The 72,089-nt window shown below is 41.0% G+C and overlaps 2 protein-coding genes across 2 annotated transcripts; both read left to right on the top strand.

Annotated features, from left to right (window-relative positions):
- Positions 1-11,616: 11,616 nt before the first annotated feature.
- Positions 11,617-17,210, top strand: LOC134457835 (adhesion G protein-coupled receptor E3-like). The gene is made up of 8 exons (XM_063209810.1): positions 11,617-11,647; positions 13,027-13,188; positions 13,520-13,726; positions 14,375-14,607; positions 16,036-16,096; positions 16,355-16,446; positions 16,610-16,772; positions 17,076-17,210. The coding sequence occupies exons 1-8, from the start codon at positions 11,621-11,623 to the stop codon at positions 17,208-17,210; spliced, it is 1,080 nt and encodes a 359-aa protein (XP_063065880.1). The 5' UTR covers positions 11,617-11,620.
- Positions 17,211-31,841: 14,631 nt separating this feature from the next.
- Positions 31,842-69,901, top strand: LOC134457827 (adhesion G protein-coupled receptor E1-like). Its single transcript, XM_063209799.1, has 17 exons — positions 31,842-31,943; positions 32,192-32,276; positions 33,127-33,264; positions 33,793-33,921; positions 37,580-37,708; positions 52,855-52,886; positions 53,374-53,388; positions 54,108-54,264; positions 54,484-54,597; positions 54,933-55,114; positions 59,758-59,919; positions 60,254-60,460; positions 60,665-60,897; positions 68,852-68,912; positions 69,166-69,257; positions 69,405-69,567; positions 69,767-69,901. Exons 1-17 carry the CDS (start codon positions 31,842-31,844, stop codon positions 69,899-69,901), a joined length of 2,136 nt encoding a protein of 711 aa, XP_063065869.1.
- Positions 69,902-72,089: the final 2,188 nt, after the last annotated feature.

Raw genomic sequence — 72,089 nt, 5'->3', positions numbered from 1 at the left:
CACGTGTACCAAATTATATGCTTCTATCCAGCGCGTAACGATTTCTCGGCTTAGAGCCCCTACTAATAGACGAGTGTAAAACAGTGAATATTTGTGGTGTTAGATTTTGGACATTTCCAAAACTCTCTTCTCCAATAAAAATTGAAGGTTGAATGCTCTGCGTTGTGTTTTAGTTGACTCACTTGCAAAAATAAAATAAGTCTTGACTTCGTAAATAAAAGGATCGATCAGGATACAATTTATTATAGAAAAAGTGAGACTACAAAAAGAATAAGAAGAAAATAAAAGAGGTAAAAGTGGAAGAAAAATAAAGGTTAAAAAGAAATGAAAATGAGACAAAGTCTCACAGCGTCTCACTAACTAGGCAGCATCCTATCTCTGGCGATTGACAGGCAAAATCGACAATTGACAAAATGATGGCAACGGTTTTTATACCGTCTTCCTCATGTCAGCAGGTTACACGTATGCAAGTATGATAGTTAAGGAAGATGTCGTCTCCATGTCTCCAGGGGTGACGAATCATAAAAACTCATATCGCTAAGCACTGATTCTTGAGAAAGTGGCTAAAACAGGTTGTAATGTTGACAGAAAAAACAAAGTGAATTACAAAATTATATGGTATATCCTTGTTGACTAAGGTCTTGGCTTTTCAGAAATGCACAAGGCCAATCTCCCCATTTTCTATTTTTTTCAGAAATCAGGCTTTTCTCTGATCACACCTTGTTTTTTGTCAACACCGTCAGACACAATTAAAAGTAATTAAAATTGTATTGATTTGGTTGCATATGTATCTGGAGTTTTTAAGTGATTATGTGTATTTTTTGGTTCACATATATGCCTTTAAATGTTGAAAATTCACTTTTGTTCTATTTTATTACGGTTTCATGTGTTCTAATTTTAAAATATGTACCGTCATACGATGCTTACTTAACACCTAAATAGAACAAACATTTTTTTGTAATTTCACAAATATTCTTGTAGGCTTAAATTGGCTATTACTTTGATAATTCAACAACTCCTGAGGAAAATGTTGTAAGCACATTCATTTAAAATGTCCAAAACTCCTTCTTACGGTGGTGACTTGAGAACTGACGGTGGTGACAGTAATCTGAGAGTGGTGAAAGTGCCCTAATTTGTACCTGCATTTAGCAAAATAAATAGCCCTCTCAAGTCAATGGCATCTTGCATTAACACTTTTTATTATATGGTTGTGACGTCATCTGTCGAATGCTCCATTCATTTCAACGGGGCTCCCCAACGTTCGGACGTCTGTTATTTTTCGATAACGGACGGGTTGGTCTATAACAGACCGCTGTCAATGGCAACAAGACTTTTCACTGCTAAAGCGACTTTTCAACAAGACTCTAATCAGCTGCTGTGATAGACAGCACCCGTTGTCCTGGCTACCGCTGTCAATGGCAACAAGACGTTCACTGCTAAAGCCACTGGCTTGTATACAAGTCAGTGGCTAAAGCGAATGTTTCATATCACTCCGCAGGGGGTCCGGTCTTTTGTCACTCTAATCAGCTGCTGTGATAGACAACACATGTTGTCCTGGCTAGCCTACCTAGCTGTTGCCTAGGTGTTCCACAACGGCACTGTTTTGTTTTGCGCAGCAACAATCTTAACATTAAATAGGTCTAAAGAAATGTCCCCGCATGTGTGAATCATTTAAGTATATCCATATAATAAGCGGGTTAACTTTCGGCGAGTCGGTCGCTTTGTGGAATAGCAGCACTTCAGAGAGAACAAGACCCCTCCGCTCCGCGTCGGGGTCTAAAGATTCTCTCTGTCGTGCTGCTATTCCACGGTAGCGACCTTCTCGCCGAACGTTAACCCTTACATGTTTTTGTGTGCACAGTATGTTTGTACATGTGTTTTTTCTTCATTAGTTAGATTCTCTAGGAAGTAGGCCACTGGTTCTTGAAAATGTGGCAAAAACAGGTTTTAAGTTGTTCAAATCCAAAATATAGAGGTGTATTATCATAGATGTAGGTCTTGGCTGTGCAGTGAATGTATTGGCCAAGCTCCCAATGTTTAACATTTTTCATAAAATGGGCTCTTTCTTGTTTCGTCAACAGCGGCAGACAGAATTAGAAGTAAAAACATACAGTATGTTTACTGTATTAAAGTGAATTACTTTAACAATTCAACATAACTGTAGATACTTATTGTATGCATATTCCTAAAACATGTCAAAAACATGTAAAACATGTGTTTTTTTGGTGAACTCCATCAGATGTCACCACCGTCAGGTTTTCTGACAAAAAAAACCTTCAAATGCACCTCAGTGGTGGCTAGAGTATCATTTTGGATCACAGCCGGCCCGCCCATTAGGCATCTTAATTGTTTGTTAAGGGCGCTGGCCATGAGGGGGCGCCACAGCGCCAGAAATTGGGGAGGGAAAAAATATCCTATTTTGAAAGGTGGTATCGTGTTTTCTTTTCTTTTCATTTTACCGTTTAGAAATGCCTATAATAATAACAATGACGATGATTCTATATTATTTAAGAGTCTCCCTGCCTCTCCACAACCTCCCTGTGTCTTAAAGGATAGTTCCGGCGTAAAATGAAAGTTTCACCATCGCTTTCCCATGCCACATAATGTATCTAATGATGAGCCATTCCGGGCAATGCCGCGCCGTTATGGAGTTAGCTTATTTTAAGCTTTTTGGTGAAAAACGCAGCCAACGCATCACGGCGGGGCCAATTATAAACCTATTCTTTTCTGATGTTTCCCCGCTATAAACAACTTCAAAAACGCTACACACTTCATCACAAAGGTCTCGTCAATCAAACCGAGGCACAGAGAATGTCATCGGACCACACAATCTTTCACTGGCCAGTGTTTTCAGAGGTGTCTCACTGTTGCAACTCTCTGACCCGGATGCCAGGGCGCGCGAGGTCAGAAGGACCATTACGCAACGGAGGAGGGCTGGAGGAATTTATAAAGTCGTACTAGAAGTACTCTTACAGATGTAAGTACACCACCAGTGGTGTGTTATTACAAAGCTGAATCCATGTTATAATATACCGTGTTGCAATTACTTTGTAAGAGTAGTCTGCCTACCTGTACTCTCCATGCAACTCTTCAAATCTGCTGCCTGCACACACGGTAGTAGCGATCCCTCCGGGTTTTTACGCCAGTTTCGTCCACTTCTAATGCTACTAGCCATTCCCGTAATATGGCTGGTTTAGACAGTGGCAGTCGGTGAAAACGGTCGGGGTTCCAGCTTTTCATTTTACGGTCGTAGCCGGTGCGAACCGCGGACCATGTTTAGCCTACCTAGCCACCTGATTGAGTAGCCTGCATCCGGGTCAGAGAGTTGCAACAGTGAGACACCTCTGAAAACACTGGCCAGTGAAAGATTGTGTGGTCCGATGACATTCTCTGTGCCTCGGTTTGATTGACGAGACCTTTGTGATGAAGTGTGTAGCGTTTTTGAAGTTGTTTATAGCGGGGAAACATCAGAAAAGAATAGGTTTATAATTGGCCCCGCCGTGATGCGTTGGCTGCGTTTTTCACCAAAAAGCTTAAAATAAGCTAACTCCATAACGGCGCGGCATTGCCCGGAATGGCTCATCATTAGATACATTATGTGGCATGGGAAAGCGATGGTGAAACTTTCATTTTACGCCGGAACTATCCTTTAACAGACTTTACCTGCAGCTTGGGGAGTGGCCGTTTTTGTTTGTTATTGTTGTAAATGCGTCATATCAACCAGCCAAGCAGAAAGGTCAGGTCAAATTGGACAATGTCCAAACGTTATAAACTGTCCGGTGCTCAGGGGAAGAAAAAAAGGAAAGAGGAAGAGGAGAAAGGCAGCAAAGACCGAGTTATGTACAGTAAAGATGATGCCATGATGATTATGTTTCCTGTTACACACGGAATATTAATTGAGAACGGGTAAACTGTCTGTTAGCACATCATATCGCTAATCAATAACTACTAGCTCGTGCTAACGGCATCTATTTATGAAAGCAGGGAGACTTTTCTAGTAACAACACCTGACTGACTTTGATAGAAGTGCCCAAGGCAAGCTATAATGGAAATCAGTAGTCCTTATCTAATCTTCCTCTGTCCATTTATTATCCCCCAAGTGTTGTTGCTGTTTAGTAGTAGTAGGGTAGGCGGCCTACCATGTATTTTGACATCTGGTTAGCTTAACTATTTCCTAGGCTTTAATACTCTGTTAATCAAAATGCTATTTATTCCCCTGTGTCTACATTAGGCTATGTAAGCCTGCTGTTCATATTATAGTGTTGAACTTTCCTTCTGTGTACATTCCTATATGCAATAATGATATAAGTTATCTTAATATTACTTAAGTGTATTGTTGAGTATTTCTTTGCAAGCTTTCTTGATTATTTGCATTCCACTGTAATTACAATGGCATTGATATCATAAGGCCTGGCCTACTAATATACAGGCCTACCAATATACAATTACTAGTATAACAAGCATTTTAGCTGTTGTTAATATGAAGAGTTCAGATGCAAAAGCCCCTAACTCCATTTCTGAAGACCTGCACTTCTATATTTTTAGAGAACCCCGTTGTTGGTTTGGTTTACATTCATGTACTTGATAATACATATAAATAGTTATATTACATAAATAAAATGCAAAAATATGCAATTTTGATAGCTTTGTATTAAATAAAAATGAATTAAGATTATTTTCTGAAAAGGCACTTAGGGGGTTTTGCATCTGAACTCTTCATATGCAGGACAATAGTATAATATATATTTTTTGTCATTTCATGTTCTTTTTGAGTTATCCTTTTATTTGTTGTTTCACATCATTTGTTTGAATAGTGTTTACTTCTCTTCTTTTCAGATGCTATGCTTAGATTCCTCCATCCAACCCTTGACAATCCTCCTGTTGCATCCACCTCTTCTACCAGCACCAGTGATGCAGCAGCATCAAGCTCACCAGCTACCTCCACCCCTGCAACCCAGCCTAGTGATACAGCAGCATCAAGTGGGCCTCCAGCTACCTCCACCCTTGCAACCCAGCCTATTGACACAGCAGCATCAAGTGGGCCTCCAGCTACCTCCACCTTTGCAACCCAGCCTGGTGACACAGCAGCATCAAGTGGGCCTCCAGCTACCTCCACACTTGCAACCCAGCCTGGTGACACAGCAGCATCAAGTGGGCCTCCACTTACAGGTACCTCCACCCCTGCAACACAGCCTAGTGACACAGCAGCATCAAGTGGGCCTACTGCTATTCCACATTTTCCACAAATTCTTAAATAAAACAATTGCAAAACAAAGCTATTTGACTTCTTGAGTAGATGTACTCTAGCAGTGTATTTTTTCAGATGCAAGGGGCGCCATCTAAATTCTTGCCTAGGGCGCCAAATTGGTTAGGGCCGGCCCTGTTTTGGATGACAATTATTACTAACATGCCTAGTAATGTTTCATTAACCAGCACAATTTAGTAAAATATGGAACAAGATGATGAGCGGAAGAAAATCTGACGGTGGTGACATCTGACGGTGTGAGACAAAAAAACACTCTTTTACATATTATGCATTGTTTGTTCACATTAGCCATTTCATTTTCGCTCTGTTTCTTGGGTGCTTCATACCTGAGAAAGTATGTATTAATTAACATTAATGTAATATACCGGTAATACTATTAAAACATCCGACGGTGTTGACAGTTTATGGTTGGGACAGTACCAGTGTCCAAACAAATTAACAAATTGAGGACAAAATAGTAAACTTACAGGAGCTTCAGTGATGGTGAAGTATGCAGTAGACCTAAAGGTCTGTGTAGCGAAGGGGAGTAGAGTTGCCCAGCTGGGACTCGAACCCAGACCTTCTGGGGTAGTAAACCGGGGCTCTGACCGCTACACCAAAGAGCCAGGCTCGTTGGCATGTTAGTCAGAACACACCCACAACCCTAGTGATGGTCACTCCATCACACTGCCTTCCCCTTCGGGAAGTGCACCCGTGCGCTTCACACACTCATGGTGTCCCTCACGCAACTGCCCATCATGCTTCTCCCATCCAGTGTGCCCCATCATCAATGCTTCACTCATCACTGGGGTCCCTCACACCGGGGTCACCAATCCTGGGGGTCCCTCACATGGAATTACGGCTCACACACAATGGGTACGCTTCCATTTGTAGCGAAGGGGAGTAGAGTTGCCCAGCTGGGACTTGAACCCAGACCTTCTGGGGTAGTAAACCGGGGCTCTGACCGCTACACCAAAGAGCCAGCAGTCAGAGCCCCGGTTTACTACCCCAGAATGTCTGGGTTCGATTTCCAGCTGGGCAACTCTACTCCCCTTCGCTACAAATGGTGTCAGAAGTGGGATGGTACCGTGAGGCCATCGGAAGCGTACCCATTGTGTGTGAGCCATAATTCCATGTGAGGGACCCCCAGGATTGGTGACCCTGGTGTGAGGGACCCCAGTGATGGGTGAAGCATTGATGACAGTGGGGAAGGCAGTGTGATGGAGTGACCATCACTAGGGTTGTGGGTGTGTTCTGACTAACATGCCAACGAGCCTGGCTCTTTGGTGTAGCGGCCCCTTCGCTACAGTTTGAAAAAGGGTCCTCAGTAATGAAAATGACCTTGTGCATACCTGATTTTATTGTCTTTTAGAACAAATCTGACGGTGGTGACCAATATGCTGGACACATTTTGAGCAATCAGAAAATAATAGTAAATATTGTTTTACATGCACTATGTGCACATCTGTAGAACCACTTTAATATGGTCTTCCACATCATGGTGTTATTGTTCAATTCTGTTAGTGATTTTTGTACTTTAAGTCAATTGAAATGATGATGCCAGTCCTTGGGACAGGCGTTTTTACAGGGTGTGGACAGGTTTATAGCCATGAAAAGTAATAAAATTACACTTAAATATTTCAAACAACTGTGTATTTGTGTAACAGACCCCTTGGCCATTACCTGGATTCATTTTGTTTGTGAAAATTTAGTTGATTTTCAACAGAGATAGCATTTTACTGCTGGGACATGTTTTTGCCAAACTTTCAAGAATCAGTGTAAGGATAACACACAGCCTAGAGATGTGTCTGCTATCTGGAAAGTTAGGTGCGAGCACACTGTGCCCTGGCACAATGACCTTGCAGCAGGATATAGGCTACCACTCAAATTTAACAGTGGCTTGCCTTCGGGGGGGACTTGGTCGGAGGGGACCAATGGCAGCTGCATGTGTTTGTGTAAAGCCGAACACAGTAACTATGGAAACCTGCAGGAGAGATAATAATATAATAATTTAATAATTGTATTTGTATAGCACTGTGTCATACAAAGCATGTAACTCAAAGCGCTTAACAAATGGGAAAAAAAAAACATTGTTAGAGATAGATTTAAAAGGAGAGGTATAGAGGAGAGGCAGAAAAAGCAGGAAGGCAGAGGAAGAAGAGATAGACAGAGAATGTAGAGTCATAAGGTCAACGTAGGTTAGGACCAGGATTCTTAGATGTGTAAGGTCCATAGTGGCTGGGCCTATCATAAGTCATAGATAGTCACACAGAGATTGGGCGCTCAGGTGCGGCCCCTGGTGGCATCAGGGGTGAGGAAAAACTCCCTTTCGCTTGATTCATAGTTTGTAAGGGGGGAAAAAAGCTCAGTGAGGTCTGAGAAAAAAAGACCCCCTATAGTCAGGAAGAAACCTCAGGCAGAGACCAGCGGCCACCAAGGGGAGCCCCCTGCCAGGGCTGGTTGCGAGTAGTAAGGGCGCTGCGGCAGCTGGGACACTATGACGCCTTGGCAGCTAGGAGTTGGCAAGGATGAAGAGGTGGGTCTTCAGCTGCTTCTTGAAGGAGTCGACGGAGGTGGCTGATCGGATCTCGATGGGGAGGGCGTTCCATCTCTTGGGCGCATAGCAGGCAAACGCGGCGTCGCCGATCTTCTTCTGTGGGGGGGTGGGGGTCCTTAGCAGCTTGGCATCAGTGGACCTGAGAGCTCGAGCAGGGGCATAAAAAGAGAGCATGTCTGAGATATAGCTAGGGGCAAGTCCATTTAATGCTTTAAATACTGTGAGCAGAATCTTAAAGTCGATTCTGTATGAGACAGGTAACCAGTGCAGGTCTGCCAAGATGCACCAGTAAGTCACACACAGTGAACTTCACTCATTTGAGTTTGTAACACATGGACTAACTCACACTTACACACACGCACGCGCGCACGCACGCACGCACGCACACTTACACACACACGTGCGCGCGCATCAAAACATGGAAATACACAGAGAAACATGGCACAAAAACACTGAAGAAGAAAGGGGAACTGGCCTACGCAAGTACGTATGAAGATCAATACCTTGAGGTTGACGGATCATTAGAAAAGCTGAAACAAAAATGTATTTAACATTTATTTGAATCACAGGATGGATAGGAAGTGTGCTTTACTCTCTGTTTAGGAGAGGAAGCTGTTGACACAGAAGCAGTGAGTCTGAGGCAAGTTGTTACCTGTATGTAATGTGTACATGTGTTTCAACTGCAGGTGTAGCCAAATAGACAATAGTGATGATTAAGTTGTGGGTCTAACACCAAAGACATCGCCCATAATGCCAAAATGGATTAAAAAAAAGATTTGATAAATTAAATAACACATTCTGTCATTCTCTCCCATTTTTACACTGGCATCATTTTACACTCGCCTCCAAAAGAGTTGTCGCCTATCCATCTGTTTGGAATAACAGCTAATAATCTGTCTTTCAATTAATCACTTGGCTTCAGAAGTCACTCATATGAAAGGTACAACCCTCCCGAATGAAAATGTATGTACAAAAATAAATTTCATGCACCAAAGAAAGATTGACCCTTTACTGAACACAGACAGGGCAGATTTTCACAACACAAAAGTTTTGTCGCCTATCGAACATAATGTGAATTGAAAGTCAGGTTATTAGCTGTTATTCCAAACAGATGGATAGGCGACAACTCTTTTGGAGGCGAGTGTAGATTACATTGAGTGTGAATCTTAGCCTTCCATCTGTGGAGAGAACGCCTGATGCCACAACGTAGCCTAGTAGCTAATTTTGTAGTTAGCTTTCTCCCTTGATGTTGACAACCTTGCATGGTTACTGTACTCTTGCTTGCACTGATTCATGCATCCACTTGCATCCTCTTCAGCACTAGGGTTCCCTGGGCCTCGGTCCAGCCCATTGAAATTCAGGACTTTGACAAAGTGTTATAAACCCCTTCATATTTCATTGTAATTATGGTATGTGTATGACTCAAAAATACATGACATTAGTATATTCATACAGTTTTGTGTTTGTCATGTGTCTTCTTTAGAGCTGGTAACAATGCTGAAGACAGATTGCCAGGTAATGTCTGAAATAAAACAGCACTAGCCTACTCACACCTGTCACTACCTCTTGTATATCTTACTAATGCACTTCTACTGTACCTGTAACTGAACACTACTTAGCACTACAGTATGTGGTTAGTTGGTTGGTGAGAGAACAAGATCTTATCACTTACCATGTCAACTGGAACTCAATGAAATGATTCCAGCATTGTCAAGTTAGTTAGGGCAGCGCAATTACTGCAATAACTGACTTGACAGTGCTGGAACTTTGGTGACTATTAGCTGTCCATTTCCACAGTTGTCAGGGTAAGGTTTAGAAGAATGTGCCTTCAAAATGTTTGCTGCAGTTTGATTGTTGATTCCGGAAGATTTTGTTTTTTTAGGGCACCGATGTAGATAGTGAACTGGACTTTCTGAAAACATCAGTCTCCATTTCACTGCCAGCGACGGTAAGGTTTGCTTTCTGTGACTGATTCATTCTGTGCGACGTGATTGTCGGATAGTTGATTGCCGTTAAGGTAAGTTATAGGGTAAAGTTATATTGTACAATATTATTTTTTGGTGGTATATTACTTAACACATACATAGTCATATATATTATTCTAAAGAAACTATTTAGTTTAGTTTAGTTTAGTTTATTTAGTTTAGTTCAACAGGGACCATGCACAATACACATTGATTACAGAAGTAAAAAGATGTCTTGTGCCAGATTATAGCTATATAGCTAATTTCCATCTGCAGTCCCTGGACAGGTAAAACAAGTATTAAAATACAGTAACATAAACAATATATAAATAAATAAGCACATCCATAGGCCATGGGTCTGGTTGGTTAATATCCATTTTCACACCCCTTGAGAAGGCCTGATAATCAGTAATACTTTTTAGGTTACAGACTATTCCATGTTTTGGTTGCCCTGAAAGAGAAGGCTGACTGAGCAAAAGCAGTTCGTCGGATTGGGAGACTACAATCACCCCTAATGGTGGATCTTGACGTTCTGCTCATCAGTTCAGAGCAGGGTTGAACAAATGTTCTTAGAGGTGGGGGTGCTGCATTGTGAATGATTTTATGAATTAGCCGCAGATCAGAAATTTGTATGATGTTTTCAAGGCTGAGCATATTGTACTTGCTCAGTATGGGAAAATGGTGGTACTGAAACGATTTTCTATCTAGGACCTTCAGGGCCTGCTTGTATAGTGAATCAATGGATTTGGATATATTCTCTCATCACACCAGTACAAGAACAGAGACAAATACAAACTGATGTACCGTTAGACTAATACAAAAAGAATGCAACTTCAATGTAAGTGGGCATTTTGGTCTTTTTGCATGTCTCCCCATAGAAAGTGACCAGTCTCTTGGACGTTTTGCTGGACCAAGACAGTCTGGCCTCCAGGGGAGATGCTGTGCTTCAGGCCACTGAGGACCTGGTGTCCACCCTGGCCAAGCCCACATTCACCCAGTCCAGCACAAGCTTCATCACCAACACCACAGGTACATTACAGTCCATCCACCACTTAGTCCACCACAAACGTTACCACCAACACCACAGGTACAGTAAAATATAGACCAGACCACTCTCATCCCAGTCCAATACAAATATCAGTATTATCAGCAGTGCACTCCAAACCAGTCCAGCAGAAACCTCAGTACCCCATGGGTATTTGTATATTGGGACAATGAAATAAATTATATTCCATGTTCTCCCCTCTTTAATCTTACTCCTCAGAGGTGAAGATCCTGAGTGTTGGACCAAACACCTCTCTGACTGCAGTGCCTAAACTGGTGACTGCAGATGTCAGTGTTGACATCGACCTCCTGGGCATCGCTGACAACAACAATGGTACCCAAATTTCTCTCTCACACACAAACACAAACACACACACACCGCACACACACACACACACACACACACACACACACACACACACACACACACACACACACACACACACACACACACACACACACACACACACACACACACACACACACACACACACACACACTGAACAAATTGACTATTTGTGTATTTGTCTGTTCAAGGGATATTTTTCTAGCATAATCAGAATGATTAGTAATCGTTTGACAGCATGTAAGTGGCAAGGACTTAAAAAGTACTACTGAATAATCTAATCATTATCTTCCTAATGATAACCCTCAGGTTCAGCATCCGTGGGCATAATAGTGTACAACAACATGCATGAGGCTCTCAATGACGCCTTCTTCAAGACCCCAGACAACAAAACGGCTGATATGATCTCCAAGGTTGTGTCTGTCATCCTGCCAAACACGCTGAGAAAGACACTATCGACTCCAATGAACATCAGCATACCACATCTTGAGGTTTTGTCCCATTTCATGACCCTATAAGACACAGCCCCTGTTATGATCTCCAACCAGAACGGCAATTAAAACATTCTTCAGTGGAACGGTGTGCATTAAGGGACTACAGATTTTTGTGCCATTTTAAAGTGTATTACAATGTAATTTAAAGATTGTAATTTAAAGAATCACAATGTATTGAATTGCATGCAAAGAATAAACAACACATACCAAAGAAGTGTGAAGATATAACCCTACCAATATGTCCTAATTATAGTAGGCCTAAATGGATAGCATTGCAGAGATCATCTTTAGAAATAGTGTGATAACTCACTCTTCTAATAATCTTTTTCAGGTTGCATCAATGATTTGTCCATTTTATTTTGTTCATTAGTTACGAAACACAGAGTGTCGGGGATGTAATGGTTTTGCGTGCGGCAGCGGCGGCAGCAAAGTTATGTTAACGCGGTAACTTTTGAACGGATGGTTGGATTTGTCCCAGATTGGGTGTGTCAATGTTCTAGAATGGGTTCATGAACTGATTAGAGTTTGGAGGTCAACACTTTCAAGACGGCCGAATTCAAGATGGCCGAATTTTTGTGTAGCCCATAACTTCTGACCGGGTGGATGGATTTGTCTCAGATTTGGTGTGTGAATGCTCTAGGGTAGCTTCATTAAATGACTTTGGAGGGCAACACTTTCAAAATGGCGTAAATGTTATTTGGCCGATAACTTCTGACAGGGTGGATTGATTTGCCCGGTAACACCTTATTTTAATTGTTCACCATTTCAGTGAATCTACCATATTAGGTACAGTGTAATAACCAGTGTAACAATGTAACTATATTTAATACTATGTAATACTAGTGTAATACCAGTGTAACAATATGCAATACCAGGTACAGTGTAATACCAGTGTAACAATATGCAATACCATGTAATACCACTTACACACAAATACATGATGTAAGTACAAAATTGGTACATGGTGTTACACTGGTATTACATGGTATTACATATTGTTACACTAGTTATTACACTGTACCTAATGTGGTATATCCACTATAATAGTGAACCATTAAAACAATTTTACCATTTGCCCCATTTTTTGCTTCGTTTTCACAATAGTTGTTTGGTTTTAAGCCTATGTATGTCATTGATCTATGAATAGATATTAAATATATTTCTTTTGTATTTTGTATTTATCATATACATTTATGAAAAGGTGGACGGGAGTGGTAGGAATGATGGGGGACTGGAAGCGTTGCGTTTCGGGGATATACCTTAAGCAGTCGAAGGCGACTGCACAGGCAGTCTAGTTATTATTACCATCATCATAACAGTACTTTATGTCAGCAGATGTGTCTGAAAACTTAACAAAACTCTGGCTGTGTGTCCAGAATGCAGATGCTGAGGACGAGGTGTTTTGTGTGCACTGGGAGGCCAATTCCTGGATTCAAGATGGCTGCCATGTCAGTATTACCAAGTCCACTCACACCGTCTGCTCCTGCGAATACCCTTCAACATTCGCCCTGATCATGACCATGGATCCAGCAAAGAAGGTGAAATATTGGGTGTTCCCTTACATGTTTGTATGACTAAATACTTGTGTGCTAAGGTAGCCTAATGCTACCTTAAAGTCAAGGAAAGCCCTTATATATTAGCTAACTTCACATTAATAAATCGCTTTTTAAAAAGATATGTAGACATATTTTATTAATGTCAAAGTAAGTTGTGGTGTCCAGTAGCATCAATAATAGTCATGTTGCTCCAAGTGCTTTAACCTTTTGACAGGAGCACAAAAGTTGTTTTGTTGATCTTATACTGGAGCTGGCTGCCAGATGGGGAAATCCCAAAAACATATATTAAATAGTGATGTGCATACGTTTCCAGAGTGACCCTGTGATGAGCATTCTGAACACCATCTTGGTGCTGATTGGCCTGCTGTTCCTGACCTTGGCGGTGATGACCTTTGCCCTCTGTCGATGGAACCCCAGGGTGTCCAACGTGGCTCGCCTGAACCTGTGTGTGTGTCTGCTGCTGGCCCACACCCTCTTCCTGCTCACACAGAGTTTCCTCCGACGAATCAAAGTGCACCAGGTACAGAACTGTTAATCGTATGTCTGTGCTTGATATCATACTGCTCCAGTCCTCTTTATTAGAATAGCATGAAAAAGTTGATTTATTTCCATAATTCCATCAATAATGTTAAACTGTCATGGATTGTAGATTCATGGCCCAGTTTTTTAACTATTCCAATCATTAATTTTTTTCTTTTTATATACGTTGGCCTTCCAGCTCAAAAAAACCATGAATTGGGGAATTCGCATTATTAGAATATTGTTATAAAATCACATTTTTCTTCATCAAAATTCGGGTCACATTAAATCAGTTGAAATTTGGTACTTTCTACATAACATGCAATGGTCAATACTTGGTTAGGACATTCTCTGTCTTCATAATGGCCATGATGCGTTTAACATTGAAGTCAATGGCAAAAACAGTGCATGGGAGTTATGGAAGCCCAGATATCCTTAATGCTTTGCTGTCAGCTGTTCTTGTTTGTTGACCTGGTGCCCCACACTTCACTCTTCAATATACCCTGTAGATTTCCATGCCACGTTTTGGTGTTAACTCACCAGTTTAATTCTAACTCGCCAGAAATAAAACCCCATTCATTTTCAATCTTTTAAGTTTCCCATCCATTTTAAGTTTCTCTCATAATTTCTCTCTCTGTGTCCATCCCAGGCTCTGTGTAAGACCCTGGCTGGAGTCCTGCACTACCTCTTCCTGTGTTCCTTCGTCTGGATGTCCATAGAGGCCGTGATGCTTTTCCTGTCTGTACGGAAGCTCAGGCAGGTCAAACCTAGCGAGAGGGCGTGGCTACAGTGGAAAGTCTCCCTCCCGATTGGCTACGGGATCCCGCTAATCATCGTGGGTGTGTCTGCTGGAGTGAACCCTGAGGGACACGGCAGTGACAAGTGAGTAGATAGATGGATGGATGGATGGGTGGATGGAGATGGATGGATGGATGGATGGATGGATGGATGGATGGATGGATGGATGGATGGATGGATGGATGGATGGATGGATGGATGGATGGATGGATGGATGGATGGATGGATAGATAGATAGATAGAACAGTACTCTACGGATACATGTTGATAGCTAGCTAGCTAACTAACTCCATAAACAGATAGACAGACAGACAGATAGACAGAGAGGCAGACTGTCAGGAATTCAAGTTATCAAAAAAGCAGGCAGTAGTCAAAAAACAAAAACAAGAGATCAAGATTTGGCAGCACAGAAAAAGGGTACTCACACTGTCTTTGCTGAGTTTTCCTGCGAGCCACAAAGAAAAAATCAGGATCTTAAATAGGCCGGTACATCAACACCAATAATCCAATCATCCAATCTCAAAGGAGAGCAAATGAACAAAACACACAAAGGCAGAATGGCGACATCTTGTGGGCAGGGAAGTACATGGCGAGCACAAAAGTTCATAGGAATTCAGAGGCACACAGTGGCAGAATGGCGGCATCTTGTGGGCAGATAAGTACATGGCAGGCACAAAAGTCAGTAGGATTTCACACAGATAGATAGATAGATAGATAGATAGATAGATAGATAGATAGATAGATAGATAGATAGATAGATAGATAGATAGATAGATAGATAGATAGATAGATAGATAGATAGATAGATAGATAGATAGTACTCTACAGATACATGTTGATAGATAGCTAGCTAACTAGCTCCATAAACAGATAGACAGAGAGGCAGACTGTCAGGAATTCAAGTTATCAAAAAAGCAGGCAGTAGTCAAAAAACAAAAACAAGAGATCAAGATTTGGCAGCACAGAAAAAGGGTACTCACACTGTCTTTGCTGAGTTTTCCTGCGAGCCACAAAGAAAAAATCAGGATCTTAAATAGGCCGGTACATCAACACCAATAATCCAATCATCCAATCTCAAAGGAGAGCAAATGAACAAAACACACAAAGGCAGAATGGCGACATCTTGTGGGCAGGGAAGTACATGGCGAGCACAAAAGTTCATAGGAATTCAGAGGCACACAGTGGCAGAATGGCGGCATCTTGTGGGCAGATAAGTACATGGCAGGCACAAAAGTCAGTAGGATTTCACACAGATAGATAGATAGATAGATAGATAGATAGATAGATAGATAGATAGATAGATAGATAGATAGATAGATAGATAGATAGATAGATAGATAGATTTTTCAGTACATAATGTACTTCTAGCAAGTTGATTATCAAAGAGTTAATAAGGAGCCTTGAAACTTAGTAGATAGACAAAATGGATGGATACAGACTGAATAGACAGATGGACAGATCGGACAACCAGACTTGTTTTAATTGTTATTATTTGTTTCACCTTTTAACTAGGTGCTGGCTAGTGGAGGACTTCAAATGGAGTTTCCTTGGCCCTGTTTGTTTCCTCCTTGTTGTGAGTATAAGACAAGCTCTCTCTCTCTCTCTCTCTCTCTCTCTCTCTCTCTCTCTCTCTCTCTCTCTCTCTCTCTCTCTCTCTCTCTCTCTCTCTCTCTCTCTCTCTCTCTCTCTCTCGCTGTCTCTGTCCCTGCCAAAAATATCAATATTCTTCACCAGCATCAACACTCTCTCTCTCTCTCTCTCTCTCTCTCTCTCTCTCTCTCTCTCTCTCTCTCTCTCTCTCTCCCTCTCTCTCTCTCTCTAATCTTTCCAGGTCAACACCATCCTCCTCCTCACCATCATCATCACCATCCAGTCTACTCTGAAAGAGGCACGCAGCAACGTCTCAAAGGTCAAATACACCAGGTAAGAGGTAACACTTGGCTAGGTAAGAATATAAACAAATGCTGACCAGGACCTTGTTTCTAAGTTGCTAACAACAATGGTGTCAAGAAAGACCCCAGAACCACAGAATGTCCAAACACACACAGTAGGAGTGACACTGAATCGTTCACTATCATGTCTGTAGGGTTCTGCTGTTCAAACTGACAGTCCAGTTCCTCATCCTGGGTTGCCCCTGGTTACTGGGCATGGGGGCAGCCACAAGTCGGGTTCTAGAGGTTCTCTTCCTGTTCCTCACCTCCCAGCAAGGAACCGCCATCTTCCTCATCCACTGCCTCCTCAACACAGAGGTAGGGACACGTGCATGTATGCATGCAAACACAAACACAAACACAAACACACACACACACACACACACACACACACACACACACACACACACACACACACACACACACACACACACACACACACACACACACACACACACACACAGAATGACTTTAACTCAACTCTCTCTCTCTCTCTCTCTCTCTCTCTCTCTCTCTCTCTCTCTCTCTCTCTCTCTCTCTCTCTCTCTCTCTCTCTCTCTCTCTCTCTCTCTCTGTCTCTCTCTCTGTCTCTCTCTCTCCCTCTCTCTCTCTCTCTCTCAGGTGCGGTGTCAGTACAGGAAGTGGTGGCAGAGGTTCGGTCCGTCCAGTAAGCAGCCAGAGTCGGGAACTGGAACAGGATTAGGGACTGGAACTGCCTCTATCAGTCTGATCCAGCAGCCAAGCAAGGACACTTGATCACGCACGCACACACACACACACACGCACGCACGCACGCACACACACACACACACACACACACACACACACACACACACACACACACACACACACACACACACACACACACACACACACACACACACACACACACACACACACACACACACAAGAAACCAACATGTGCAATGAAATGAGGACTCGATTCTGCCAATTCATTTCTTTAGCAGATTAATATGCAAAATAGGAAATGTCGTCACAACACACACACACACACATTATATACAGTATAAAATATATAAAGTAACATGACAAAATAGTCATTTTTAGTAGTCACAGTTATTTTTAGTATTGGTTACAGTCCCTCAAGCATTGTGAGCATAGCTGCCTTGCTTAAAGGGGTATGGCACTATTTTGGGGCTTAATACTGTTAAAATTGTTGCCCGGGGTTTATAAAGGTGGTAAAGTGTTTTATTTTTCATGTTAGGTGCTTCCAGCTATTTACTGGAATTTTACAAGGTATTTGTGTAGAGTGTGTTGTCTTGCTTCAAGACAAGTTACAAGAGGGAGTATGTAGCTAAGCTAGTGAAAGTCAATGGATCTCTGTAGCATGTGTGATCCATTGACTCTCACTAGCTTAGATACTTGGGGCCAATCCCATTTGTATACTCCTACAGTACCTCTGTGTTTTGTTTTTGTTGCGGCATTTCTCAATGTTTATTGTTCAGGTTTGTTTTATTTCATTTTAGCAGAGTAGGATTTTGATTGCACAATTGCTTGCTCATGAAACATCATCAAACATAAATACTTAGTAGCTAATTTGAGGAAGTGGCATGACGATGGCTTTATACTACATAGAAGATGATGATATAATCATATTTGTAAAACACAAGTGAGTTTTAAGTTAATGTGTTTGAAATGATTATGTGCAGAAACAAATGAGAATGTGCATGGAGTGTTGCCAACTTCAGCAAAAATATTGTTAGAGTTTCAACAATAATCTGATGTTTTGCTTTGATTATTTTTTTTCCTTAAGTGGAGTATATTTCAATAACATAGTATTGTACACTTTCACATAAGTAAAAAAAAAACCAAAAAACATTGTAGTATGTGACATAGGTGCACAAGCATGTGTGTGTGAGAGGGAGAGAGAGAAGAAGTGTGTGTGTGTATGTCCTTTCAAACTCCATTCCCTTTACAAGAATATCAATACAAGCCAGTTATCTGTTGATAAGCCTGCAAATGTCCCCTTAGCATTAAAAAAATGGCAACAAAGCATAACTCATGTCAGCTGTAGGCCTATCCTTCTCAAAGCCTGCCCGGGCCTCCCTAACTGTAGAGCTGTAGAGCTCCCATTGAGAAATACTAAAGCAACGTAACAAGGACAAGGCTGACTGCAGACACAGGAAGTAACTAGTCATACTCCATCAGCAAACAGAAGCCCCATCAGTCACACTTGGCGAGGGCGGCTGCCAAGATGAGGACCCGTTACATGATCTCTCTCTGTCTGATAACAGGTATGTTAACATGGAAATAATAGGCCTATGTCATTTTCATATGAACTATTTCTCTAGGTGTCTGCCTTTCTTTCTTTTATGTCGAAGTGTGCTCTCCATCTCTCAGAATAGTTGACAGTTACTTGCCAAAAATACTTACTGGATATGGTAAAATAACACATTGCTTATCTTACAATAAATGTAATTATTCTTTCAAAGCAATTCAGATCCTGGCCATGTAATTAGAATATCATGAAAAAGTTCATCTATTTCCATAATTCCATCAATAATGTTTAACTTTCATGGATTGTATAGATACATTGCCCACATTTTGAACTATTCCAATCATTCATTTGTTTATTTGTACATATTTTGGCCTTCCAGCTCCAAAAAACATGAATTGAGAAATTCACATCATTAGAATATTCTAATAAAATCGTCATTTTCTCCAGAATTAAAAAAAAGAAATTCGGGTCATATCAAATCAGTTAAAATGTGGTACTTTCTACATAACATGTCAATGTTCAATACTTGTTAGGACTGTCTTTGTCTTAACCCTTGTGTTGTGTTCAAAAGCTGCATACACCTGTGGTGTTCAGGTCATTTTTGACCCGTATTAGCAAAACTCAGCCATAAAATACCTAAAAACATTAGTTCTCATCAAATATTGTTTTTCATCTCATAGCTAACTTGGTATGTATTCATATCCATGAAAATACTACTTTATTCATTCATCTTTTTGACTTTTTGAGGTCTTTTATCTTACACTATGCAAATCGTTTTTGATGACCAAAACTATCAAAACCTGTATAAATTCACTATTAATACTTCCTAAAGTGATACAATTAGTGATTATGTTGTCCATGTATTACAGCTGATATGAGAGTACAACAACCCCCAAATTTCTTTTATTAGTTTTCCTCTAATATTAGAAAATATCATCAATATGACAATGACATTTGTGGTGTTCAGGTCCAAACGAGGCCAAAGAGATTTATAACAGGATAAAGACCAAATTTCAACTAAATTAGTTTTTCAGTGCATAAAATGAATGTTGAAATATGTTGACTTGGTGTTTTTTAGTATTTATATGATTTTAGAGTGGTAAATATACAAAATAACAATTCTGTCAGATCCACAGCTATTCCGCCAATCTAATGCAAAGATATAGGAAATTAACACCTCAATGACAATGAAAAAAGTCACACTATTCATCTGAATCCACTATGCTATGAACATGGACCATTATCTCATTGCCACATCAACCTTGTGGAAAGTACAAGACCAGTTCTACATGTTTGGGTGCTTTTATGAATTTTTGATAGGTGTTTTGGACAAAATAATGTGAAAACATTTATTTTGCAAACAAATGTGCAACAAATCTCATTATATAATGCAGAAATGGATTCCCTGACCATGAAAACATATGAGTAGACACCAGAAATACATCTGTAGCCTACTCCTTTCACAACAGGAGATATGACACATTGTAGTGTATGGGACTATCCAGCGGCCATCTTGGATCTGTTTTATGAAAAAGCTGGAGGAAAAAAAATTAAGCCAAGAAATATATTTTCCTCACCATGAATGACCAAACTGAGGACAAAGGGCAACCAACAGCTTTTCAAAAATGCCATTCAACAACCAAAAATCTATGCCGGGTCAATTTTGACCCAAACACCACAAAACTTTCTTTTTTTTAGACCTTTAAAATTTACTAAAATGATAAAACATATTTTTTTCTGTTGAAATGATTGTAACTGAGGATTAGATGAAGCCTCATTCCAGGACAAAAAAGGAAAGTGTGTGTTTTTTACACTTAAACTCGAAAACGGTTCAAAAATGACCCGAACACAACAGAAGGGTTAATCACGGCCATGATGCGTTTAACATTGAAGTCAATGGCAGTGGCATTGCAGGGGAGTTATGGAAGCCCAGATATCCTTGATGCTTTGCCGTCAGCTGTTTTTGTTTGTTTGATCTAGTCAAGTGACCCACACTTCACTCTTCAATATACCCCGTAGATTTCCATGCCACGTTTTGGTGCTTTGGTGGTATGGACATTTTCACTCACCAGAAATTAAACTCCATTGAAAATGAATGGGGTTTTATTTCTGGTGATTTAGAATTAAACTGGTGAGTTACCAACAAAGCATGTCATGGAAATCTATACGCATGCATGCTTCTATACAATCCATGAAAGGTAAACATTATTGATGGAATTATATGAATAAACTTTTTCATGATATTCTAATTATATGGTCAGGATCTGTATGTACTTCCTGAAAAAAGGTTTGCACACTCATTTGGATTCTCTGAGACTGTGGTCCTTTTCATTTGCACCACACTCCACCAACTCGAAGTGCACACTATAGAGCATTGCATACATATGTGTGGGTTTGAGCAAGTGTATTTTTCTGAGTATTTGCAGTGTATTATCAGATGCTGGCGTCAGAGTGAACTTTACATTCTTCCTCTATGCATGTGATTTACTGATAAGAAGATGTCTTAAGAGGAAAGGCTTACGTCCCATGCTTAGTGTTCTTGTCTAACCAATGTTACTGGCTAGCTGGCCTCAAGACTCAATGATAATGACTATTTCCAGAAATGGTACATATCGCTTTAAGAGGAAAGAGATTTTTGTAGAACTCGGCTCTCATGCTTGTAGTGTTCTTGTAAAAAAATATTGAGGGGTGCAGTGGTGTACCATGCTAATACTGTACTACACCCCTCCATAAAGGTGCAGGGTTGGAATCCTTTTCAAACTCTCTCTCTCTCTCAGGGGTGCATACATTCTACTACTCATAAAGAAAAGTGTCAGAAGTTTCAAAGTTAGAGCTGAGAGGAAAATAAATGTTGATGTTAAAGGATTCCAACCCTGCACAGACAAATAAACAAATAGTCAATTACACCAGGAGTGTTCTGTGTGTGTGTGTGTGTGTGTGTGTGTGTGTGTGTGTGTGTGTGTGTGTGTGTGTGTGTGTGTGTGTGTGTGTGTGTGTGTGTGTGTGTGTGTGTGTGTGTGTGTGTGTGTGTGTGTACAAACCCAATAAAAGATCTCATGGGTATGGAACATAAAACCAGGAGAAACCAGTTTGGGGAGAAAAATTTGGCGATGCTTTTATTTGCTTTTATGAAGAGTCAGGGTTAACAAAAATGGCGTCGGACGCCTGGATCAACATAGAAATAAGAAGATTTATTGGAGAAAAGATAAACCCTATTACAATACCTGAACTGAAGCTCAAACAAACTAAATTACCTCCTCGAAACAAAACAGCGTGAATCTTCCGGCAGCTTCCTACCTCCTTAACTCCACCTGACTCGTGCGCAATAACTAGAAAAAAAATAAAACACCACCTTCCACCCTTACAAAGATTTAAATATACAGTAGGCCTCTAAAAATAAAAGACAATAACTAGATTGCATTTCCTCACAGAAAATGCTGGAGTATGCTTGCCCTCCATGCATTCCCTGCCCCTCATGCATGCGTTGCCCTTTATGCATGTTGCCCTTCGTGGAGGTTGCCCTTCATGCATTGCTCTTCATCCATGTTCAGCACACACACACGCACGCACGCATAACACACACACACACACACACAGACACACACACACACACAATCTAACACAAACAACCCATAACAGAAAAGTCAAAAACATGTTTTTTTGGTGTACCACCCCCTGGACACCATATTGTACACTTGCATATCTTTGTTGTGCACCCTTTGGGCTAAGGTAATAGCACCAAATAGCTTTAAATTTCTTGGCTGAAGTTCCTGGGCCAATACATTGAGGCCATTGGCCCATAGTGTAAATGGGGCTGATATTGACCTAAAACAATTTCGCTAATTGTGGCGCCCCCCAGGGGCCAATTTTCACAAAAATTGGTATGTAGCCTTTGGCTATAGTGAAGATAATGTGTACTCATTTTTGTTGTGATACTAGTAGGCGTTGCCGAGATATGAGCTAACTTCCTGTTTTGGCGTCTTCACCGCCAAATTTGATTGGCTCCTGTTCAAAGACGGTTCAAGAAATCAGTCTGTAACTTTCAGGGTAGCTGTATCTCAGTCTGAACATGATCTGATAAAATTTTCGAGACACTCTCACAAAAAATGTGGGAGGGGCGTCATTTTTATTGATTTTTACAACATTCAAAATTGCGGGAAAACTTTCCGAGGTCCAAAATTTTGTCAAAGGGTGCGTTGGATTCGGCTTGGTCCAAGGATAATGTGGTTGTAATACATATGGGCGTTTCCGAAATATAAGCTAACTTCCTGTTTTGCCTCTTCAATATGGCCAAAACACAGTTTCGTCAATTGTGGCGCCCCCCAGTGGCCAATTATCCTCCAATTTGTCATTTGAACTCTAGGGGTGATGTCAGTCATGTATATCCAATTAAGTTGTGATCTGACATGTAGTTACCGAGATATGAGCTAACTTCCTGTTTGGCGACTTCAATATGAGCTAAAACACATTTTCACTAATTGTGGCGCCCCCCATGTTCCAATTTTCACGGACATTGGTATGTAGTCCCTGGCTATAGTAAGGATAATGTCTATCAATTTTTGTTGTGATACGAGTAGGCGTTGCCGAGATATGACCTCACTTCCTGTTTGGCGTCCTCGCCAGCAAATTCGATTGGTTCCTGTTTGAAGACGGTTCAATCAATCGCTCAGCAACTTTTAGGGTAGATGTATACCGTTCCGAACATGCTTTGTGTAAAATTTCGGGACGATCCGCCATAAATTCTGGGCGGGGCGCCATTTTTATTGATTTTTACAAAATTCAAAATGGCGGGAAAACTATCCAGGTGGAAAATGACGTCATAGGGTGCGTTGGATCCGTCTTGGTCCAAGGATTCCAGGGATACCAAGTTTTTGAAATGTGGACCTACGGTTCAAAAGTTACCGTTTTCCTGTTGGTGGCGCTAGAGAGTTCGAGGTACCCCCGTGAAAAATACAAAACCTGGTCGTATGACCGAGCCGAACGTTTCGGTCTTTGAACGAATTTTCTATCTTGAGCGGTTCTTCAAAACGAATGGTTCGTAGAATAAAAAGGGGAACCGGAAACGGAAGAATAACAATAGTATGCTTGCCGCATAAAGAGATGGGTCTAAAAAGAATGTTTGCTACCAGCTTCCTCAGGACCAGCGTGCAGCGTAGAGCGAGCAGGCCAGAGAGAGAGAGAGAGAGAGAGAGAGTGGAGACTGGGCATGGAGTTTTTAAGCCAACACCCATCGTTGGCTCGTCCAATGGACACACGTTTTCCCATGGGCACACCTGGACACATTTAGACAATCACGCCAAGCAGAGTGCCAGGCAATCAAATGATTAGTGGCAATTTAGTCATGACACTGGTGGTCATGCCAGAGCCATACAGAAGGGAGAGTCGGGCAATCTCCGCTGTGTGCTAAGGCCGACTTCCTCATTAGCAAAATTAGCTGTTTTAGCTTCTCAGTACTGCTCAGCGTTGCGAATATCAGTTCCTAGTAGTGGGCGTAGCACACAGCAAATGCAAAGCGTATGCAATGCAGGGAATATGACAACAAGACTTGCTGTTCGTAGTAATAACTTCAGATAAACATCACAGATGGTAAAACTGTTGTGATTATCACCACAGAGACAGTTGATGGTTTACATATTTGTGGTGATTACCCCGCAGTATAGTTCGTTAGTCCTTATTTTTGGCTGTTAATGTGGTGGTTCTATGTTGAGTCTATGGAAGGAACAACCTAATCTCGCTGAAAGGTGGGGCTGCCATTTAATTCCTGGTCCTCCAATCGCGTAACTCTCCCTTCTGTAGGCCTATGGCTCTGGGTAGAGCAGGCCCACGTAACAGTGTGTGTGTGTGGGTGGCCATCGGTCCGTTTTTACGACCTGTTCACGACGTCGGTGTGTCCCTCTCTTTGTCTTTCCTTTCCTCCTAGCCTTTTGCTTATGGCCTCAAGATGCGAGGCAACGTCATTGACGCAAACTAGACCTTGACAGTCGGTCGAGTTTCCAATAGCCTATCTGCGGCCGCCATGTTACTTCAGATTTAACACCAGACTTCGCACAGCAAATTAACCGTATTGCTGTCGCGTTATGTCGGGGAAATCTCCGTGCAATTAGGCCTAGTGTTAATTGCGGTCCATGAAGTGCATTAACTGACTGTATGAAAGTTAAATAAGGTAGTCTAACCATGTTATTGTCTACTGTCTGTTTCCTATTTTTTCCTGCACTGGTGGCAACGCATAGGCTAGTGCAACTAAGTTTGTCCGCTAAATGCCTTTACAACGAGGGCTCTCACAACTTTACAAACAGGGCAAAGAAAGTGTCTTTCTGCACGGGCGCTTTGTCTGTATTTTGAGCTCACGTTGTTGCTATGGTTATCCAGCGTCTGCATGAAAAAAAATGTTGACAGAAGCGGGTTGCCTCCCTTAAAACACCGCTGATAAACACTCCTGACCAACTTTGAGTATGCCTACAGAAAATCAAATTAATTGTTGGCTATTATAGGCCTACGCATGCATGACTACCCAAAATACATGAAAAAAATATTTATGAAATAATATATCCCTACAGACAACAACGGAAGGATTTGTCTATCGTAACCTGCCATCTCTGATGCAACATTAAGTTAGTGGTAGCCTACTGATGACTCCTTTATCGGAGTGAGGTAAAGAAATGCGAAAATCCTTCCCCAAAAAAATCTTGTTTTAAAAGTAAAACTGTTGTTGGCAGCTGAGTTAAGATGGCAGCGCTGTTCCCTGATTTCTGCCTACAGTTTAGAATGCCGACTTCACTGTTTTCTCCACGGAGGCGGGGATGCGGCAAGTCGAAGCAATGGGTACGGCGCAAGGACGCTAGGTTAGAAAGTTAAGGGGCAGGGTTGTCCGGCCGAAGTCCGGACAGCTGGTCACCCTATGTGTGTGTGTGTGTGTGTGTGTGTGTGTGTGTGTGTGATTCTCGCGGGATGGGAGTTAACATTTTAAAGATGAACGGGAGCGGGCAGGAGCAAAAGTAAAGATGAATGGGGGCGGGCAGGAGCGGGAATAAAAATGAACGTGAGCGGGAATGCCACTTATTTCTTTAAAAAAAAAACAACCAAAAAAACCTTGTTTTTTAGATGAAACAGGATTGGGGTGGATTTTGAATGGGAGTGGGCAGGATTGGGAGACATTCTTTTCAGGAGTGGACGGGATGGGATTTGTTTCTTTTACTCCAGTCCGGGATGGGATTTTTTTTCTGGGACCGGGATGGGACGAGTGAAAATCCACTCCCGTATCATGCTCTAGTGTGTGTGTGTTTTTCTGTTCTCTGTCGTAGGCCTGTATCTGAGCACTGTGGTGGCAGCACAAGGATGTAAGGAGGGATTTCTCCCTGATGGTCATGGACAGTGCCTACTAGGTAAGAATGCAGACAAAGCTGACACTAAGATGACATGACTCATTGCTACTGTACAAGACATGACTAATATTTAAACCCTGAACATTTAATGCTGACTGTTTTGTATATAATAGAATGCATAGTATACACGCACGCACGCACACTAGAGCATGACACAGGAGTGGATTTGGTAACACTTTCTATGAAGCCCATATCTATAGCGCATTATGAGCGCATTTATAACAAATTATAATGCATATTAAAATTACTTACAACGCATTATGACTACACCGATGATGTTTCATGATGCTTTATGTTAAAGGTAATGAATAACCATGGATCTAGTAGCTTATAACACTTTATAAATCCAAGGGTATTATGAGTGCTCATGACTGGATATAAACTACAGGCGGCCTGGGGGAAAAAGGTTGGAACTGGCATAGAGGCAGGCTTGTACGAAATTCCGAATGGAAAGAATTTCAATTCAAAGTAATGCCATAATACGAACACTAGGTGGTGGTGTTGTATGTACTTTCAATGGGTGGTGTAGATTAAATTAAAAGAAATTCAAGGTAATTGCACCACCTAGTGTTCGTATTACGGCATTATTTTGAATTGAAATTCTTTCCATTCGGAATTTCGTACAAGCCTGCATAGAGGGACGCATCTGTTGTCCGCCTGTCGGCATTGTTATGCTGCACTTTAACGTATAAACTGATATAACCTTTGCAACCAGTTTAGATTTATATATATATATACTTACAAAGATAGCAGTGCAGTATCATCTGAAAACTTGACTAAGTGACTTCCTTGTTGGAAAGTCCTGCAGCTGTCGGTGTATAAAATAAAAAGTAAAGGAGAGAGAACACAGCCTTGCAGCGAGCCTGTATTTGAAGGAATGGGTTGTGATAGTTGACCATTTACAAAGACTCGCTGTATTCTATCTGTTAGAAAATGTCACAGAGCCACAGATATTGTGCCTATGTAATCAGCAGAGTCTGGGGATGATGTGGAATACCATTGATCATATGAAAAATAAGGAAGTGTAGGCAAGAACAGCTCAATTCCTGTGGGGGAAAAACATGATCGTTTTTTTTCCACTATAAAGTGGTTTAGTTTGAGTGGAGTTGTACAACTTGTGGTTGAAATAAAGTTAAACAAAAGAATACAATTTCATCAACTTTGGATTCTAAGACATTGTGAGACCATGCTGATAAGGATATGTTCTAGTTTGGATGTCCACTCGAAGGTAGGGAGACATCAGGCGGGGGGTGCTTGAGGGGGTCAGGTTTGAAAGGTGACATTGTGTAATAAATTGATATTAATGCACATACAATATGTTCAAACCTCTGTAAAATAGTGCTAAATGTATTCCTGAGGGTCTAAGCTTTCCAATGATATATATATGATTCCATATAATGTTCCTGGGTTTATTACACCACCTGGATTACAAACAATTGCGGAATGAAGATCAAGTTGAAGTTAAAAGTCATTGGACCCGCTACAGGGCCCTCCGAAGCTTAAGAGGTTTATTAATTAGGTCGTATTCTACCAACTCTTAAAGGCCAACTTCCGATAAAACACAGTTTTACTCACTCCTTTTGAAGATCGGACGGTCAGTCCAAGTTAAACTCATAGCTCTCATAGCGGTGCGTCACCTCGCCTGGCTGTGTTTCCCGGTGTTTCCCAATTGACATAAATAATGCAGAGAAACGAGCGAATCACGAAAGCCTTTCTGTGTTTCGTCACGTCGAAAGAAGGCGTTGGCCACAAAGGTTTATGTCGACCCATTTTTCTAAAAACATGTTGAGTAATTTTTTTCTGCTTGTTTTCATAACAATCAACGTCTGGTGGCCCGAAACCTAACTTAGCTTAGCTATCAGCTGGTTGCTACTCTCAGGTACACACACGGCACAAAGCCTCATACATACAGCAAGCCCACTCTGGTTGCTCCGTGCCTGCAGCTCGCCTAGGGGTCGCTGTCGAAAGAGCACAGCCCTGAATGGAGCCTGCACGCCTCCGTTGGCGCCCCTATAGTGCAGTACCACCCGGGGAAGTGGTGACTCTGTTTCCCAAAACATTCTCTCCAAGAACAGGAGGACTGAGCCAATCAGAGACGGATTTCCATGAGAGCAGGAGGAGTGAGCCAATCAGAGACGCATTTCCACGAGAAACACGGAACACCCTCTCGTTTCTCCACAAGCCACCTTGCTAGCTTGCAAAAACGGCTTGAAACAAAGCAACCAGGACGTTTTTTAAAACAGAACGCGTAACACATTCAATAACAATGGGGAACACAGCAATATTAATAAAATGACGTTGAGAGGCCATCTTTAAATTTAAGAATATGTATAAGTTCCATTTTTTTTTTCACTGAAATGTATTTTTTTTCACTAGTTTATTGCATTAGGGTGGAATTCTCCCGTCTCCACTTAAGTCGGTTTTACGTGCGCACATTTTACGCTGTCTTATTTTGCGCGTATTCTCCCCTCTGGAACGTCGCCACACCCCTCGCGCTTAACTCAGAAAAACAGCGCGTAGCCCAACATAGGCGTGATATATGCTAAATGGGGGGATGAGTCTCCGCCAAGTTCATCAGTTGTGGCTACAAAGAAACTATGGAGCATGGATTTTCAGATCAACCATGTGAAAACCTCGGCAGTCCATTGAGATCCAACACTGAACTTTAACTTTGAATTTAAAACCACGTGCCAAAAGTCCTCTTGCAAAAGCGTTTCAAAATCTAGCCTCCGCTCCTTTTCACAAGCACAAGTCAAGTATTGGAGGTGAGATAATGAGATGGAAACGCGATGTGTCCCTTTGGCGGGAACTCAGCTGAGCGTTTTGGTGCGCAACAGGTTGATTGAAATAATAAACATGATTGAACGTTTTGTTAAAAATGGAGTTTGGCGTGTTGCCTGGACAATGCCGGAAATCAAAAAGTGATTTAAAATGCTGATCATTCCCACAGTTAAACAAACACATAGTAGGTCTATTTGCTGACTTTTAAAAGTGTTTCTCCGCTTCTCTGTACAGCAACGTGACATTAAAATAATGTAAATATAAATATGTGGATCTCAGCTGTCCGTCAGCACATTACACTTAGGCTACATGCATGCTGAAGAATGAACAAGGAAATCGATCGTCATGAAAAAACAGAGACTTTATATTCTGTCGCAGACATGGGAATTAATTGGACATGGGCATGCAATGCCAAGCCAGGACTTAAACGCGCAGCTGATGGGGTGTAATAGAGACCAGAAGCGAAATGCCAAAGACATGCTCTGATATGTAGGCCTACCTTTTTACGTTTAGCTGTAATGACACTCAGGAAATACTTTCTGCCTTACAAAAACAGATAGGACAACATATAGCCTACCTCAGTATGTGGTGGTTTTGTATGTCGGTCATCAGAAAGTTTAATAAGTTACATGCACATATGCACGAGTTCCAATAAATCACAAAAGTGGAGGAGTTGCAATAATGGCTACACCATATAAAATGGCGAAGGTTGTTTTTGAATAGGCATACTTTGGGTGGCTGTTAAGACGACTGGAACAGCTGTCTTTAGTCTGACGTGCCTTGTCAACTTAGCCTACTGGTGCATGGTGCGACGAAGTGTTTTTGGTTTTGGTTACCGTCCGTGGAGACAACATGATGATCCTCATACTGATTAATTAATTACCTGCTTTTGTTTGTAAGTTCACCGATATGAGAACATGCTCTGGGCAGCTGGTCATATTTTGTCACAATTAATGTAGAATGTTTATGTGGAACTGTGAATGAATTTCGATTTGGACTCACGCTGACGGTAAGGAACATCAACAAAGCATACCGTGTAACATGTTCAAAATGAGAGCCAAGCGAGCATCAAATGCAATATTACATTTTACCTCATAGTGGCGCTTGACCTTACTACAGCCCTTTGATGCGCGTAAAGGAAAACGCACGTAAGTGCATGGGAGATTACTCTTAGGATTCATTTACATGCGAAACTCCCTGATTTTGGTCTGACCCCACCCAAAGTGCGCAACTGGTAAAATCACGCGTAAAAATCATGCGTGCTTTTTTTGACTTAAGTGGGTGGGAGAATTCCGCCCTTAGTGACAAAAACATCATATGGTGTGACATGAAGATTGTGTATTAAATTAAGAGAGGACATCTTGTGATAATGTAAGCTAATTCATCCTGATTCTTTATTATTACTTTATATATGTGTAGCATTGTAATGTGCAAATATGTTACATGTTATATTATTTTGCTGTTTTTGTCAACACAAGCTGACACACATTTTCTCAAAATATTTCAATATACTTCAAATTAAAAGACTTCAGGAAATAGACAGAGACTGTGACACTGAGGAAGGCTCTTGCAGCTGAAACGTCTGTCATATCAGTCCCTGCAAAGTTTAAAGAAAAGAACAAGAAGGAAGAAAAAACTGAGCGTAATCCATTTCTACTTGATTACTACAGAGACGCACCAACAAGACGGAAGAGCGCGGTGTTATTGCGGTGATGTTTTGCGCCAACATACCCTTTTGAATTATGACCAAAAAGTTCAATCTTGGTCAGATAAATTTTGCAAAAAAATACTTCTGTTATCTCCCAAATTCATGTGGGAAGATGGTCAGGCGAAACCGAGGTTGAACATTTTGGACATAATTCCAAAAGGTATTTTTGGCACAAAACTTCACCGCAATAACACCATAACTACAGTAACGTGAAGTATGGTGGTGGCAGCATTGTTCTTTTTGTGCTGTTTTTCTTCAGCTGTAACTGGGGCCTTCATTAGGGAGGAGGGAATTATGAACACAGGGGCTGTGGTAGTGGCACAAAATCTTCGGCCCCCTGGTAGAAAGGTGAAGATGCAGAGGAACTAATCTTTCCGCACGACAATTTCTCTAAGCACACGCCTGAATCTACAAAAGAATGGCTTCACCATAATAATATTGAGGTTTTGGAATGGCCCAGAGAAGCCAAAGGTACTGCAACTAAGTATTAATTTAAGGGTGTGTATATGTATGCAACCATGTTAATTGATTTTTAAAAAATTTCTATTGTTTCCATTTAAAGCTTTATGTGTGTTTCTCAATTGCATTGTACAGGTTATTAGTTTATATTGAAGGTGGAAAAAGTTGTGAATTTATTTGTCTTTCTGTGATTTTTTTTACATCACAAAAACCTGACATTTGAGGAGGGGTGCGTTTTTGAAGGCACTGTATACAGCTGCACTTTCTGAACAACATACGTTTTGGCACATTTTTATAAAAATAATACTTAACTTAAACATAGGGGACCAAAAAAAGGCCACGTCATGGTAACCACCCATTCACAAGGAGATAAGATTGTCAGTTGCGATTCTATGGTACAACCCGACATCAAAATCGGATATGATTTTAAAGTTGTGTAGCTTGAGCCCAGCTCACACACCTTCACAAACGTTAACACTTGAGTCAAAGGTCAGTGTAACATTCTGCAGGTGGCCAGTGTAATTTCAACTGTATTATATATATATATATATATATATATATAACAGTATTGAGTAAAATTAAATCTGCAAATGTTACACTGGCCAAAGAGTAAAATTAACACCATTTTTGATGATCTGAAATGGAGTTCATATTGGTCAATCAACATTGGTATTTTAGGTGTATTTGTATTCTTTTTTTTAATCAATTCATTATTTATTATTTACTATAAAAAACCTCATTCTGAATTGATGATACATTGATACATTTTTTTTTAGATAAAAATGAATGTGATTCCGAGCCTAATATTTGTGGAGAACATGGCTTTTGCCACAACACACATGGAAGTTACTTTTGCTCCTGTCTGGAAGGATTCTACTCTTCCAAGGAGAATTTTACAGCAGAGGACTCTGGATGCAAAGGTGATTCTCAAGCTATGACATTTATCTCTTATCTGTGATTTAACTCTTATCCATGATATTTATCTTGTACTTCTCTCACACATGGACAAAAACATATAATCTCTCTCTCTCTCTCTCTCTCTCTCTCTCTCTCTCTCTCTCTCTCTCTCTCTCTCTCTCTCTCTCTCTCTCTCTCTCTCTCTCTCTCTCTCACCTCTGCAGATATTAATGAGTGTCTATTGAAGGGAACTCTTTGTGGTCCTGACAAGAAGTGCAAGAACACAGTAGGATCCTTCAAGTGTGTCTGCCGTGATGGATATCGGAAAGAAGATCAAAGAGATGAGGACTGCAATGGTAAAATGACATTCGCGAAGCTAGGCCTATGCTGTTGCCCTTGACTGGCATAATGATTTCCTCGCAACCCTGAAACATTAATCAGTTCATTCACAGGAGTGTTATTAGTGTAATGGATGAGTAGAGTTTGGTGGCAGAACGCCAAAAATCTCCCAAAGTCTCGTGTCTCAATAGCCTGGTGAACCAGCGCCACCCGCTGGACGATATTTAGTCTGGTTTATCAGGGTAGTGTCTCAAGCCTCCTTGATGCTAATAGTTAGAAGCTCATGAGTTGAGTGTCGCAGCGCAGGAAGACCTTGGTTACATTAGAATGGAGGATCTGGTGCAAATCTGTCCACAGAAGTCCCTTCAAGCAGACGGGGTTGCTGTCAATCCTATTCACTATTTGCTGCAAAATACATAACAACATTGCTGAGGGTCTGAAAGTAACAGATTTAGACATACCCATTACCATGTTTGTGACAATACGCTTAGGATTGTACAGGTAGCTGTTAATACCTGCTGGGCATTGCTGCCTGTCGCACCTCCTAAAAATTTAAAAAAAAAAAAGGAAAATAAGGCAGCTGTGCTCGGGTGCGTTGGTTGAAGGTGCCGAATGCGCTGAATGCTTACTGACGAGTTGTTTGTGAGGCAGTTGAGCTGTTTGGTGTTCGTTGGCTGCTGGCTTTAACCCCCTTCCAATGCAGCTGTGCTCGGGTGGGTGCGTTGGTTGCTGGGGTGGCAACAGTGTTTAGTGAAGTGCCGAATGAGACAATAAGCTTACATTTTGGGCATGCATGTCAAGGGTTTTCCTTATGTCCTTTTAAATAGCCATTACATATGTATGTGTGTTTGTGTGTGTTAATTACAGATGTGGATGAGTGTGTGGAGAGTCCTCTTGTGTGTGGTCCAAATGGCACCTGCACAAACAAACCTGGTAGCTATACCTGTACCTGTCCAACCGGCTTCCGTAACCATGACATCAGCAACACAGCAACACCTTGTGAAGGTGAGAATGTGGTTCACGTACACCATTACCTGGTTTGTTGGTATTTAGTATCCTGATGCTAATCATGACAATTCTAGAATTTAATTTCTGACTATTTCCGACTATTTCACTTTGTTTGAAATGTATGAGGTGTATGAAACACTGTAACAGACTTTTAATACTGAAGATTCATTCAGTAGTTTTTCAACATGGAATATGGTGGTTTTTTTTGTCAATTACTGCACTTGTGTCAGCGCACCATGGCACCACAATTCATGAGGTAGTTTTCAATGCACTGATAATGAAACCTATTCAGTTTCCCCATAAACTATGTTTTTTGCTTTTGCTTTAAAATGACAAAAAACTAAAAAAAAATTCACACTGCCAAAAATGGCATCACACTTTGCTTTGCAGCATCACGTTTTTCTATATTTAACCATTCCTTCCATTGCCTTCCAATGCTAATACATAATGCTCAATGCTTATACTCCTCCTGTGTGTGATCGCCTTGTTGTGCTCTTGTGTGCAACTGTGTGTATTCTACTGCAGACGTGGATGAGTGTAAGGAGAAGGCCGCTATTTGTGGTCCAAACAGCACCTGCACAAACCTTAACGGCAGCTACACCTGCAGCTGTGTAGAAGGGTTCAAGATGAGCACCGTCACGGGCTACTGTGAAGGTGAGGGGCTGGTTCATTACACTTAGATGCCGCTTTTATCCAAAGCAAGTTACAGTGTTGTTTACAGGGTATTGGTTGCAGTCCCTGGAGCAATGTGGTGTTCGGACACCCTGCTCAAAGGCTCCTATAGACTGAGGTGTAGGGAGAGGTAGGGGTGGAATTTGAACCTGCAACACTCTCATCTTGAGACCACCTCCCTTAACATTAGGCCATGGCTGCCCTGGTTCCAGATCAAGATTTCATATAAGACCATTAAAGCAATAGGCTACGAGAGGCCATGGGTTGTGCTCGATTTGCAGCGGGCAAGGGGTGTGGGTCTCGACGCGAAGAAGCTGTTAACGTCCTCTTACCCGTTGTAAATAGAGCACAACCCACGGGCTCAAGTGGCTTATTGCCTATCTAACACTGCACTCGATCGCTAACAAAATATATTTAAAAACGCTTTAATAACAATTAATTTTCCCCGAGTCGTTCAGTTCACAAGTTGAGGAAGTGATTGGTTACCCCGGCAACCACTACTGGGCGTGTATGCATTCGTTGCGCTGCCAGACACACACTTCTTTGCAAAGATGTTTCATTCCTGTTGTGTTTATCGCCCCTTGCTGAGTTTTTGTAATCACACTGATACCCCAACCACAGATGGAGCAAAAATGTGCTCTTCTTGCAGACTCCCCATCCCAACTGCAACATATTCTCATTATCAACGTAGATGCGGCGGGTCTAACTTAGACGCGCATAGAATCTTCAGTTGGTCGGTGTGGGTTTACGCCCAATTTATATCGAGAACAAGACCGCACAGTGTTAGAATGTATTAAGAAGGGCTGTTTTTTGTTTGCCCATGCCTGGAACTATTGCGCCGGGTCTAACTTTGACGAGCATAGAATCTTCAGTTGGAAGGTGTGGGCTTACGCTCAATTTGCATCGAGAACAAGACCGCACAGTGTTAGATTTTATTAAGAGGGGGTGTTTTTTGTTTGTCTATGCCTGGAACTAGTGTTTAGCTGTCATTTTGACAAGGATTTCCTGGCAGAACAGGTGCTCAGACTCAAGGACAATCATGGCAAAAATTAAGGGTAAAAGAGTAGGGCTGCTGAATTCAAGATCTCCCATAAAATCTTTAATTAATATATTGTATATTAATTAATGAAACTCTTCCGGCAATAAATGCACTGTAAAAGATTTCAGACTGAAATTTACAGCTAATTGATGGGGAAAAATTGCCAGCAAATTGTTGTAAATTTACAACAAATTGAAGACAAAAACAGTTGCCAGTCAGTCGTTTAAAATTACAACACTGTTCCGTTTTCAAAACTACTCTGACCATGGCACATGTCCTGCCCCCTCATCCGCCCGCCTCCTCCCGCCTCCACCCCCACTGCCCGCCTCCATGTCTGAGATGCCTTCAACATGGTATCGTCCCACCTCCCCATCCTCCACCATGACTGAGATAGCATGGTACCATAATGCCACTCTGCTCTAAGCATATACTTCTACAGGCTCAGCCTTGCATAAGTATGGCACAAATTTTAAAAAAAATCACTCAGCATAGTGTTGTCACAGTGACAGTGACAGTTTCCTCAAGAGGACTTTCATTTATCAAGTCATCTCAAAGGGGAATTCAAAAGCAGTCACAATAAGGACTGTATGGAAATGCATTGGTCAAACCAATGAAGTGGTCTAAATTTGATATTATGCAAAAAAACACCATAAAACATGCTATGCCACAAAATGGCTCTGAAAAGATGAAACAACCCAACCAGTTAACCTGTCAGGCTGCCAACCTGTTAACCGGCTAGGTAGTCAACTGGCCTTGACAGCCTGGCTGGTTGACTGGCTAGCTACCTGTCCGATTTACTGGCTGGTTGACTGGCTGCCTGGCCAAACCAACCAGGCAGCCAGTCAACCGGACAGGCAGGTGGCCAGTCAACCAGCCAGTCAACAAGCAAGGGAGCAAGCCAGTCAACTGACCAGGCGGACAGGCTGCCAGTCAACCTGCCAGGCAGCTAGCTGGTCAACCGGCACTATGCTGTCAGCCACCTTGTCAACAAACCAACCACTCAGCTAGTCGGCTAATCAATTGATTGCCAGTACCAGTGAGCGCCAGTGAGTCAGGCGCTATGTTGTGCCATTCAGACAAGCAACCAAAGCAGTGTGGCAGTCCAGGTTTATATAGTGGGGAAAGTGAACCATGTGACCAGAGTAATCAGGCATTGGGCAGGTGCTGGCAATCATTGAATCACGGCATGAAAGTGATTAGTAATAAAGTGAGGCAAGGCACTAATTGACAGATTGGTTAGGTATAGAGTGTGACAACAGAGTAACAAGAGAGATCTGTATCAAAAAGGTAACAAGTTCCTAGAATGTTCCAATCATTGATGCTCCTGCTCTAGAACTAGGCCTATAGTTTAAAAACAGACTGGGCTCCTTCTAAGATAGTGTTTAAAAAAGTATAAGGATATTCTTAAATTGATTGGTTTTGGCCATTGTTTAATGCACATATCAAAACTTCAGTTCCAAAAAGTTTTCATTCTGATCCATGTTTATAGGTAAACATTCCATATATATGTGGAATTGTCTACACAGTGGTTGGACAAAATAACTGAAACACCTGTCCTTTTAATGTGTGGGAAGTTTCATGGCTCAAGTGGGCCAGCCTGTTGGCCAATCTTCATTAATTGCACATTGCACCAGTAAGGTGAAGTTGTGTTGAATTGCTGGTGAAAAGTTACCAGCTAATTGTTGTAAAATTACAACAAATTGCTGGCAAAAAAGATGCCAGCTCATTGTTGTGAATTTAAAACAAATTGCTGGTGAAAAGTTGCCAGCAGAGAGAAGCCCGTTTTGAATTGCACTGAGCTGAAATTAGCGCACTTGGACGTCATTTACAATCAGCTGGCTCATGACCAAAGAAGGTAGATTGGATAAGCAATATCACTCAATGGAAAATGCATTGGCCAAAGTGTAGTATGAGGGTGTTGCTTTAATGCCATAGAACTAATACATTTATGCTTAATGACATGGTGCACATGGTCAGTGTGTGCGATGCCATGATGGACAAAATTTGTACTCCACAAATTTGGTCAAAAGAGGATATCCGGCTGTCAGTGCTCCGTTTGTGGCCAAATTTAATGCAGCTGTCGGTCAGCATTAATTGCTGGGGATAATTAAGGATACCTGACAAACATTCACTATTGTATCCTATGACCTGTTCCACACTTTACCATGCTTCCAATTTGACCATGGAAGAAGAAAATTGGACTCCCCTTGCTATCATGCATTGCACATTACAACAGTGAATAGTAAACTGGTATATACAACTTCTTGTTTTAGAATTCTAATGTGAAATTACAACAATTTTTTACAGTGTGGTATCGCGTTTTTGATTCATTTCATTCAACTGACACTCTCACTCTCACTGTAATAACTGTCAATAACATATTTTTGTAATGTAAGAAATCTGATCAATTTGTAATCAATTAATGAATTAATATTCAAATTACAGGTATTACATTATTGGGTTTCTATTACTATATGGACCACAAACTTAAAATGCTTAAGAAATTTAATTCCAGTTGTCTATGATTAGCTAACATGAATCTCTAGGCAAGATTATATCGCTGTCTTAGATGACGATGAATGTGACACCGTGCCTGCGTAGGCTATCCCTCCATCTTTGGAGAACACGCCCGGTGCATCAACACAAAAGGCAGCTACTACTGCGAGTGTGAGGAGGGATACCAGTCCCCTAAAGGACCGAAATTTACCGCAGATGACCCAAAATGCCAAGGTTAGTGTCCGACTGTATTAGTAGGCCAGTGCTGCCTACATAGCATTTTGTCAACTGAAAAGAAATTGGTCTACTCTCCAGAGACAAAAAAATACATTACATTACATCAGCATTTAGCAGACGCCTTTGTTCAAATTGACTTGCTAGGATCAATTTAAACAAGAACAGGGTAAGGCACAGTGTACAGTTGCAACACTGATAACATTGTCCTACACAGAGTAAAGAAGAGGACGATGCATTAAAAAGTAGCAGAAAGTAAACAAAGACATCAAGGTGCAGTGTACAGTTGCAACACTGACAACATTGTCCAACACAAGGTAACAGAAGCAACATTAAATCATAAGAAGGTAACAAGGCATATTGGATAATAAGCAAGACATCTAGGCGCAGTGTACAGTTGCAACACTGGCAACAATGTCCAACACAAGGATAAAGTAAAAACATGGCCGTAGCCAGGAGTTTAAAATAAGGGAGGTCCACGGTACGCGCACAGAATTTTTTAAAAAGGTACACTGTGTAGGATGGTGCCCAGAGTATCTATTGCAACTACTATGCTGCTCATTGAAACTGTGCTGTCTTCTTTTCATGAATATTTGCTAAATAATAAACTAATATTTGCTATTATGACCAAGTATGACCATAATGATGAATGCTTAGAATTTGATAGTGGTGGTAAGTATTCGTGAATTCGTCAATTCTGGAAATAAACTATTAAAGACATGCAAAAATATGTATGCAAAAACTGAGATACATAAAAAATACATTTTCTCTAAAAATTAGGGAGGTCCGGACCTCCCTTACCTCATATGTGGCTATGGCCATGAGCAAAAATAAGTGAAGGATTTAAAAGGATGTACATAATGTTAGGTCCATAAGAGATGTTAAAAGCAGTGGCTTAAGGAAAGACATGTTTGGGAGCTCTAACTACACTCTTTTGATCAACAATATATATTTTCTCTCTCTCTCTCTCTCTCTCTCTCTCTCTCTCTCTCTCTCTCTCTCTCTCTCTCTCTCTCTCTCTCTCTCTCTCTCTCAGACATATAGCTGGGTCTCTTAGCGTCCAAAAAGGGCCTAATCGTTACACGCTGGATAGAAGCACCAAAATCGGTGTAGACCTTCCTTAGGGTGTTCTCCATCATTTCAGAAGGGGTGCCCCAAATTTCAATGTCATTAAGGTCATTTTTATAGGGTAAATCCAAGATGGCTGCCCAAAACCAGCCAATAGTAAAATGCTGTACTGCCTGGACATAATGGTGTTATGGGCCAATCCACCTATTTGTGTGTGATGTATACAAACTGAACTTTGAAAATATGTGCAAAACTTACCATAAAAACAATGTTATATATGTCTTATTTACATTCAAAAACAGGAAAATCATAAAAACCATGGTCAGAATGAGATCACTCTACAATTGAGAGCTAATTTCTGGGCATTTAGCTATTGAACCAACATTCATTAAGAGTTTTAAAAATTTGCAGTGGGTCATATCTATAACATCCAAAAAGAAAATTGTGGTTAGAAAATTTAGGGGAGAAGAGATAAACCCTTGAACTGGGCCACACATAACTGTCCCAATGTTAGCATGCTAGCATTAGCAGGTTCAGACACTCAGTCTGCTCTTCAGATAAAGATGGCAAACAATAATTTTTATCCCACTTACACATGCGCGCACACACACAAACTACTACTACTTCCTTAGGACCCCCTCAATGATTTAACCCTAGGAGTCCAACTGAAATATATTCATATCAATCAAGTCAATAATACATGTATATCAAGTGTCAGTGACAGCTGTCAAATGACAAATGTATGCTGATTAATGTTCAGATATGTATATCGCAGTCCTAAGTGTACAATGGAGTGATAAGGGCATTTATGCTTAGGAAATTATGAATAATCAATATGCAATACACCATACATACAGTATATTGACAGATACTTGTTTTAAAAGAGCAAAATGGTAACATATCTGTTTTTCCATCTACTTTTGGCTTTAATCTAGATGACATGTTGGCTACCTAACCACTTAATTTATTGCTTGCTCGTTATTTTTTATTTGTGGGTGTGGTCCTTTGTTTAAAACATGTCTGCCTGCCTTCCCTCTCTCACATAGGCTACTAAAATAGTCTTTCAAAAACTTAAAACAACAGCATGTGGAAATCCTATTGGCTTTGGAGGGCTAACATCTATAAGACTATACTGTACTCTACTGTATTGCACTGTACTGTACTCTACTATACTGTACTGTACTGTACTGTAATGTGATATACCGTACTGTACTCTACTGCACCGTGCAGTATGCTACTGTACTGTACTGTACTGTACTGTACTGTACTAGCCTAGACTAGACTGCACCGTACTGTATGCTACTGTACTGTACTTAACTAGACTCCACTTTATGCTACTGTACTGTACTGTACTTTACTGTACTGCACCGTACTGTATGCTACTGTACTGTACTGCACCGTACTGTATGCTACTGTACTGTACTATACTCTACTGTACTTTATTATACTGCACCATTCTGTATGCTACTGTACTGTACTGCACTCCACTGCACTGCACTGTACTGTACAGTACAACTATAGAACTGAAACATGTAGAGCGGTGGTGCTCAAACTGTGGTACGCGTACCACTGGTGGTACTTGAGACATCTCTGGTGGTACTTGGAATGCCATTATGAACCTCTCCTGTACTGACTGGCAAAAGTGAATATGGAAGGCCTTTACTGCAATATTCTAATGTTGGTTGTCAAGGTGGTACTCAGAGAGCTCAATATTTTCTCAGGGGGTACTTCACACAAAAGGTTTGAGAACCACTGATGTAAAGCATTCTGAGGACATGTACAATATTATGCAAAAAGGTGTAGTGGGAATGAGTTATGTTACTGTTACCACTCAAAATCTTGAAGGTTAAAAAAAGTCTTGTGGCATTTTGTTTGGGGGGGCGGGGTATGATCGACTATTCTTCCGCCCAGACTATTTATGTGCCTTGCATATCAAGAAAATGAGTCCAGGAGGTAATGATTTACTTTCATAGTATATACCATATGAGAATTGTTGTTCTATATAGATATTTCTCCTATGGGTAAGGGTGGCAAAAGACCTACAGTACATGTTGTCCATCAGCTGTCAGTTTTGATAGCAGTTTAAGTACTCAATGATTACTGAGCTAACTAATACAACTTTTGACACAAGTACTAGGTGAGGACTTGTCTGCAAATAAAGATTTTTTTATCTCTGTCTTCTTACTCAACATACACTAAGAAATCATTCCCATTTAACACTAGAACTACCAGGATTTTTCTGCCTACCTAGAAGTACCAGAGAGGGGTCATTTGACCCGGTGGCTTTTACCTAATACACTAATCACTCATTTTGTTATGGTAATGAGGCTGTTAGGGGCCGTGTGTGGGGTGAGGGGTGAGGGGGTCACACCTTACAGTGCTAACAGCCAAGACAGAGGGACAGACAGCTTCTTCCCAAGGGCTGTCAGCCTCCAAAATCAGTCACCACAGGTAAATAGCAACTTGCATGAAGATATCAGCAATAAAGACAGATAGCACAGTTTGGCGGACAGTTTGTTACCGTTTTTCTCCATTGGTTTGGCTCATTTCTTGAAACTGAGATGTCATTCTCAAAACATGGACAAATCCCAAAACTAATTTGCAGTTCCTCACAACAGAATGGCATTTATCATTGCTTTCATCAAATTTCAAATGCCTTTGTACATGTCTCAATCATTTAGTACATCCTTGCAAATGGTTATGTACAAGTATCCTACATTTAATGCAATCAGCTTACATTTAGTAGAATTTTCAACTGAATGTACCTTGCTGATCTATCCCAATTGGTTGATTTTCAGTGTAATAGTTGTCCTGAAAACATGTCAGCACATTTTCTTCATATAAGTCATCAATGAACGAACGTGTGAATGTCCCATGTGATCATGACGAATCATATGACTGCAACCAGATAATGGTTGAATTACAGTTTTTCTCGATTGTTTTGGCTCATTTTTTGAAACTGAGATGACATTCCTATAACCATTGGGTCATTTGGACAAACATTCTTACACTTCTGCACAACAGTTCAGATAACTAGCAAAATGTCATATACCTCCCAAAACACCTCATTCTTGCATCAGCACTAAACCGTCTGACATATAAATAGTCAGTACCATCAAAATGGCATAGATCCTTCTCAATTGCTTTGGCTCATTTGCATTAATTTAGTCCTTCTGTCAAAATAAACTGGATGGTTCAGCATAACTACATGGATCCTCATCACTCGCTCATATCACCACAAAAACAGTTTACCCATGTGTCAAAACTAAATTTCTTCCCCACATATATCATCAGTACCCTCAAAATACATTGTCCCTTTGCCATTGTGTAAGCACTGCCAGTCAAAATGGTTAGGTGTTTTATCTACGTTCAGCTAACAGATTTCGACTATGTATAAAAATGAAAAGTGAGTGAAACTATTGAAGTTTGACAACACAGATAATTTACCAAGGACATTTATCAGTAACTTTCTTTACTGTAAATTCATATACAGAAAGTAATGCCCATATATCACAGGTTTCTCATGGGTTTGGCTCATTTCTCAAAACAGAGATAACATGGACAAATGCCAAAGCAACTAGCAATTGTTCAAAACAGAATGTCGTTTGAAAAAATGTCATGAAATTAGCCAAATAACATGGAAACTGTAGTATACACGGTTGTAAAATTATTTTCTACTAACTAGTAAAGTTACAATACCATCTGACCTGTTGAACACTGTCATGAATTTACTATGTAATGAAATTCTTAAAATATGATGTCCTTGACAGTTTTGGGAACTACGTAGACCACTTTGCATATGATGACTTACACAATGAAATAATGCTGACGTGTTTTGGAGAGGGCAACCATTAGACTGAGAATTGTCTAATTCGTTTAGATAAGCAAGGTGAATTTATTTGGAAAATGTGCTGAATGTATGCTGAATGTGTCAACTGAAGGGTATTTGTACATATCCATCTGCAGAGATGTACTAAACATTTGAGACATGTACAAAGCATTTGATATCTGATGAAAGCAATGAAAAATGCCATTCTGTTTTGGGAAATTGCAAGTTGGTTTGGGGATTTGTCCGTGTTGTTTTGAGAATGTCATCTCAGTTTCGAGAAATTAGCCAAACCAATCGAAAAACTGTAACGTGTGAATCTCCCATGCCATGTGACCATAACGACTCATGTGAATGCAACCTGGCAATTGTTAGATGGATAAATACCAGTGCATGTGGACTACTGCTTAATTTCCCTCAAAAATGTTGTGGTGAAAGAAGCTCCTCTCCAAGGAACGAAGATGCAGAGATACAGCACTCAACAGGCATTGGAAATGATCCACACACACACACACTCTGTGTCTCAAGTGACAGCTGTGAGCTGCTAACAGCCACATTTCCACAACAAAAGGAGTGTCCGCAGGGGGTCCAAAGGGTCAAATGACCCCCTTGTGGGGCTTTTAGGTAAAAAGGTCAATTGACCCCTCCGTGGTAGTTCTAGTGTTAATTTGAACTGAAGCCATACTGTGGCCTACATGTAGGCCTATATTGAGTAATCTGTAATGTCATTCTAAAGATGACTGAAATGCTCTCACAATATGCACTTGTAAAAATATAGAAATAGGTGATCTTATGGGGTTCTTCATACATATGGAAAGGTCCTGTCCTTTACCCTCTCTCATACAAATAAAATACGTATATCTGTTATGGAAATTAGAGGATGGAGAACCTGCTACCTAGGGCATCTTGCACTGACACTATCCCATTCAAATCGAGCATTAGCAGCAGTCTATTCTCACCATAGTTTTAGTGTTGGCAATGCTCATTTTAATTCAGACCAAGAATCTTCTCAAATCGTTCACAATGTTACATGCTGTCAAGCACGTAAGCACAGACTCACCCATACTTTCACACTATGTACATTTTGTAGTTTTATCAATCTGGTCTAGCAGGCTACCCTTGCTTCATCTCTTCTGAGGACTATATTAACATTGTCAGCTAAGTATAATGTCATGTAATAACAATGTAATGCGTTACCAACATGACATATTGTATATGACATGGTAGACATTTTTTTTTCAAGGGGCACCCCTTCTAGGATGTCTTCAAATCAGTCAAGGAACACGTGTACCAAATTATATGCTTCTATCCAGCGCGTAACGATTTCTCGGCTTAGAGCCCCTACTAATAGACGAGTGTAAAACAGTGAATATTTGTGGTGTTAGATTTTGGACATTTCCAAAATTCTCTTCTCCAATAAAAGTTGAAGGCTGAATGCTCTGCGTTGTGTTTTAGTTGACTCACTTGCAAAAATAAAATAAGTCTTGACTTCGTAATTAAAAGGATCGATCAGGATACAATTTATTATAGAAAAAGTGAGATTACTACAAAAATAATAAGAAGAAAATAAAAGAGGTAAAAGTGGAAGAAAAATAAAGGTTAAAAATAAACGAGTCTCACAGCGTCTCACTAACTAGGCAGCATCCTATCTCTGGCGAATGACAGGCAAAATCGACAATTGACAAAATGGTGGCAACGGTTTTTATACCGTCTTCCTCATGTCAGCAGGTTACACGTATGCAAGTATGATAGTTAAGGAAGATGTCGTCTCCATGTCTCCAGGGGTGACGAATCATAAAAACTCATATCGCTAAGCACTGATTCTTGAGAAAGTGGCTAAAACAGGTTGTAATGTTGACAGAAAAAAACAAAGTGAATTACAAAATTATATGGTATATCCTTGTTGACTAAGGTCTTGGCTTTTCAGAAATGCACAAGGCCAATCTCCCCATTTTCTATTTTTTTCAGAAATCAGGCTTTTCTCTGATCACACCTTGTTTTTTGTCAACACCGTCAGACACAATTAAAAGCAATTAAAATGGTATTGATTTGGTTGCATATGTACCTGGAGTTTTCAAGTGATTATGTATATTTTTTGGTTCACACATATGCCTTTGAATGTTGAAAATTAACTTTTGTTCTATTTTAATACTGTTCCATGTGGTCTATTTTTGAAATTTGTACCGTCATGCAATGCTTACTTAACACCTAAATGGAAAAAAACATTTTCTTGTTATTTCACAAATATTCGTGTAGGCTTAAATTTGCTATTACTTTAATAATTCAACAACTCCTGAGGAAAATGTTGTAAGCACATTCATTTAAAATGTCCAAAACTCCTTCTTACGGTGGTGACTTGAGAACTGACGGTGGTGACAGTAATCTGAGAGTGGTGAAAGTGCCCTAATTTGTACCTGCATTTAGCAAAATAAATATTTATGAAAGCAGGGAGACTTTTCTAGTAACAACACCTGACTGACTTTGATAGAAGTGCCCAAGGCAAGCTATAATGGAAATCAGTAGTCCTTATCTTCCTCTGTCCATTTATTATCCCCCAAGTGTTGTTGCTGTTTAGTAGTAGTAGGGTAGGCGGCCTACCATGTATTTTGACATCTGGTTAGCTTAACTATTTCCTAGGCTTTAATACTCTGTTAATCAAAATGCTATTTATTCCCCTGTGTCTACATTAGGCTATGTAAGCCTGCTGTTCATATTATAGTGTTGAACTTTCCTTCTGTGTACATTCCTATATGCAATAATGATATAAGTTATCTTAATAATACTTAAGTTTATTGTTGATTATTTCTTTGCAAGCTTTCTTGATTATTTGCATTCCACTGTAATTACAATGGCATTGATATCATAAGGCCTGGCCTACTAATATACAGGCCTACCAATATACAATTACTACTTTGTAGTATAACAAGCATTGTAGCTGTTGTTAATATGCAGGACAATAGTATAATATATATTTTTTGTCATTTCATGTTCTTTTTGTGTTATCCTTTTATTTGTTGTTTCACATAATTTGTTTGAATAGTGTTTACTTCTCTTCTTTTCAGATGCTATGCTTAGATTCCTCCATCCAACCCTTGACAATCCTCCTGTTGCATCCACCTCTTCTACCAGCACCAGTGATGCAGCAGCATCAAGCTCACCAGCTACCTCCACCCCTGCAACCCAGCCTAGTGATACAGCAGCATCAAGTGGGCCTCCAGCTACCTCCACCCTTGCAACCCAGCCTATTGACACAGCAGCATCAAGTGGGCCTCCAGCTACCTCCACCTTTGCAACCCAGCCTGGTGACACAGCAGCATCAAGTGGGCCTCCAGCTACCTCCACACTTGCAACCCAGCCTGGTGACACAGCAGCATCAAGTGGGCCTCCACTTACAGGTACCTCCACTCCTGCAACACAGCCTAGTGACACAGCAGCATCAAGTGGGCCTATTGCTATTCCACATTTTCCACAAATTCATAAATAAAACAATTGCAAAAGAAAGCTATTTGACTTCTTGAGTATATGTACTCTAGCAGTGTATTTTTTTCACATGCAAGGGGCTCCATCTAAATTCTTGCCTAGGGCGCCAAATTGGATGACAATTATTACTAACATGCCTAGTAATGTTTCATTAACCAGCACAATTTAGTAAAATATGGAACAAGATGATGAGCGGAACAAAATCTGACGGTGGTGACATCTGACGGTGTGAGACAAAAAAACACTCTTTTACATATTATGCATTGTTTGTTCACATTAGCCATTTCATTTTCGCTCTGTTTCTTGGGTGCTTCATACCTTTTCTGAGAAAGTATGTATTAATTAACATTAATGTAATATACCGGTAATACTATTAAAACATCCGACGGTGTTGACAGTTTATGGTTGGGACAGTACCAGTGTCCAAACAAATTAACAAATTGAGGACAAAATAGTAAACTTACAGGAGCTTCAGTGATGGTGAAGTATGCAGTAGACCTAAAGGTTTGAAAAAGGGTCCTCAGTAATGAAAATGACCTTGTGCATACCTGATTTTATTGTCTTTTAGAACAAATCTGACGGTGGTGACCAATATGCTGGACACATTTTGAGCAATCAGAAAATAATAGTAAATATTGTTTTACATGCACTATGTGCACATCTGTAGAACCACTTTAATATGGTCTTCCACATCATGGTGTTATTGTTCAATTCTGTTAGTGATTTTTGTACTTTAAGTCAATTGAAATGATGATGCCAGTCCTTGGGACAGGCGTTTTTACAGGGTGTGGACAGGTTTATAGCCATGAAAAGTAATAAAATTACACTTAAATATTTCAAACAACTGTGTACAGGCCCGGAGTGGACCCTTTTCTCAGTCCGGGAATTTAATTCAAATTCAGGCCACTCTGATCCGGAGGACAAAATGCTCGCCTCCCTCTTAGCATCTGACTTCCCAATCGGCTAGGCCTATTATTAATTGTAACAATTAAATTAAATGTAGGTCTAACGATTTCAATTAACTATTAAAAAGTAATGTAGGCTAAAAGGCTAATGTAGGCTGTAAACAGTGGTTGCCTGTTTCATTTGGTCTTATTTTGATGCATTTTCAGCAATTAGGCCTAGTTCATCTTAAATCCTGCTGCCCGTTTCCACTGTTGTCCTGGGCTCCATGCCTACTGCATTCTGCATACAGCCTATCCTTTCATTCACTTAGGCCTATTTGTTTACTTATTTAATTGTGGCTTTGTTAAATCATCTACACGTTTTACCCTACATATATCATGGTTTTCTTCTGTAGACTATGCCATATTTTATAGGCCTATCATCATAAACATCTATTTTGACTAACTCTCTTCCTCTACCTGGCCGTACTCCTGCCCTCATCTGGATCATCTGCTGCGCTGATGCTAGAAAGTATTCCATAGGCTAAAGAAGACATTTCATCTTGAGTTGACGTTTGCGCACCTGTGGAAATGCTGCACGTGCACGCTATAACAGCGAGACGAAATAGGCTAATTGCAGAGCGACTTTGAAACTGTCTATCAAAAACGGCAAATGTAAGGATTCCGTTCGTTGAGGATACACACTGCAAGCACAGGATGTGTCTGCATGTAGGCTATTCATGGCATTGCAACTTGAAAATAGAATAGATTCCCGAGGTCGTGTAGGGTCTCGGCTCACATTACAATGAATGGTCATTCGCTGAGGGATTTCACGATGCTGATTCCGCGGATAGAACGTACAAACTCTCCAGTAATAAATTTTTAGAAAGACAACTAAACTGTCCCCGTGCGCCCAAACCAAGAGCAATATTGGTATGCATCACTTATAAATGATTTAAACTGCATGTTTGACGTGCATTTAATAACAAATAGCCTATTTAACAACAAATGTAATACCCCCTGTTTAATATAGGCTATCCATTGCGTTAATAGCTGATAGTGCGCGCCGGTGGTAATGCAAGGCAATGCGTGATGAAGCGTTTGGCAACTCTCTTCATCAAATGGAATGTAGCCTAATGTAAAGCAACACGTTTTCGGTTCTTCTATGAAAATAGGAATACACTTCAACCATAGCATAGGCCATAAAGCCTACATTGTGACATTTTAAAAGCTGACAGTAAGTTGACAGTTGATTTGACATTGCAAACATCGCCACGTTATAGCCTATTTGCATAGGCTAGAGTCTAATATGTCTATTGCGTCAACCTGTGCGCGCTGGTGGTAGGCTACAAATAAAGCATGGGTTTATAAAGCAAGCGTTTGGGAATCTGTTAATCAAAATGGTTAACTGGCATGTAAAGCAACAAGTTTTCGGTTCTTCTACGGAAATAGGAATGCACTTTAAAGCATAGATAATCCTATAGCCTACATTGTGACAATTTTAAAAGTTGACAGTAAGTTGACAGTTGTGACAGTTGCAAAGGCTCGCCACGTTATATGATAAAATGCACAATTAGGCCAATTATCTATATCTCTTTCAGTAACCTACCAGCTTGTCTTGAGAAGATGTCAGTTAATTTGACACATTGCTGCCACCGCCTTTCTTTTTTTTATTTTAGCCCTCTTTCTGCTTTCCATCACTGACGCTCTGTTTCGCGCCAGTGTGATTTAAAAGGACGAGCCTTGGGCCAAACCATCTGAAACATGTGGGAGGGTCGGGGGGAATTATGCTGTTTACATGGTAGTAGAACCACAGATTTCTACTCTGGACCTATTTAATCCACTATGATGCAGCTGGCAGTTGCAACTTAATTGATATTAATGCAAGAATAAGACACAAGAAGTGACACAAAAAAAGTTAAAATTAGTTGTCGCAGTGGGCCACGTCGATGGTTTGGGCCGGGAAAACTCCCGATCACTTTAATGTCCACCCCGGCATTGACTGTGTATTTGTGTAACAGACCCCTTGGCCATTACCTGGATTCATTTTGTTTGTGAAAATTTAGTTGATTTTCAACAGAGATAGCATTTTACTGCTGGGACATGTTTTTGCCAAACTTTCAAGAATCAGTGTAAGGATAACACACAGCCTAGAGATGTGTCTGCTATCTGGAAAGTTAGGTGCGAGCACACTGTGCCCTGGCACAATGACCTTGCAGCAGGATATAGGCTACCACTCAAATTTAACAGTGGCTTGCCTTCGGGGGGGACTTGGTCGGAGGGGACCAATGGCAGCTGCATGTGTTTGTGTAAAGCCGAACACAGTAACTATGGAAACCTGCAGGAGAGATAATAATATAATAATTTAATAATTGTATTTGTATAGCACTGTGTCATACAAAGCATGTAACTCAAAGCGCTTAACAAATGGGAAAAAAAACATTGTTAGAGATAGATTTAAAAGGAGAGGAGAGGAGAGGCAGAAAAAGCAGGAAGGCAGAGGAAGAAGAGATAGACAGAGAATGTAGAGTCATAAGGTCAACGTAGGTTAGGACCAGGATTCTTAGATGTGTAAGGTCCATAGTGGCTGGGCCTATCATAAGTCATAGATAGTCACACAGAGATTGGGCGCTCAGGTGCGGCCCCTGGTGGCATCAGGGGTGAGGAAAAACTCCCTTTCGCTTGATTCATAGTTTGTAAGGGGGAAAAAAAGCTCAGTGAGGTCTGAGAAAAAAAAGACCCCCTATAGTCAGGAAGAAACCTCAGGCAGAGACCAGCGGCCACCAAGGGGAGCCCCCTGCCAGGGCTGGTTGCGAGTAGTAAGGGCGCTGCGGCAGCTGGGACACTATGACGCCTTGGCAGCTAGGAGTTGGCAAGGATGAAGAGGTGGGTCTTCAGCTGCTTCTTGAAGGAGTCGACGGAGGTGGCTGATCGGATCTCGATGGGGAGGGCGTTCCATCTCTTGGGCGCATAGCAGGCAAACGCGGCGTCGCCGATCTTCTTCTGTGGGGGGGTGGGGGTCCTTAGCAGCTTGGCATCAGTGGACCTGAGAGCTCGAGCAGGGGCATAAAAAGAGAGCATGTCTGAGATATAGCTAGGGGCAAGTCCATTTAATGCTTTAAATACTGTGAGCAGAATCTTAAAGTCGATTCTGTATGAGACAGGTAACCAGTGCAGGTCTGCCAAGATGCACCAGTAAGTCACACACAGTGAACTTCACTCATTTGAGTTTGTAACACACTAACTCACACTTACACACACACACGCGCGCACGCACACGCACGCACGCACACTTACACACACACGTGCGCGCGCATCAAAACATGGAAATACACAGAAAACTAGAATGGGCACTCGGTAGAGCGCAAACCTTCGCCTACGCCACTTATTTTTTTCTGGCCATCTTCAGAGTGTGGGGCATAACATTCTCCAAATTTTGGTGTTAGTTTCATTTAAATCGGACCAGAACAACCTAATATTACATATTTGGCCCAGTCTTGACCTCTTACTCAATTCCGCATGCACACGTTGTTCTGGCATGTAGTGCTTGGCAAAGAAAAACGTTTTTGACCTTTTCGTGACCTTGACCTTGACCTTTGACCCAATCACTCCCAATAAGTAATTGATTGTTCCTTGAGTCATGACCAATCATCCCAGTAAATTTCATAAAAATCGGCTGAATTTACGTTTTTGACCTTTTCGTGACCTTGAACTTGACCTTTGACCCAATCACTCCCAAAAAGTAATCGATTGTTCCTTGGGTCATGACCAATCATCCCACTAAATTTCATAAAAATCGGCTCAATTTATGTTTTTGACCTTGACCTTGACCTTTGACCTTTGACCCAATCACTCCCAAAAACTAATCGATTGTTCCTTGGGTCATGACCAATCATCCCACTAAATTTCATAAAAATCGGCTCAGTTCTGACTGAGTTATACGAAGTACAAACAAACATTTTGACCTTGACCTTTGACCTTTGACCCAATCACTCCCAAAAACTAATCGATTGTTCCTTGGGTCATGACCAATCATCCCACCAAATTTCATAAAAATCGGCTCAGTTCTGACTGAGTTATACGAAGTACATACAAACAAACAAACAAACAAACAAACATATTCACAAATAAATAAATAAATACACAGCGGTCAAAACATAACCTTCGCCGACTTTGTCTTGGCGAAGGTAAACATGGCACAAAAACACTGAAGAAGAAAGGGGAACTGGCCTACGCAAGTACGCATAAAGATCAATACCTTGAGGTTGACGGATCATTAGAAAAGCTGAAACAAAAATGTATTTAACATTTATTTGAATCACAGGATGGATAGGAAGTGTGCTTTACTCTCTGTTTAGGAGAGGAAGCTGTTGACACAGAAGCAGTGAGTCTGAGGCAAGTTGTTAACTGTATTTATTATATGGTTGTGACGTCATCTGTCGAATGCTCCATTCATTTCAACGGGGCTCCCCAACGTTCGGACGTCTGTTATTTTTCGATAACGGACGGGTTGGTCTATAACAGACCGCTGTCAATGGCAAAAGACTTTTCACTGCTAAAGCGACTTTTCAACAAGACTCTAATCAGCTGCTGTGATAGACAGCACCCGTTGTCCGGGCTACCGCTGTCAATGGCAACAAGACGTTCACTGCTAAAGCCACTGGCTTGTATAGCCTACAAGTCAGTGGCTAAAGCGAATGTTTCATATCACTCCGCAGGGGGTCCGGTCTTTTGTCACTCTAATCAGCTGCTGCGATAGACAACACCTGTTGTCCTGGCTAGCCTAGCTAGCTGTTGCCTAGCGGTGTTCCACAACGGCACTGTTTTGTTTTGCGCAGCAACAATCTTAACATTAAATAGGTCTAAAGAAATGTCCCCGCATGTGTGAATCATTTAAGTATATCCATATAATAAGCGGGTTAACTTTCGGCGAGTCGGTCGCTTTGTGGAATAGCAGCACTTCAGAGAGAACAAGACCCCTCCGCTCCGCGTCGGGGTCTAAAGATTCTCTCTGTTGTGCTGCTATTCCACGGTAGCGACCTTCTCGCCGAACGTTAACCCTTACGTAATGTGTACATGTGTTTCGACTGCAGGTGTAGCCAAATAGACAATAGTGATGATTAAGTTATGGGTCTAACACCAAAGACATCGCCCATAATGCCAAAATGGATAAAAAAAGATTTGATAAATTAAATAACACATTCGGTCATTCTCTCCCATTTTTACACTGGCATCATTTTACACTCGCCTCCAAAAGAGTTGTCGCCTATCCATCTGTTTGGAATAACAGCTAATAATCTGTCTTTCAATTAATCACTTGGCTTCAGAAGTCACTCATATGAAAGGTACAACCCTCCCGAATGAAAATGTATGTACAAAAATAAATTTCATGCACCAAAGAAAGATTGACCCTTTATTGAACACAGACAGGGCAGATTTTCACAAGACAAAAGTTTTGTCGCCTATCGAACATAATGTGAATTGAAAGTCAGGTTATTAGCTGTTATTCCAAACAGATGGATAGGCGACAACTCTTTTGGAGGCGAGTGTAGATTACATTGAGTGTGAATCTTAGCCTTCCATCTGTGGAGAGAACGCCTGATGCCACAACGTAGCCTAGTAGCTAATTTTGTAGTTAGCTTTCTCCCTTGATGTTGACAACCTTGCATGGTTACTGTACTCTTGCTTGCACTGATTCATGCATCCACTTGCATCCTCTTCAGCACTAGGGTACCCTGGGCCTCGGTCCAGCCCATTGCAATTCAGGACTTTGACAAAGTGTTATAAACCCCTTCATATTTCATTGTAATTATGGTATGTGTATGACTCAAAAATACATGACATTAGTATATTCATACAGTTTTGTGTTTGTCATGTGTCTTCTTTAGAGCTGGTAAGAATGCTGAAGACGGATTGCCAGGTAATGTCTGAAATAAAACAGCACTAGCCTACTCACACCTGTCACTACCTCTTGTATATCTTACTAATGCACTTCTACTGTACCTGTAACTGAACACTACTTAGCACTACAGTATGTGGTTAGTTGGTTGGTGAGAGAACAAGATCTTATCACTTACCATGTCAGCTGGAACTCAATGAAATGATTCCAGCATTGTCAAGTTAGTTAGGGCAGCGCAATTACTGCAATAACTGACTTGACAGTGCTGGAACTTTGGTGACTATTAGCTGTCCATTTCCACAGTTGTCAGGGTAAGGTTTAGAAGAATGTGCCTTCAAAATGTTTGCTGCAGTTTGATTGTTGATTCCGGAAGATTTTGTTTTTTTAGGGCACCGATGTAGATAGTGAACTGGACTTTCTGAAAACATCAGTCTCCATTTCACTGCCAGCGACGGTAAGGTTTGCTTTCTGTGACTGATTCATTCTGTGCGACGTGATTGTCGGATAGTTGATTGCCGTTAAGGTAAGTTATAGGCCTATTTTAAAGTTGTATTGTACAATATTATTGTTTGGTGGTATATTACTTAACACATACCGGTACATAGTCATATATATCATTCTAAAGAAACTATTTAGTTTAGTTTAGTTTAGTTTATTTAGTTTAGTTCAACAGGGACCATGCACAATACACATTGATTACAGAAGTAAAAAGATGGCTTGTGCCAGATTATAGCTATATAGCTAATTTCCATCTGCAGTCCCTGGACAGGTAAAACAAGTATTAAAATACAGTAACATAAACAAAATATAAATAAATAAGCACATCCATAGGCCATGGGTCATAGCCCCCCCCCATATTAAAAAAAAAATATGATTAATGTTGACAAGACTGGTTGGTTAATATCCATTTTTTCACACCCCTTGAGAAGGCCTGATAATCAGTAATACTTTTTAGGTTACTGGGTAGACTATTCCATGTTTTGGTTGCCCTGAAAGAGAAGGCTGACTGAGCAAAAGCAGTTTGTCGGATTGGGAGACTACAATCACCCCTAATGGTGGATCTTGACGTTCTGCTCATCAGTTCAGAGCAGGGTTGAACAGGGTTGGATTTGGATGTATTCTCTCATCACACCAGTACAAGAACAGAGACAAAAACAAACTGATGTACTGTTAGACTAATACAAAAAGAATGCAACTTCAATGTAAGTGGGCATTTTGGTCTTTTTGCATGTCTCCCCATAGACAGTGTCCAGTCTCTTGGACACTTTGCTAGACTCTCCCCCAGACAGTCTGGCCTCCAGTGGAGATGATGTGCTTCAGTCCACCGAGGACCTGGTGTCCACCCTGGCCAAGCCCACATTCTCCCAGTCCAGCACAAACGTTACCACCAACACCACAGGTACAGTACAGTCCATCCACCTCTTTTTCCATCACAAACGTTACCACCAACACCACAGGTACAGTAGAATATAGACCAGACCACTCTCATCCCAGTCCAATACAAATATCAGTATTATCATCAGTGCACTCCAAACCAGTCCAGCAGAAGCCTCAGTACCCCATGGATATTTGTATATAGGGACAATGAAATAAATTATATTCCATGTTCTCCCCTCAGAGGTGAAGATCCTGAGTGTTGGACCAAACACCTCTCTGACTGCAGTGCCTAAACTGGTGACTGCAGATGTCAGTGTTGACATCGACCTCCTGGGCATCGCTGACAACAACAATGGTACCCAAATTTCTCTCTCTCTCTCTCTCTCTCTCTCTCTCTCTCTCTCTCTCTCTCTCTCTCTCTCTCTCTCACACACACACACACACACACACACACACACACACACACACACACACAAACACACACACACACACACACACACACACACACACACACACACACCCACACACACACACACACACACACACACACACTGAACAAAATTGACTTTTTTGACTTGTTTATTTGTCTGTTCAATGGATATTTTTCTAGCATAATCAGAATGATTAGTAATCGTTTGACAGCATGTAAGTGGCAAGGACTTAAAAAGTACTGAATAATCTAACCCTCAGGTTCAGCATCCGTGGGCATCATAGTGTACAACAACATGCATGAGGCTCTCAATGCCGCCTTCTTCAAGACCCAAAACAACAAAATGGCTGACATGATCTCCAAGGTTGTGTCCGTCGTCTTGCCAAACACGCTGAGAAAGACACTATCGACTCCCATGAACATCAGCATACCACATCTTGAGGTTTTTGTCCCATTTCATGACCCTATAAGACACAGCCTTGTTATGATCTGCAACCAGAACGACAATTACAGCTATTAAAGCATTCTTCAGGTGGAACGGTGTGCATTAAGGGACTACAGATTTTGTGCCATTTTAAATTGTATTACAATGTACTACAAGGTATTGATCCCATTGTAATTCAATTACAATGTATGGAATTGCATGCAAAGAATAAACAACGCATGCCAAAGAAGTGTGAAGATATAACCCTACCAACATGTCCTAATTATAGTTTATGGATAGCATTGCAAAACTCACTCTTCTAACTCAATCTTTTTCAGGTTGCAGCAATGATTTGTCCAATTTAGTTTGTTCATTAGTTACGAAACACAGAGTGTCGGGGATGTAATGGTTTTGCGTGCGGCAGCGGCGGCAGCAAAGTTATGTTAACGCGGTAACTTTTGAACGGATGGTTGGATTTGTCCCAGATTGGGTGTGTCAATGTTCTAGAATGGGTTCATGAACTGATTAGAGTTTGGAGGTCAACACTTTCAAGACGGCCGAATTCAAGATGGCCGAATTTTTGTGTAGCCCATAACTTCTGACCGGGTGGATGGATTTGTCTCAGATTTGGTGTGTGAATGCTCTAGGGTAGCTTCATTAAATGACTTTGGAGGGCAACACTTTCAAAATGGCGTAAATGTTATTTGGGGTCATTCCACGCCAAATCTCCGAATCATCCCGCACAACCATCTCAGATTTGGCAGAAAAAAATCAAGGAGGTTCACAAACGTCCCAATAGGAAAAGTGCAAAATTATAGCTGCCAACTCCTCATAGTTTTGCCATTAAAAATGTTTTAGTAAGGTACCCTCCTGACTGGTTTCGAACAGATTCGTCAGAGAGCCCACTTTCAAATTGCTGTGTCTAAAAAACTTCTTAAAGTAGGTCCTTACAAATTTCAAGGGGTAACATTTGGAACATGTACTTGTGAAATGTGGATTTTCACACATCCTCTTGTCATTTACCACCGTTTTCTGGGGGCTTAAAGTTGCTTGAAAAATTCTCACCTTTGAATTTGTGGCCATCTTTGAAGGACTGTGGTAAGCGCAGTTTTAAAGACAGAGGATTGATATGGACAATGTATGTTCCCAACCATTCTGTGCATGTTGTGTTGAAAGACTGATCTTCTGCGATGAACAGTTTAGAAGATATGAAGTCTTTAAAATGGAAAAACTGAAACTTGGTGCCATCTTTGCCATGTCATTAAAAAAATGTCACGACTCACCACCATATTATCAACAGTTTTGGAAAGATTAGATGTCTGTTCTTAACATATCCAAAAACTGTGATGGTATTCTGCCTCATTTGGTCACAATGATTTTTCAAAAACCCACTGTTGGGTGACTTCCATAGCTCCTATGAAACATTGATATTAGTGGCAAGTTGGTAGTTACAAAAGAAATGACAGAACTCACCACTATGACATTTACAGTTTTAGAAAGACTCAATGTCTGTTTTTAACATATCCAAAAACTGGGCTGGTGCTCTGTCTCATTTTTAAAGAATGGACTTGTAAAAACGGCTGTGTGACATCTGCAGCTTGCTGCTCTATTGAGGTGGGGCCCCTGCTCTGATCTTTGCAGGCTACATGGGGGCCCTATCTACCAGTATTTGCCATGAGGCCCTATGTGCAATTGTTCTGCCACTGTGAATGACTTGAGCAATTTGAGTCAGACATTTTTGATACAAGATATTTGACTTGAGCATTTTCGACACACTCAATATAATACGGCAAAAAAGTAAAAGTGGCTGTTGACAGAGTTTTTTTTCAGCTTTTTCTGTAACTACATTCCAGTAAATCAAAGGTTATAGACGTGTGTAAACTTCATCTTTAGGCACTGAAAACCAAATACCGGAATAAAGTGATGAAATGTTGAATCACTGAAACATCCCCGTAGATCTTGAAACAAGTACATCCTGACTATCACCACATCTCCATGCTTTTTATTACAGCTCATAACAATCTTTAATAATTTGTTTATCAACTTTGATGCAGTTCTGAGGTCTGCTGTGATCATGTGATTATTCTTTCTACATTTAGTGTTTCATTCCATGTGTACATGTATTTCTATTCGTGCAAATTCATCACGGTTACTGAAGACCATCAAACAGCAATGCTTGCATGGCTCAGCTCTGTGACAGAGTTAACCCATGATGAGCAGTTAGTTAGTATTACAGTGGTCTAGCACCATGCTCAGGGTAGCTCAGTCATGGTGATTGGAGGGGCAGGACAGCTGTTTAGTCAGGTTACCTCCTTACGAACAGTCTCCTCCTTTTGTATCATCACTGTTTTTTTCTCTTCTCCATGATAATAAAAGTGTCCCACCCCCCCAAAAAAACCATGACAAAGGTGACCTGTTCATAGAACTTGGCCCCGCCCCAGTCCTAACCATGACCGAGGAACCTAGCGCATTGTATTGGTTCATGGCAAAGGTCTGTGTCTTGTAGCAGATGATATGCACCTCTATTAACAGAGCAAAGTTGCAGAAGTGATGGGAAATTTGAAATGTATTGAAGTAAAATATCAAAATATCTTTGCAGCTAAAAGAAATTTGTTTAAAAATCATATGCTGAAATAAAGTTTGGCAAACATCCTGTATCAAGACAATGTGTTAACAATGCTACTTTACCAATCAGAATGATTCAATTAATTTATCACTACTGCAATTCAAGACTTACTAGCAAAATGTTAACTCCTACAGTGTTGAGGTTTAAACACATGGCCATAACCTTTAATTCACAAAACAATGTAGTTACCTAAAAGCTAAAATAAAAATAAAAATAATAATGGTATATAAATCACTCAACTGTTTCTTATTGTGTGCTTCAAAAATACTCAAGTCACATTTCTTGTATCAAAAATGCCCAAGTCAAACTGCCTGTCATTCACAGTGTCAGCCCAAATAGATTGGCACCCAAAAGTCTGCAAATATCATGATTATGGCCCCTACCACAAATTCAGGAGGGCCCTGGACAAATGCCCTGCTTGTCCCCCTATAGCTCCGCCCCTGGTAATTCATGTGACTTTGGCATTTTCNGGAGCTGCTGATGTAACAGCAAAGGGTTTTTCAAGAGTCATTACAAGACATTGATGCAGAACACCATCCCAGTTTTTGGATATGTTACAAACAGACATTCTATCTTTCCAAAACTGTTCAGTTCATTGTGGTGATTGCTGTCATTGTTTTGGTATAGCATGGCAAAGTTGCCCCCCAATATCAGGTTTTCATAGGAGCAGTGGAAGTCACACAACAGTGGGTTTTTAAAAAAAATAATTGTGACCAAATGAGGCAGAATACCATCCCAGTTTTTGGATATGTTAAGAACAGACATCTAATCTTTCCAAAACTGTTGATAATATGGTGGTGAGTCGTGACATTTTTTTTAAATAACGTGGCAAAGATGGCACCAAGTTTCAGTTTTTCCATTTTAAAGACTTCATAACTTCTACACTGTTCATCGCAAAAGATCAGTCTTTCAACACAACATGCACAGAATGGTTGGGAACACATCATTGTCCATATCAAACCTCTGTCTTTAAAACTGCACTTACCACAGTCCTTCAAAGATGCCCACTAATTCAAAGGTGAGAAAACGGTGGTTTTCCAGAAAACGGTTGTAAATGACAAGAGGATGTGTGAAAATCCACATTTCACAATACAAGTACATGTTCCAAATGTTACCCCTTGAAATTCATAAGGACCTACTTAAAATAGTTTTTTAGATACAACACTCTGAAAGTGGCCTCACTGAGAAGTCTGTTCCAAATGAGTCAGGGGGGTACCTGACAAAAAAAAAATTAATGACAAAACTATGAGGAGTTGAGAGCTATAATTTTGCACTTTTCCTATTGGGACGTTTGTGAACCTCCTTGATTTTTTTCTACCAAATCTGAGATGGTCGTGCGGGATGATTCGGAGATTTGGCGTGGAATGACCCTTTGGCCGATAACTTCTGACAGGGTGGATTGATTTGCCCGGTAACACCTTATTTTAATTGTTCACCATTTCAGTGAATCTACCATATTAGGTACAGTGTAATAACCAGTGTAACAATGTAACTATATTTAATACTATGTAATACTAGTGTAATACCAGTGTAACAATATGCAATGCCATGTAATACCACTTACACACAAATACATGATGTAAGTACAAAATTGGTACATGGTGTTACACTGGTATTACATGGTATTACATATTGTTACACTAGTTATTACACTGTACCTAATGTGGTATATCCACTATAATAGTGAACCATTAAAACAATTTTACCATTTGCCCCATTTTTTGCTTCGTTTTCACAATAGTTGTTTGGTTTTAAGCCTATGTATGTCATTGATCTATGAATAGATATTAAATATATTTCTTTTGTATTTTGTATTTATCATATACATTTATGAAAAGGTGGACGGGAGTGGTAGGAATGATGGGAGACTGGAAGCGTCGGGGGGGATATACCTTGCGGGGATATACCTTAAGCAGTCGAAGGCGACTGCACAGGCATTCTAGTTATTAATACCATCATCATAACAGTATTTCATGTCAGCAGATGTGTCTGAAAACTTAGCAGGGTTGTAACAAAAGTCTGTCTGTGTGTCCAGAATGCAGACGCTGAGGGCGAGGTGTTATGTGTTCACTGGGAGGCCAATTCCTGGATTCAAGATGGCTGCCATGTCAGTATTCCCAAGTCCACTCACACTGTCTGCTCCTGCCAATACCCTTCAACATTCGCCCTGATCATGACCATGGATCCAACACAGAAGGTGAAATATTGGGTGTTCCCTTACATGTTTGTATGACTAAATACTTGCGTGGTAAGGTAGCCTAATGCTACCTTAAAGTCAAGGAAAGCCCTTATATATTAGCTAACTTCACATTAATAAATCGCTTTTTAAAAAGATATGTAGACATATTTTATTAATGTCAAAGGAAGTTGTGGTGTCCAGTAGCATCAATAATAATTATGTAGCTCCAAGTGCTTTAACTTTTTGACAGGAGCACAAAAGTTGTTGATCTTTAGATATGTTTTTGGGATTTCCCGATTTGGCAGCCAGCTCCAGTACACTATATCACATAATGAGGTGCATACGTTTCCAGAGTGACCCTGTGATGAGCATTCTGAACACCATCTTGGTGCTGATTGGCCTGCTGTTCCTGACCTTGGCGGTGATGACCTTTGCCCTCTGTCGGTGGAACCCCAGGGTGTCCAACGTGGCTCGCCTGAACCTGTGTGTGTGTCTGCTGCTGGCCCACACCATCTTCCTGCTCACACAGAGCTTCCTCCGGCAAATCAGGGCCCATCAGGTACACAACTGTCAATCGTATGTCTGTGCTTGATATCATATGCGTGTTTGTCCATACAAACTGTATGTGTGTCCATGTATGTGGGAGTGACTTATCATTATGCAGATATGCAAATGTCAAATCTTTTAAGTTTCCCATCCATTTCAAGTTTCTCTCTTAATTTCTCTCTCTTTGTCCCTCTACCTTTCTGTCTGTCCATCCCAGGCTCTGTGTAAGACCCTGGCTGGCGTCCTGCACTACCTCTTCCTGTGTTCATTCGTCTGGATGTCCATAGAGGCCGTGATGCTTTTCCTGTCTGTACGGAAGCTCAGGCAGGTCAAACCTAGCGAGAGGGCGCGGCTACAGTGGAAGATCTCCCTCCCGATTGGCTACGGGATCCCGCTAATCATCGTGGGTGTGTCTGCTGGAGTGAACCCTGAGGGACACGGCAGTGACAAGTGAGTATAGATAGATAGATAGATAGATAGATAGATAGATAGATAGATAGATAGATAGATAGATAGATAGATAGATAGATAGATAGATAGATAGATAGATAGATAGATAGATAGATAGATAGATACACGTATCCAGAACATTCCTATTGCTCCTGCTGGTACTATACAACTAGATCTTGGGAGCTAGTCTGGCGATACATTACAGTAATCTGAACAGTCTAATAAGAAAACAGTACTCTACAGATACATGTCGATAGATAGATAGCTAACTAGCTCCATAGACAGATAGGCAGACAGACAGACAGACAGACTATCAGGATTTTTGTTGGGTGGTTGACCTTGGACAGCCATGCAGAGAAGCAATGAGTTCTGATGATAAGTTCTTTACTTTAAAAAACACAGTATACATAAAGGCAGTTCTTCAGTTCAGTTCAGGGGGTCGTTTCTCGACAGTGCCTTTGCTAACGACATTAGCCATTTTGTTCGTTCTTAAGACCAACGTTGTAACCAAGGTCTTAAGTCGCTCGTAAGACAGTCTTCCGGCTTGGTCTTGAGTTGGTCTTAAGTTGTTCTTAAGTTGTTCTTAAGTTGGTCTTGCTCCTGACATTTCAGCGTCTTGGGGCAGGTTCAGGCAGAGTTCAAGTGACAGTGATTGATTACTGCCACCAAGTGCACAAGCCTCTAACTTTTACCACACAAAATGTCCAATGATTAGACAATTTCAAATATATTTGGTTGTGTATGCCGTCTTCCTGCCAGCAAGTCCTTACGTCCAACGTAGGCCACAAGAAAAATAATTGCCATTAAGAGCATTGTGCCTGAAGATGTGCAGGAAGATTGAAAGGTGCGTCAAACACAGTAGGCTACACATGACATCTTTATGAAAGTCGTTAAATACCTGTGAAGACAATCATGCCCCCAAAATCCACCCCAATAACCAAATGTCGCTGTACATATCACTGCACAATAAAATCGCGCCAAATAACTTCGCAATGGCGTCAGCCACACGGTCCACTGTCACTGCGCACGAGGGAGAGGAGGCAGAAAGTTGCGAATATGCCCGAATTGCGCGCGCGCCAGCCTGGATGCGCGCGCGCGCACACACACACACACACACACACACACACACACACACACACACACACACACACACACACACACACACACACACACACACACACACACACACACACACACACAGTGAGAGAGAGAGAGAGAGAGAGAGAGAGATGAGTGGAAGTGGATATACTGGATATACTGTTGTGCAGATAAGGCACCTGTGCTTAATTTAAAATTCAGCCGAAATGGATATGTTACCAGTTACCACCAGCAAGTGAGAATTAGGATAGTATACATGCCATGCTTTCACCGGCCATTTCTGTGTAGTTATTTGGAGTGATTATGCTACAGTGATATGTAGACCGACATTTGGTTATTGGGGATGGATTTCGGTGACATTATTATGTTAGTCCGGGAGCCGTGGGGTTGAACCCAGATTTCTTTGATAAAGTTTTTTTTTTGCTTTATCTGATAGATTTTAGGCAAGTCTTCAAGATTTCAGACGATGCCCGGTGATATCCCTTGAGCATTTCCAGATTTTGAGCCTTTATTGCCCCATAAATGCAAATTATGACAAAAAAACCAGACACCTAATATTACTATGAATAATGTTACAAAATGTACCAAATTGCTTATATTACCTGAAAAACATTCACATTGGACTGCCTTAACACTGCCCTTATTGAAACAAAGCCAATATGGGGTAATAATTAACCCTTTCATAACAGCAATCCCACAAATAAGGCGAGACACTGTAGATGAATAGGGTATTTTTTTTAACTTGCAGATATCAATATGAAACTTTATCAGATGATTACTCGTATGAATTGGAGAAAAAATGTATTTCAAGTTTTCTATATTTTATGTTTAAATATGGTAATTAGGCTATTATCTAATTAAATATGCACTAATTTGCATATATTTTGATGCAATGAATCTGACCACCTGAAAATGCCAGCTTCAAAATTCCTTTTTTATTTTGTTAATATCGTACATACAAGAATATTTACTGTGGTTAATTGTGGCTATCTCCTTTTGTTATCCAGGTACAGAGAAAATACTGCTAATAACCTTAAAAAATGCAATTTCTGCCTATTTTTATGCATTTAGTTATATAAATCAGGTCATGAATGACAAATCAACAAATGCCTCAGTAAAAACATTCACAACATTGCTTAGAATAAGACTGTAAAGTATGGAACGGATTGTGCATTATGAGATCCTGCATAACATCACATCATGACAACATACATGACAACATCGCCGGTAGGTAGCCTACCACAAATAGCCAACATAAAAGACCCCCCCCCGCCCCCCCCCCCCCCCCCCCCCTCCCCCCCCGTCCCCCCCCTCCCCCCCCACCCCCCCCCCCCCACCCCCCTCCCCCCCCCCCCCCCCCCCAAAAAAAAAAAAAAAAGAACAACAGAGTGTGGGGGTAACTGGTGAGCAGTCGTTGGCTGTTCCAAAAGATGAGTAAAGAAATGACATACAGTGCCATAAGAAAGTTTTGGCACCCTTTTCGAAAATCAGAGTGGTATTAAATGATCACTTAAAAGTTCATAAAGCCATCAAATAAGACATGTACAGTACATGCATTTAAATTCGCACAGAAAGACCTGTCTACACCTATACAACATACAGAGTCCTTAACACCTAAAACACCTATAGCCTACATTATATACACCACACACACACACACACACACACACACACACACACACACACACACACACACACACACACACACACACACACACACACACACACACACACACACACACACACACACACACAGTAAAGCTCACACAACATTGGTTCGGCAGCATCCCAGCCGAAAACATGCACATAAAATGGTGCAAGGCACACTGTTTACAGCACAGCTAAATTTCTTAGAATTGCAGGGGCTTTTACTCTTGCAACCACATCTGATCATCTGTAAAATGTAGTCTGGTGCCACTTTGACATTTTCTGGAACACTTATTGGTATCAGTGCTTTGTTGCATGGGTCTTTCTTCCATCCAAATGCTTCAGGAGATAGTTCAGGTGGAGTGTGAACCAATGTCCTCCACAATATTGCTTGAAAATGAGCCCTTTTCACATTCTCAAGAAATGCCTCTGTTGTTGGTGGAAGAGCAGCCAGGTTAGGTGAAGATAAATGACCTTTCCCATTCTTTTTCCCCATACCACCAACCTTGTATGTGACATGCTGCTACTGTCTGGAATGCCATAACATGCCGACACAAAGTTAGTGGCCTCACTGGAAAGTTGTTGGAATGGTGCCAGCACATTACCAATTGATGTCAAGTGATATCCAGCTTTTAGGGTCTTGATAACAGAGCCTTAACCAATACCAAAATAGGATGCCGCAGTGCCACACCCTGATATGGCATGGGCTGGTAAAAGGTCAATTATAATGTCATTTTGTGGATTTACATTTTTAATTTTATCTCTTTCCATGTTAATACGACCACCACTGAAATTATGTACTTTGTAGGCAAACAAATAATCAGCCAAAAATTATGTAATTATTACTTACAATTTTTATTTTGTGTTACAACAGCACAGGAAGAGTAAATAGCAATGTATGAAATGGTGAAATTCTGTGTTGAATTAGTAATCCTTTCTGGGTATGTCTAAGCTGACACCACCAATATTCGCTTAAATGTTAGATATTTCTGCTTGACAAACAGCTAGTTATGTAATTGTCTAAAATGTATTTGGTATGAGGACACTTTCTCCACTTTGATGTGGCAGGCCTACCACCCAGAATGCTCTATGGTTAATCATAGTGCAGTTATGAAGCTGTCAAAAGCTTGTGGGCTATGGCTGCAGCGAAATCAATATGAAAGGGTTAATATCTGAAATTGGCACATCACCCACTCTTATCCTGATGGGTAAGTGTTGGACAACTACAAACAGCAAAACCAAACAACCCACTATGAGATATAAAGCCACGTTTGGCGAAATGTTGGTCTTTGTGTCTCCGACTTGGAAAATCAGGCTTTTTGGGTGAATGCCCCGCCCCCAAACTTGCATGACCCCACCCCCACTGATGTCCGTACCTCACCACCTGTTCTTATACACATCCCATCATGTAAACAAACACAAAATAAGTATGGTATAGGGGTATTTGGTCAGCATAACATGAATTGGGAGCCAAAGACTGTTGTAATCTATGGCTGCAGCACATCAAGCATAAAAGGCTCAATATCTGAAAATGCTCAAGGGATATCACCGGGCATCGTCTGGAATCTTAATAGGTACACCTTAGGCAACCACAAACTGCAAAGAAAAAAACTGGGGAAAAAGAAACTGGGTTCGGCTGATATTTGGCTTTTGGCTGCCGGACTATGTGGAAGAGTTGGCCTATGTCACGACTTTCATGAAGATGTCGTGTGTACTGTGCTTGACGGCCCCTATTGCATCCGCAAATCTATCCCTTCCTCATCTTTACGTCATGGGCGTAGATTTGGGTAGGGACGGTCGTGACATGTCACAACCAATATTCAAGGGCTATAAAATAGTCCCGACCAATTTTTGACATATTAATTAAAAAAAAAGAACTAACTGAACGAAAATCTACATTGATTAGTTTAATATTTCAATATACTATGCAGTCGTAGCATTCATTTAAAAAACATTTTAAATTGGCTAGTTAGTGAGCTATGATGACCCATGCCGCTATTGGCTGCAACAAGCGGCCAGGCGGAAGCAGTGGTCCACGCTGGTGGTGCTGAAAAGTGAACGCATCTGTCTGGTATTGGAATTAAACTCAAACGGCATGAATGTTTCCTTCTGAATTTGACATTTATGAGCCTCAGAGATACCAAAAAGAAAAGGACGACTGGCATAAGAAGTTATGCTACCTCAACAGTAAACCTACGGCCCCATAAGATTTCATCTATGCATGTGTTGCATCGTTCGGTGTTTAGGTAAGATAAGCGTTATCCTCCTACCCTCCCTTTTGAGTGCAAGTTTTAACGGTCTCGTTGTAGCCATCGATTAAGCCCTGGCAGATGCAAATAAACATGCTGGGAATGAATGAATGAGAGTCTGGATGCTGGAGATGCTGCCGTTTGAATTAGTTGCTGTAGCCTGTTGGCTATCCACACACCTCACATAATGCATGCCATAATTGCAAAACATTCCGACTGTCAAACTACTCGATAGCTCAATGCGATTTATGCTTGCTCATTTCGGTTGCCGCGTGCCGCGTGTGCCGCATGTTGTAAAAAGTTTGGCAAAAGAAATTAATTTCAAGTTGTGATTCCTCTGACATTCTAAGAATAAAAGTCAGGTTTTAGATATTGTCAGGCAAAAAAGGGTCGTTTATTCTCCCAGGACAAAGGGGCTCGGTCTTGATGGAGCTTGTTGACTGCTTTTACAGAAAGTAGCCCAAGAGTAGCCTGGCCTACGTCTTTAAAGGAGCCGCTACCCTTTTAAAGTCAGATACAGATATTCTCTCTCTCTCTGTCTCTCTCTCTCTCACTCTCTCTCTCCCCATTGTTATGTTGTCCAGACCCATTAGAAATGCTTAGTCGTTGAAGCAATTTTGTTTAAATAAATGTTAAATAGAATTATCTCTGTTGAACATGTAGGCCTACCACTTAGGCCTACTGTATAGCACTGTTCATTTTGGGAAAAGGATATGAGCCCTGGTCTAATGTGCCACCTGGTTTAAGAAACAGTCTTCCTTACTTATAGGCCCTAGTCATTATTTCGGTAGGGCGCATAGGCCTATATTGAATGAGCCTAGATTAATTTTATAATACCAGTCAGATTAATCTAGATAAAGAATCTATGTATTATTTTTTTTTTGGTTGAAGTTGTCCCTACCAAAGCTCAAGCCAAACCTACGCCCTTGCTTTACGCGCAACGGTCATAATAGCAATTGTTTTTCTTGTAGCCGTTGCGCATAAAGACGTGCTGGCAGAAAGACGACAAACAGACAAATATTTTTTTGTTATTATTTCTCGACTCCTTTCAGTTATCATTTCAAGCAGCATTGAACTGTCCACTCTGTGTGGTTGTTCAAAGGGAAATTACTTAACTTGGTGCCCTCTCGCACTGAAGAGCGCAATGAAGGCATCCCTTGGGGTATCCACAGTTGAAGCCTTTTTAAAAATTACTTCAACTACAGTAAGACCGCGCTTTCTCCAGCAACCACCTTCACAGCTGTCCCTCCTTTCTTCCATCATCGTAAAAAGCCCCAAGCAACCAGTTCGTCACTTCAAGGTAGAGACATGAGTAACAACGTAGGTTACACATATCTGACCCAAAACAGAGACCCAAAGACAGCGCGACATATCAGTAGTGTGTGTGTGTGTGTGTGTGTGTGTGTGTGTGTGTGTGTGTGTGTGTGTGTGTGTGTGTGTGTGTGTGTGTGTGTGTGTGTGTGTGTCCATATTCTCAACCCTCTGCCTCGTTAAGTAAATGTGCAATGATTCAAATGATCCCAATGTGATGTCGCATGCCTTTCAGAGTAGGCTATCCTCACATTATTTCATTAAGCTGCATTTTTTTCCCAGGGTTGCGATGGGTTGGAGTTCGTGTAGCGTAGTCTATAGACAACAATGACATAGTAGAAATGTTCACAATGTGTGCGCAATCCGACCACGTTGTGCGCGCGTGTGTATTTGTTTCCCACTGCGACAACATATTGTGAAAATTAGAACTCAAGCGGACTCAGAGTTGAATATTATGGATGTTAGAGATTTAAAAGTCCATGCATACATTTATCCCTTCGGGTCTAGAATCATTGCTATTACCCTCCGGCAAGGCATGACAACCACTCATCCACCAACCACCGGTTTCTGAGAGAAGTTACTGAAGACCGGAATAAAATATAAGACATTGTGACATGTAATGCATTATTTGGTTTCTGCTGTCGAAGAGGGATGGTTTTGAGGGCACGGTTGTGTTGACAAAGATTTGTGGACTTTGATAGCGTTGTAATTATTGTATCTGACAGCCACGTGAGTCATGACGCCGTCACTACTTTGATTGCGACCAATGCAGCCGAGCTGAGGCGAGACACTCCAAGCATTTCCGAAGACTTCCTCGTGTCTGAGAGCGTACGTACGTACGTCCAAAGGTTGGTCGTGACTTCGGTCGGTCTTGCGTCTAAAGACCAACTGAAGACCAACTTAAGATCAACTCAAGAGCAACTTAAGACCAACTCAAGAGCAACTTACGACCAACTCAAGACCGACTTAAGACGGTTAGCAACGACAAGAATCGAGAAACGGAGTCCAGTTCAGTGAAAGTTCCAGAGTCAAAAAACAAAAGGTTCACAGTCCAATGGCAACAAAAATCTTCAGTCAAAAATCAAAGTTCCAACAAAAAGTATTTCGGCACAAAAAAAGGCTTTTCAAGTTCTCAAAAAGGCAGGCAGTAGTCAAAATCAGGTCAAGATTTGGCAGCACAGAAAAAAGGGTACTCACACTGTGGCTCGCAGGAAAACTCAGCAAAGACAAAGAAAAAATCAGGATCTTAAATAGGCCGGTACATCAACACCAATAATCCAATCATCCAATCTCAAAGGGGAGCAAATTAACAAAACACACAAAGGCAGAATGGCGACATCTTGTCGGCAGGTAAGTACATGGCGAGCACAAAAGTTCATAGGAATTCAGAGGCACACAGTGGCAGAATGGCAGCATCTTGTGGGCAGGTAAGTACATGGCAGGTACAAAAGTCAGGAGGATTTCACACAGATAGATAGATTTTTCAGTACATAATGTATTTCTAGCAAGTCGTTAATCAAAGAGTTAATAAGGAGCCTTGAAACTTAGTAGATAGACAAAATGGATGGATACAGACTGAATAGACAGATGGACAGATCGGACAACCAGACTTGTTTTAATTGTTATTATTTGTTTCACCTTTTAACTAGGTGCTGGCTAGTGGAGGACTTCAAGTGGAGTTTCCTTGGCCCTGTTTGTTTCCTCCTTGTTGTGAGTATCAGACAAGCAACATTTCTCTCTCTCTCTCGCTGTCTCTGTCTCTGCTAAAAATATCAATATTCTTCACCAGCATCAACTCTCTCTCTCTCTCTCTCTCTCTCTCTCTCTCTCTCTCTCTCCTCTCTCTCTCTCTCTCTCTCTCTCTCTCTCTCTCTCTCTCTCTCCCTCTCTCTCTCTCCTCTCTCTCTCTCTCTCTCTCTCTCCTCTCTCTCTCTCTCTCTCTCTCTCTCTCTAATCTTTCCAGGTCAACACCATCCTCTTCCTCACCATCATCATCACCATCCAGTCTACTCTGAAAGAGGCACGCAGCGACGTCTCTAAGGTCAAATACACCAGGTGAGAGGCAACACTTGGCTAGGTAAGAATATACACAAATGCTGACCAGGACCTTGTTTCTAAGTTGCTAACAACAATGGAGTCAAGAAAGACCCCAGAACACACACAGTAGGAGTGACACTGAATCGTTCACTATCATGTCTGTAGGGTTCTGTTGTTCAAACTGACAGTCCAGTTCCTCATCCTGGGTTGCCCCTGGTTACTGGGCATGGGGGCAGCCACAAGTCGGGTTCTAGAGGTTCTCTTCCTGTTCCTCGCCTCCCAGCAAGGAACCGCCATCTTCCTCATCCACTGCCTCCTCAACACAGAGGTAGGGACACGTGCATGTATGCATGCAAACACAAACACACTCACTCACACACACACACACACACACACACACACACACACACACACACACACACACACACACACACACACACACACACACACACACACACACACACACACACACACACACACACAATGACAGAGAATGACTTTAACTCAACTCTCTCTCTCTCTCTCAGGTGCGGTGTCAGTACAGGAAGTGGTGGCAGAGGTTCGGTCCATCCAGTAAGCAGCCAGAGTCAGGAACTGGAACTGGAACAGGGACTGGAACTGCCTCTATCAGTCTGATCCAGCAGCCAAGCAAGGGCACTTGATCACGCACGCACGCACGCACACGCACGCATGCACGCACGCACGCACACACGCACGCACACACGCACGCACACACACACACACACACACACACACACAAGAAACCAACATGTGCAATGAAATGAGGACTCGATTCTGCCAATTCATTTCTTTAGCAGATTAATATGCAAAATAGGAAATGTCGTCACAACACACACACACACATTATATACAGTATAAAGATATATAAAGTAACATGACAAAATAGTCATTTTTAGTAGTCACAGTTATTTTAAGTATCAGTTACAGTCCCTCAAGCATTGTGAGCATAGCTGCCTTGCTTAAAGGGGTATGGCACTATTTTGGGGCTTAATACAGTTAAAATTGTTGCCCGATGTTTATAAAGGTGGTAAAGTGTTTTATTTTTCATGTTAGGTGCTGCCAGCTATTTACTGGAATTTTACAAGGTATTTGTGTAGAGAGTGTTGTCTTGCTTTAAGACAAGTTACAAGAAGGAGTATGTAGCTAAGCTAGTGAAAGTCAATGGATCTCTGTAACATGTGTGATCCATTGGGATACTTGGGGCCAATCCCATTTGTATAGTTCTACTCCTACCTCTGTGTTTTGTTTTTTATTGTGGCATTCCTCAATGTTTATTGTTCAAGTTTGTTTTATTTCATTTTAGCAGAGTAGGATTTGTGTGCACAATTGCTTGCTCATGAAACATCATCAAACATAAATACTTGGTAGCTAATTTGAAGAAGTGGCATGACGATGGCTTTATACATAGAAGATGATGATATAATCATATTTGTAAAACACAAGTGAGTTTTAAGTTAATGTGTTTGAAATAATTATGTGCAGAAACAAATGAGAATGTGCATGGAGTGTTGCCAACCGGAGCAAAAATATTGTTAAGAGTTTCAACAATAAACTGATGTTTTGTTTTGATATTTTTTTTCCTTAAGTGGAGTATATTTCAATAACATTGTATTGTACACTTTCACAGAAGTAAAAAAAAAACATTGTAGTATGTGACATAGGCGCACAAGCGTGTGTGTGTGAGAGAGAGCGAGAGAGAGAAGAAGTGTGTGTGTGTCCTTTTAAACTCTATTCCCTTTACAAGAATATCAATACAAGCCAGTTATCTGTTGATAAGCCTGCTAATGTCCTCTTAGCATTAAAAATAAAATGGCAACAAAGCATCACTCATGTCAGCTGTAGGCCTATCCTTCTCAAAGCCCGCCCGGGCCTCCCTAACGCCCCCTTGGGGGCTGTAGAGCCCCCATTGAGAAATACTAAAGCAACGTAACCTCCAGACAAGGCTGACTGCAGACACAGGAAGTAACTAGTCACACTCCATCAGCAAACAGAAGCCCCATCAGTCACACTTGGCGAGGGCGGCTGCCAAGATGAGGACCCTTCACATGATCTCTCTCTGTCTGATAACAGGTATGTTAACATGGAAATAATACGCCTATGTCATTTTCATACGCATTAGTTCTCTCTGTGTCTGACTTTCTTTCTTTTATGTCGAAGTGTGCTCTCCATCTCTCAGAATAGTTGACAGTTACAGAGACTTGCAAATGTGAGAGACTAACATTCAACATTTTGTATTTTAATTTAAAAACACTTTGTGCTTTGGTGGTATGGACATTTCCACTCACCAGAAATGAAACTAGTGAGTTAGAATTGAAATGGTGAGTTACCAACAAAGCATGCCATGGAAATCGATACGCATGCATCTATACAATCCATGAAAGATGAACATTATTGTTGGAATTATATAAATACACTTTTTCATGATATTCTAATTATATAGTCAGGATCTGCATGTGCCTTCCATGGTGTTGCAGTCAATAACAAGAGCTATCCAGAATTGCCCCCTCACCAAACTATGATATGATGTGACACACCTTAGAGAACACAGGACATTTATACGCCATCAAAGACATTTAAAATGCGTGCAATATGTCAGTGAGTGGCATGGACACACGTACACAGACACCACCTTTTCTTTATGTGCACATGATGCCAGGATGCTGCATGCGCGTGTGTGGGTTTGAGCATGTGTATTGTTCTGAGTATTTGCAGTTTATTATTAGATGCTGGCGTCAGAGTGAACTTTGTGGTTAGTACATTCTTCCTGTAGGCCTATGCATGTTAGTCAGAAGCCGTAGAGGAAAGGCTTAAGAAAACATTGCTTTAATC

Source organism: Engraulis encrasicolus, chromosome 1 (assembly GCF_034702125.1).
Source record: "Engraulis encrasicolus isolate BLACKSEA-1 chromosome 1, IST_EnEncr_1.0, whole genome shotgun sequence".
Classification (NCBI taxonomy): Eukaryota; Metazoa; Chordata; class Actinopteri; order Clupeiformes; family Engraulidae; genus Engraulis; species Engraulis encrasicolus.
This window is presented reverse-complemented; position numbering and strand designations above follow the sequence as displayed.

What these genes read in the sequence shown, in the direction of transcription:
- LOC134457827 (XM_063209799.1), top strand. Translation starts at nt 31,842, where the DNA reads ATGGCTTTTGCCACAACACACATGGAAGTTACTTTTGCTCCTGTCTGG. An exon ending in AAGAGATGAGGACTGCAATG is followed by an intron (nt 32,277 to 33,126) that starts GTAAAATGACAT and finishes TGTTAATTACAG; the next exon opens with ATGTGGATGAGTGTGTGGAG. An exon ending in TCAGCATACCACATCTTGAG is followed by an intron (nt 55,115 to 59,757) that starts GTTTTTGTCCCA and finishes CTGTGTGTCCAG; the next exon opens with AATGCAGACGCTGAGGGCGA.
- LOC134457835 (XM_063209810.1), top strand. Translation starts at nt 11,621, where the DNA reads ATGAACATCAGCATACCACATCTTGAG. An exon ending in GACGAATCAAAGTGCACCAG is followed by an intron (nt 13,727 to 14,374) that starts GTACAGAACTGT and finishes TGTCCATCCCAG; the next exon opens with GCTCTGTGTAAGACCCTGGC. An exon ending in TCAAAGGTCAAATACACCAG is followed by an intron (nt 16,447 to 16,609) that starts GTAAGAGGTAAC and finishes TCATGTCTGTAG; the next exon opens with GGTTCTGCTGTTCAAACTGA.